Source organism: Zingiber officinale, chromosome 1A (assembly GCF_018446385.1).
Source record: "Zingiber officinale cultivar Zhangliang chromosome 1A, Zo_v1.1, whole genome shotgun sequence".
In the NCBI taxonomy this organism is placed as follows: domain Eukaryota; kingdom Viridiplantae; phylum Streptophyta; class Magnoliopsida; order Zingiberales; family Zingiberaceae; genus Zingiber; species Zingiber officinale.
The window spans coordinates 20,711,954-20,772,901 of NC_055987.1; the positions used below are offsets into that span (position 1 = coordinate 20,711,954).

The following is a 60,948-nucleotide window of genomic DNA, read 5'->3' on the forward strand; positions in this document are numbered from 1 at the left end:
AATACTTAGCCAAGTAAATGATTTTTTTTTTGAAAAAATACTTAAATATATTTTATCAAATACTTAGTTTTTGTCTTTTCAAAAAATAATTTATTTTTATTTTCAAAAATAGTAAAAAAAAATTGAACTTCCTCTTTTTGAAAAGTTTAAATTTGAAAAAAAATACTTTAATAAAATAAAAAATAATGTCTTAAAGTTCTTTGCACTCCCCCTTAATTAATGTTAAAAAATTTTTAGAGTCTTAGAGTTCAAGCATGTAAAACAAACATAAAAGTTATTATTTACTTTCTTGATTTCCCATCTCACTCATTCTAAGTTATCAAGCATGTTCAGCTTATGAGTGTGTGTGAGACGAAGTTAAGTTTATTTTAATTTTATTAATATTTTAAAAATATTAAAATTGAGATTTTAAAATATAAGTTTGAATTTTCAGAGTTTGAATTTCAAATTTTAAAATATAAGTTTAATTAGATTTAAACATTTGACAATAATTAAAATTTTAAAGATTTTAAAAATATATTGAAAATTAATTAATTTTGAAATTATAAACTTACATAGTAATTATGATTTAAAAATTAATTATCATTTTAAAAATAATTAAGATTTTGAAAATCTAAGAATTAATAATTTAAAATTTAATTATGATTTGAAATTAATAATTAAATAATTAAGATTTTGACATTCCTTATGATTAATTTTGAAATTAATTATGATTTTGAAATTAATTAGATTTTATAAATAATATTTTGAAATTAAGATTAATTAAGATTTTGAAATTAATTAAGTTAACTTAATTAAAATAATTTTAATTAATTTGGGTTTGGTTAACGACTTTATATTTTAAACCTTTTTGTAAATTATCAACTAGGAAACTTTATAGGATTTTGTGAGATGGTTAATTTCATCTTCAATTTAGATTATAATCTAAGGATTGATTTACAATTGAGTTAGACTAAGGTTTTAAGTTAGTCAATTAAATATTTATTTCAATGATTGGCTTCTAGGCTGTGGCGAGATACTAGACCTTCTTGGGTATGGGATCATCCACCACTTCTAGTCAAAGTCTTTCAAAGAAATTAGATATTTAATTTCTTTTCTGAAACTCCTCGGTCTAACTAATCAAGTGTGAATCAAGCCTAAATCCTTATCTATCCTAATCTAGATTAAACAATTAGTAATTATGAATGACATTTATCAATTAATTACTTATATTCATATTCATGGTAATTATACATTGATCAAACAAATCAAGCATTTATTAGTTTAGGTTAACAAGTTACAATTTTAAGTTAACTTTTAAGTTTATCGATTAATTTAGTGTTTAATGATTGGTTTCATAATTAAAAGGCACTTGATTATAACTTAGTTTGTAGAGTTTAAGTTTTACCTTAGACTTGTAATCCAAGTCTAGATTTTGTGATTTGGTTAAATTATTAACAATATTTTCTAATTTATCAATTTTATCTTTTAAAATATTATTTTATATTTCAAATTTTATAAGAGTTAATTTTTTATTTTTATTAAATATTTTTGAGTTATTCTTATTTAGATTTGAATTAACTTTATTTATTATATTATTAGCATGCATATCTAATTTTCGAGAGAAATCTAAACTAGTGCAATCAGGATTAGTTAAGGTACTGACATGCGTTACAAAAATTAGATTTTCATATAATGTAAATTTACTAACTTTGATTTCTTCCCCTGGATTCTTGGGTCTTCTTTCTGGGCATTGTCTTTTGCAGTTACCCTTTCATTTGCACTTGGAGCATTCAATGTGCTTCTTCCCTTTTCGGATTGATTTCTCCTTCTCCTCCGGTTGTGCCGACCGAATCTTAATAGTAGGGCACTTGTTTCTATAGTGCCCTCTTTCCCTACACTTAAAACAAGTTATATAAAATTTTGAATTCACAATTTTACCTTTTAGATCCATGATAGGATTCTCCCCCTTGATTGTTGTCGTCTCAAATTCGGACTTAGATTCAGCTATCTCTTCCTTGGTCATCAGTGCTATGAAATTGATCTGATCTGATTCTTCTAAGCCTGATTCGGAGGTTGACTCAGGAGATTCATACTCATATTCGAACTCAGGTTCTGTCACGCCCCGGAGGAGTCCCTATCCGAAGAAATTTCGGCAGCATCTCCCCTGTACGGCGGACAATCTGAAACTTTCTACATATCCATATACCTCAGCCACATGCGGCTAGAATAACAATGATAATAAAATACAACACACAGGCATTTCACGCAGTTTAATAAGAAATAAACAAATCAGTAACACCATGAGTTGAAAACAATCCTACTCCACTACACTCATAAAACTCAAATTCGATTTTTCCTACTCCACTACACTCATAAAACACAAATCCGACGAACTCACCTCTTCTGCCGTCCAGGCAGGCATGTAGTAGAACAAAACCAAATCATAAAAAAATCCATCGACATCACAAAATCCATACAATATCTATACCATCAACCAAAACAATTTTAGCATAATCTAAGTAAGAAAACCAAAAGACCAACAATATCTTTGAGATCTGCAGGGACTAGCAACTGGAACTCTCTCCTGACAACATCAACCTGAAAAAATAACAACAATGGAGGCGGGGTGAGTCCAACACTCAACAGGTACAACTGATATGCAAAGTAGGGAAATAACATCTAGCACTAATCATGCGTACAGTCTCCTGATATAAAATAATGAAATGTAACTGAAGTAAACAGGAGAAAAACTGTACTAACCAGGACCTCGGAATAAGGACAAACAGTCTGAGTGGCATAGAAATCCTGTATACATGTCAAATATAGGTGTCCAAACAATATACAGCATATAAATACAGCAAGCACAAACACAAGTAATAAATGCATCATGCATATGATGCCAATGATGCGTCCTGGTCACCCCTGATGCCAGTCGATCATCTCACACACAATAGTGAGGGCGAGTGGGTAGGGCTATGACAACCGTGCACTCTGTCGTCACTACTCCTGATGAGTGACCGAGTGGACGGGATGCTGTCGGAGTACACCTATCCTCCTACCCCAAATCATAAATGGGGGAGCGCAATGCTCTCAACTCCCGGTACACGATGACGGGGAGGAATCCCTGCCGGCTAACACGTTGCATCACGCTACCCATGAGCGGACCAACGGAGCCAAACAAAGTCCCTGCTACAACACACACTGCCTGAATCGACCACTAACCCATGAGTAGTGGTGTGTGTAGATCCATGTAACTGGCGATGTGCTCAACAATAATGGAGCGGACTATCGCACAGCATGCAATCATGCAAATGGTGCATGGCACTAACCACAAAAATATCCTGAGCTAATCCATATATATATAAAAATGCACCATAGGTCAACGAATCAAAACAAAGGTACACAAAAGGTATAAAACCTAGGTCCTGAACATGATGAAGCATGGTATATCACTACCCCTATAAACATGTATCAACAGGTAAGGAATACATGAGATGCAAAACAAGCAATCAACCAATCATGTAACAGGTATCGGGTAGTGATTAACCGAAACAAATAAGAGAACATAATTATTGCTACTTGTTAAATTCACTACTATGTATATCAAAGACATAAAGTCAAAAGTACCCGCCTCCGATAAAATGATCCAAATCTGACTCTGAGATACTCATCTCGCGTCAAAGTCCTGTGTCACGAATAGAAATATATATTTTATTTAGCTACAATCATATATAAAGCTAAATAAAACCTCTAACCCTAAAATTAGGTAAAACGCTAATCATACCAGTAGATAAATTCCAAACCTATTCCATATATATATAATCAACTTAGATTTAAATAAATTTTTATACTCTTCATTTCTCATCCTTTCCTAGCTCCAATTTTTTTGTGTACGCTGTAACAAAAGAAATGACTTCCTCTACACCTTACCTCAAATCACAGCCAGGGATACTGCTGGAAATTATGGCTGGAAATCACAACGGTTGCCGGGGACACCTGCTGTCGTTCACCTATGAAGCAACCAAGACAAATTCTTATACCGTGACTAGATCCGAAGCAAGGAAGAACATGAACTGGAAATCAATATCTGAAATCATACCACAACCCTAATTCCACACCACACCTCGACTAGGGTTTCCTGTGGCCGGCGGCGACGTGGGAATCTCCACGGCAAAGGGACAACGGGCACAGTGAGGTCTTTCGGTGATGTCAGCTCTAGAAGCACAGAGGGCAAAAGGGAGAGCGTCGGCAGTGGCAAATCGCCATCACCGAAGCACAGGTCTCGAACAACACTAGCAAAGATCGCCGCAAGGCACTCACCGGTGTCGGCAAGGTAGGCTAGGGCACGAGCACAGAATAGGGAACCGGCGATGGAGTGAGCGTCGCCGGCGCTTGGGGAAAAGGAGGAGCGGCACTCGGCGGGAGGCTTGGGCAGAGGATCAGGAGAAAAGAGGAATAAAAGGAGAAGAGGAAGAGAACCGCTCGTGCGGTTTTGGGGAGGAGACAGCGTCGGGGATAAAGAGAACTATCGGCGAAATAAAAAAAAATGAAGAAAAATGGAAAATAAATAAAGAAAAGGAATTAAGAAATTCAACTTTTCCTCATTTAAATGGGGTAACCTAAACAGGCTTTTCCGGACCCCGTTTTTATCCCCGTTAACTCGTCCATACGAGCTCCGAAAAATTCCTGAAAAATATCCAAAAATTCTGGAAAATTCCCTTATTAATATTCGCCTATTTTCGGTATTTTACATTCTCCCCCACTAATAAAAATTTGGTCCCCAAATTTCGTTATCTACCGTCAGCAAGTACTAACAACAGATATAGAGTATAAATGCTGAACGGTAAATTAAATCACATCCTCAAGTCAAAAGATGGGGGTATCGAGCTCGGATAGTATCTTCGAGCTCCCAAGTAGCCTCCTCGTCCGAATGATGCTGCCATCCGACTTTAACCAGCCGGATAGTCTTGTTCTGCAACTGACGCTCTTTCCGGTCCAGAATCCGTACCGGAATCTCCTCATAAGTGACGTCAGGCTGAACTGGAACTGAAACATCTGTCAGCACATGCGTCGGGTCATGTACGTATCTCCTTAGCATTGATACATGAAATATATCGTGAACGCCTGACAGGGACGGTGGTAGTGCCAGTCAGTAAGTTACCGCTCCGATCCTCTCCAAGATCTCGAAAGGGCCAATGTACCGCGGAGCTAACTTACCTCTGAGGTCAAATCTCTACACCCCTTTCGTGGGTGAAACTCGCAGAAATACATGGTTGCCAACAGAGAACTCTAGTGGTCTGCGTCTCCGATCAGCATAACTCTTCTGGCGGTCCTGCGCCTCTGGCATCCTCCGTCTGATAGTACGGACCAACTCTGCATCCTGCTGAGCTCTATGAGGTCCCAACATCTGGGCCTCTCCAACCTCATCCCAGAGGACGGGTATTCGACAAGGTCTACCATACAACGCCTCAAACGGTGCCATCTGGATAGTCTAATAAAAGCTGTTGTTGTAAGCAAACTCTACCAACGGCAGATGGTCCTCCCAACTGCCTCCGAAATCCATAACACATGACCTCAGCAGGTCCTCTAAAGTGTGAATGGTCCGCTCTGACTGTCCATCTGTCTGTGGATGGAAGGCTGTACTGAAACGGAGCTGTGCGCCCAAGGCCTGCTGCAGACTCTGCCAGAAACGAGACGTGAACCGTGGATCTCTATCCGAAATGATACTCAACGGAACACCATGTAGTATGATGATCTCCCGACAATACATATCTGCCAATTGATCCAGGGGATCAATCCTCCGAATCGCTAAAAAGTGCGCAGATTTGGTTAATCGATCAACGATTACCCAAATCGCGTCATGACCTCGTCGTGTCCTCGGCAACCCTACCACAAAGTCCATGGTAATGTGATCCCACTTCCACTCAGGAATAGGAATCCGCTGAAGTAATCCTGCAGGTCTCTGGTGCTCAGCCTTCACCTGCTGACAAACAAGACATATAGCTACGAAATCCGCGATGTCTTTCTTTATGTCGTTCCACCAATAGGAACGCCTCAAGTCTCGATACATACGGGTCCCGCCTGGATGGATCGCAAACCGTGAGCGATGTGCCTCTTGGAGTAGCTCCTGTAAGACTGGATGAGACTGAGGTACGCATAATATGCCTCGGAGTATATCATACCCTCCTTGTCGCGTGTAAACTCGGTCTACTGCCCAGAAACTATCTGACTACTAATGAACTGCAAATGATGATCACCAGCCTGGGCCTCTCGGATCCTCATCCTGATCGACGATTGAGCAACCATGGTAACCAGAATACCCTGCTCTGTCGGTCCCTGCTCCTCAAGATCTAACTCAGAGAAACCCTGAACTAAGTCTGTAACTGAAACTCGGTGGCAAGCCAAAGTCCCTCTGGACTTCCTGCTGAGTGCATCTGCAACCACATTAGCTTTCCCCGGGTGGTAGCTAATGGTACAATCGTAATCCTTCAAGAACTCCATCCATCTCCTCTGTCGGAGATTAAGCTCCTTCTGAGTGAAAATATATTTGAGACTCTTATGATCAGTGAAAATCTCAAATGTAATACCGTATAAATGATGCCGCTAAAGCTTCAGAGCAAAGATGATGGCAGCTAACTCCAGATCATGAACTGGGTAGTTCTTCTCTTGCTCCTTCAACTGTCGAGAAGCATAGGAGACTACCCTGTCGTGCTGCATCAGAACAGCACCCAAACCCTGAAGAGACGCATCGGTATAGAGCACAAATCCGTCCTCTCCAGAAGGTAAAACCAAAACTGGAGCCGACACTAATCTCCGCTTCAGCTCCTGAAAGCTAGTCTCGCAATCCTCGGACCACATGAACTTCACGCCTTTCCTGGTAAGGCGTGTCAGTAGCATAGCAATCCGTGAGAAACCCTCAATGTATCTCCGGAAATATCGAGCCAAACAAAGGAAGTTGCGAGCCTCTTCTATAGACTCCGTCTACTCCCAACGGTAACAACCTCGATCTCCTGTGGAACCACGGTATACTCCTACTGGTGACCGTGTGTCTCAAATATCTAACAGAAGACAACCAAAATACGCACTACTGATCTTCACATCTAGATGTTTTCATCGAAACATCTCTAGAACTATGCAAAGATGATGTGCGTGACTCACTATGGATCTGTTGGTTGCTACTCGGAAAGCCTAGAGGTTCCACTGTACAAAAATTTGTACAAAGGTCTGAACCTTTTTCTAGCTACCATGTGTTCTTTTAAATTAAATTTTGGATGCTTCTAACTTAACACGCTTGATCCAAAACTTAATATATTTGTTCTTTTAGGTTTTGACTTGGATCTCCTGCGGAACTCAAATCACCTTAAGTTATTAATTCCATTAAATATTAATTTCCTAATTGGTTCCCATCTGGCAGTGGCGAGGTGGCCTTCTTGGCGATATGGGAGCAACCACCACCGACTAGACAAAACCTTTATATTTAATTTCCTAAAATAACTTTAGGTTAACCAAAAAGAACAATCAAATCACAGGAAAAATAAAACACAAAGAAAAACATATTCGAAATACTAGAATCATAAGCCTCTTGTATTTGGTATTATTTCCATAAATAACTAGTATGATGCAGAAAAGGAAAAACTACTAGTTATACCTTCTAGAAAGACCTCTTGATCTTCTACCGTATTCCTCTTCTAACATCGGACATTGTGTGGGTAACGATCTTCCGAGATGAGAACCACCAAGCACCTTCTTCTTCCTTGCAAGTTTCGGCCATCAAAACTTCTTCTAGGATGAAGAGGTTCGGCCACCACCACCATGCCCCAAGGGATACTAGAAACGAGGCTTGCTTTCTCTCCTTCTTCTCCTTCCTTGATCCGGCCACAAACAAAAGCTCCACCAAGAGATAAGTTTCGGCCAACAAGAGGAGAGGAGAGTAATAGGGCCGGCCACCAAAACCAATGAGGAGAGGAAGGAAAAGAATAGAGATCATCAAACATAAAGCCTCCTCTATCCCCTCTTTTATAATCCTTGGTTTTGGTAAATAAGGAAAATTTAATAAAAATTTCCTTAATTCTTTTTCCATTGAAAAAGAAAAATTATTTAATTAAAAATAATTTTCTTTTTCAAATACAATGGCCGGCCACCTCAAGCCCCAAATCAAGGAAAGTTTTAATTAAAACAAGAATTAAAACTTCCTAATTTGTTTCCGGAAATTTATAAAAATTTCTCCAATAATTTAATCCCTTCATGATTGGTTAATAAAAAGGAAATTTTATAAATTAAAATCTTTCTTTTAAACATGTGGATAAAAAGAAAGTTATCTCTAAAAATTAAAATCTCTTTTAATCTACAAATAAGGAAAGATATCAAATCTTTTCTTAATCTCTTGTAGAAACTTATAAAAGAGAATATTTAATTTTTAAATCATGAACATGGTTAAAAAGGAAAGTTTTTCTTAAAATTTAAAATCCTCCTTTAATCAACAAATAAGGAAAGATTTCAAATTTTAAACTTTCTTTTAAACATGTAGATGATTTATAAATAAGGAAAGTTTTTACCAAAAATTAAAACCATCCTTTTAAACTACAAATAAGGAAAGAGATTAATCTCTTCTCTTAATCTTTTGTAGAAAGCTATAAAAGGAAATTTTTAATTTTTAAACTCTTTTAAAATCATGATATCCACATAAGAAATAATTTTAATAAAAATCCTTTTAATATTCTAGTGGTCGGCCACCTAAGCTTAGGACCCATGCTTTGGCCGGCCACCTACAATGGCTCATCCACTTGGTCTTGGCCGCCTAGCTTGGGTTCCCATTGGCCGGCCCATTGATGGGTAAGAAGGTGGGTATGCGGTGGGTATAAATCTCTATATACTAGAGGCTACGATAGGGACTGAGAGGAGGAATTGGTTTTTGTCCAGTGAAATTACATCCGTGCGACACACACACACAATTTCATCAATAATTCATTCCACTAAAGAACTATTATTGAACTACCGCACCAATCCCAAATTATATTTTGGGTTCCTTCTTATTATGAGTGTGTTAGTCTCCCTGTGTTTAAGATAACAAATGTCCACTAATTAAGTAAGTTACTGACAACTCACTTAATTAATATCTAGCTCCAGTAGTACCACTCAACCCTTCATCGTGACTAAGTCCACCAGTAGGGTTTAACATGACAATCCTTATGAGCCCTCTTGGGGACATTCTCAACCTAGATCACTAGGACACAGTTACACTATAAGTGATATCATTTCCCAACTTATCGGGCTTATTGATTCATCAAACTAAATCTCACCCATTGATAAATTAAAGAAATAAATATCAAATATATGTGCTTGTTATTATATTAGGATTAAGAGCACACACTTCCATAATAACTGAGGTCTTTGTTCCTTCATAAAGTCAGTATAAAAGGAACGACCTCAAATGGTCCTACTCAATACACTCTAAGTGTACTAGTGTAATTATATAGTTAAGATAAACTAATACCTAATTACAATACGACCTTCCAATGGTTTGTTCCTTTCCATCTTGGTCGTGAGCTACTTTTTATAATTTATAAGGAACCGATAACATGATCTTCTATGTGTGACACCACACACCATGTTATCTACAATATAAATTAATTGAACAACTACATTTATCATAAATGTAGACATTTGACCAATGTGATTCTTATTTCTAGATAAATGTTTATACCAAAAGCTAGGCTTTTAGTATACATCCTAACAGGATCCGAAATAGATTCACAATATCGTCAACAAAGACAATGGAAACCGATCCAAACATCCTGGGAATACCAAAATCATCAAGTCTCTGAAAACATCTAAGGCTTCCCAAACCCTAATGGTAAAATCATGACACATAATGTCCGTATCACAAACATTTCTAACCATAAGATCTCTGACAATAAGTCTGAAATATAATCACCAACAATACAAATCACCAAAGAATAGATCTACTAGTGTGAGAGCAACGCTCCATCACAAGAAATACCACATATGTGGGAGCAACGCTCTACCACAAACAATCCGTAGTAGGTGGGAGTAACGCTCCACCACAACAATCTAAAATATGTAAGAGCAATGCTCTATCACAAACCAACAATAATATGTGGGAGCTCCGCTCCACCACAAACGATCCTTAAGTGTCCAAGGCACCTAAATATCCAACTAGAGGCTGCACGAGATCACTCAACCACATATCACTGTGGGCAGCCAAAGGTATAACAATTCAGCAATCAAATCAAACTCATCGTCAAATCTATCAACATCGTAGTGAGTCACCCACTGATAAGAATATGGGTTGACAGGGTAATCCAATAAATGACATAATGCAGACACTCCACATCCTGCATTCAACATAAGTAGAATTATCATGCTGCTACCAACAATACACCTGGCACACTTGCTCACACAACATATGTATAATTGACATAATCCTCCAATTTGTACACACCACACATACTCACAACATAGGTATAATTAACGATACACCTCAACAACACTCACATGACATATATACATCTATGCCAAGAGTATAATCAACGTAATACTTCCAACAAATCATAACCGACACGAGTATACTCTCAGAACAATCATATAATAAACAAGATACCTCAAATATTACACCGAACACATCTGCACATATCACAACTCAGATTAAATCGATAAGATACATCCAATAAAACACTCAAACATATGTGCACATTCCACAACATAGTTTTTAATTGACTAATACCTCCAATAAACAATCAGACATGTATGTCTAACCACTCGGGTATAATCTACTAGAAATCCACAATAATATCCTATGTATAAATGTGTACGACCCAAAAGAAAAAGTCAGAATTCAAGAACATCAAGACACTCTCATTTTTATCCTCAAAAATATCAGCCCACATAATATCAGATGAATCAGTCTCTACTCTCCATGAGAGCAAGTTAGCATTCAAAACATCAAATCATTATTTATCCACATAGTCCAATATCAGAGGAAGTAAATATCAATTTTATCATCCTGTTAACTAACCACAACTAACCAGATTTATTAAAATCTCATAGGCACACTCAACCGTAAACTCTCTAGCACCCGATTTATAATCTGATCACCAACTATAATCATCAAACCTGTGAATATCATACATGACACTCACTATGTCACCATCAATGACAACCCAAATAATAGATCATCAAAACAAATATCTAGTAATAGATCATCAGAAAACCACATAACATTTACTCTCATAAATCATTAGAAATCAACATATCACAATATCTGATCTCACAATATCCCTCAACCTCCAACCATTCTCAACAATGATCAAACATGATAACTCCCCAATGACCAATTTTCATTGTATCGGGTACCCTAATATCCAAAAGATATGAGTATAAAAACTCTACTGGCTAAATCCACAGGAATATGTAGGTATCATCCATTAGCCAGCTAACAATAACAGAGGCTGGTATGTGCCTCCATCTCCTACTAATAGTAACAGAAGCTAAACTACTGATGGTATGATATGAAAAATCACCAAAGACTATAATCCTTGATCTCTATTAAGGTCAAGCATGCTCAATGGCTAACCCATCACATGTAATATGTGTTACAACAACCAGACAGGTACTAAATAAAGAATGCTAATACATGTCATAAACTATAAAATTACACATCATACCTATATGTCGTCTGGAGATGTTCCATCGCTGTCCAATCCCCAACTTCTGACCTCAAAATTTTGAACATAAAAATCGTCGAAAATCCATATAAATCCAAAATGAAAATTTGAAACATAACCATAACGAAAATCCTGAAATGCCCAGTTTGACTCGCAAACTTGGCTCTGATACCAAATAAATTGTCACGCCCCGGAGGAGTCCCTATCCGAAGAAATTTCGGCAGCATCTCCCCTGTACGACGGACAATCTGAAACTTTCTACATATCCATATACCTCAACCACATGCGGCTGGAATAACAACGATAATAAAATACAACACACAGGCATTTCACGTAGTTTAATAAGAAATAAACAAATCAGTAACACTATGACTTGAAAACAACCCTACTCCACTACACTCATAAAACTCAAATTCGATTTTTCCTACTCCACTACACTCATAAAATACAAATCCGACGAACTCACCTCTTCTGTCGTCCAGGCAGGCATGTAGTAGAACAAAACCAAATCATATAAAAATTCATCGACATCACAAAATCCATACAATGTCTATACCATCAACCAGAACAAGTTTAGCATAATCTAAGTAAGAAAACCAAAAGACCAACAATATCTTTGAGATCTGCAGGGACTAGCAACTGGAACTCTCTCCTGACAGCATCAACCTGAAAAAATAACAACAATGGAGGCGGGGTGAGTCCAACACTCAGCAGGTACAACTGATATGCAAAGTAGGGAAATAACATCTAGCACTAATCATGCGTACAGTCTCCTGATATAAAAGAATGAAATGCAACTGAAGTAAACAGGAGAAAAACTGTACTAACCAGGACCTGGGTATAAGGACAAATAATCCGAGTGGCATAGAAATCCTGTATGCATGTCAAACATAGGCGTCCAAACAATATATAACATATAAATGCAGCAAACACAAACACAAGAAAAAAATGCATCATGCATATGATGCCAATGATGCGTCCTGGTCACCCCTGACGCCAGTCGATCATCTCACACACAATAGTGAGACCGAGTGGGTAGGGTTGTGACAACCGTGCACTCTGTCGTCACAACTCCTGATGAGTGACCGAGTGGACGGGATGCTGTCGGAGTACACCTATCCTCCTACCCCAAATCATAAATGGGGGAGCGCAATGCTCTCAACTCCCGGTACACGATGACGGGGAGGAATCCCTGCCGGCTAACACGTTGCATCACGCTACCCATGAGCGAACCAACGGAGCCAAACAAAGTCTATGCTGCAACACACACTGCCTGAATCGACCACTAACCCATAAGTGGTGGTATGTGCAGATCCATGTAACTGGCGATGTGCTCAACAATAATGGAGCGGACTATCGCACAGCATGCAATCATGCAAATGGTGCATGGCACTAACCACAAAAATATCCTGAGCTAATCCATATATATATATAAAAGTACACCATAGGTCAACGAATCAAAACAAAGGTACACAAAAGGTATAAAACCTAGGTCCTGAACATGGTGAAGCATGGTATATCACTACCCCTATAAACATGTATCAACAGGTAAGGAATACATGAGATGCAAAACAAGCAATCAACCAATCATGTAACAGGTATCGGGTAGTGATTAACCGAAACAAATAAGAGAACATAATTATTGCTACTTGTTAAATTCACTACTATGCATATCAAAGACATAAAGTCAAAAGTACCCGCCTCCGATAAAATGATCCAAATCTGACTCTGAGATACTCATCTCGCGTCAAAGTCCTGTGTCACGAATAGAAATATATATTTTATTTAGCTACAATCATATATAAAGCTAAATAAAACCTCTAACCCTAAAATTAGGTAAAACGCTAATCATACCAGTAAATAAATTCCAAACCTATTCCATATATATATAATCAACTTAGATTTAAATAAATTTTTATACTCTTCATTTCTCATCCTTTCCTAGCTCCAATTTTTTTGTGTACGCTATAATAAAAGAAATGACTTCCTCTACACCTTACCTCAAATCACAGCCAGGGATACTGCTGGAAATTGTGGCTGGAAATCACAGCGGTTGCCGGGGACACCTGCTGTCGTTCACCTATGAAGCAACCAAGACAAATTTAACAACTAGAAGAACGAGGAAGAACATGAACTGAAATCAATATCCGAAATCATACCACAACCCTAATTCCACACCACACGTCGACTAGGGTTTCCTGTGGCCAGCGGCGCTGTGTCGAATCTGGCACAATGGAAGAGCAATACTTGAGGTCCTCCTTGCTCCTGGCCGAAAACAAGCGGAGCAAAACCTAAGGCAAAGCCGTCACCGAAGCACAGGTCTCAAACAGCACTAGCAAAGATCGCCGCAAGGCGCTCACCGGCGTCGGCAAGGTAGGCTAGGGCACGAGCACAGAATAGGGAACCGGCGATGGAGTGAGCGTCGCCGGCGCTTGGGGAAAAGGAGGAGCAGCACTTGGTGGGAGGCTTGGGCAGAGGATCGGGAGAAAAGAGGAATAAAAGGAGAAGAGGAAGAGAACCGCTCGTGCGGTTTTGGGGAGGAGACGGCGTCGGGGATAAAGTGAACGATCGGTGAAATAAAATAAATGAAGAAAAAGGGAAAATAAATAAAGAAAAGGAATTAAGAAATTCAACTTTTCCTTATTTAAATGGGGTAGCCTAAACAAGCTTTTCCGGGCCCCATTTTTATCCCCGTTAATTCGTCCGTATGAGCTCCGAAAAATTCCCGAAAAATATCCAAAAATTCCAGAAAATTCTCTTATTAATATTCACCTATTTTCGGTATTTTATAGGTTCGACTTCGTCTTCTGGCTCTAAAGGAATCTCATGAAGCTTGATCAATTTCTTCCAAAGCTCCTTAGCATTGTCGAACTTTCTAACTCGATCAAGCTCTGAATTTGTTAGTCCGCATAGGAGAGTATATGTTGCTTTTGCATTTGTCTCGATTTTTCCTCTTGTTTGTGTATTCCACTTGTCACAAGCGATGGGCACACCTTCTTCGATGGGGAGTATAAATCCGATCTGGACTATGGTCCATATCTCCATTTGGGTCTTCAGTTGATGCTCCATCTAGTCTTTCCAGTATCTGAAATTCTCACTAGACAAGAGTGGTAGGCGTGCGGTACTGTTGCCTTCTTGGTGGGTCATTGTAAAAGAAAATCTCACACACAAAAAGTAAAAAGAAAAAAAAATCCCAAGACTTGATCTTGGATTAGTAGTGCAGAAGAAAAAATAGCAATTTACTGATTTTTTATTAATAAAATATTAATAAAAATATTAAAAATATATTAATTTTTGAAAATGTGATATTTCGCTAATATCGACCAATGGTGAAAAGATGAAAATAAATTTTTCAAAAATAGTTTTGGAGGGAAAAGCGACGAATAAGAATACTCGAACGATAATTGTACCGATTCAGAGCGACCCCACTCTGATACCAATTGTAGGATCGAAAATCTTTAGAAGTGGGGTGAATAGCGCTCGTGGCTAATTCATTCTTTTTGTAAAACTCAAAGTAAATATGTAGTTGAATATAGAAACAAGTTAAAAGCAATCGCTAACACTTTTGGTTACTTGGTTTGGAGTCTGTGTCAACTCCTACTCCAAGGTCCGCACGTAAGAGTGCTTTCGATAGGCAATCCACTATCAATTCTGAATAAGTACAAGTAAGCAATTACAATATTAAAAACAACTCCAAAGTAAAGAATACCGACGACTACAGATCTAAAGATTATTATTCTTGGTTGTCGTCAGAGCTTCGGGTCGTCGTGGAAGTGTTTTCTCGACAGCGCGCAAGAGAATAAGTCGTTTTGAATGTTATTTTGAAGCTCCTGGTCTAAGCTGCCTTTATAGGTTGTTCCGGGCGCCTGGACCACGTGACTCGGCCACTCCGCACGCCACATCAGCTTGGCGATAACTTTTGGGTTTCGGGCGCCTAGATTGACTCCGAGCGCCCGGACTAGCTCGGGGCACCCGTACCAGCTTTTTTCTTCCCTTTATTTTTTGTAAAATAAAGTTAGTCCAGGCATAAAATAATATATATAAACTAAAGTTTGACAGCCTCTGACTGTCCGATTCTGACTTTGAATTTTGATGAAATTCTAGGTCGAACCGACGCCTATGTTCCCTCGTCAGGGAACACGTCCTCACCTACTCCTCTCAGGAGAGTTTATCTGTTGTCAGATCAGTCCTCCAAATCGACTGGAATTTTTGCCTAGGGTTATCACCCACTAAGACCTAGGGTTACCACCCCCTAGGGTTTTCCACCTGCCTAACCGTAGCTAGGACTTTCCACCACCTAGGGTTACCTCCCCCTAGGACCTAGGGTTACCACCCCCTAGGGTTTTCCACCTGCCTAGAATCCACTAAGACTTTTGTCTAAGACAACTTAGGACTTTCCTGCAAGCTCAATGAACCTTGTTAGATAACAAGACAACTTAATTTTGGACCCTTTGACATAATTAAAACACAGGTTCAATCGTCGGATGCTTCCCGCACCAACAAGGTCTAGGGGTTAAGTCAAAGATACAAGGGAAGTTATCCCTAGAAGTATTTTTGCCAAGACCAATGTGACTAAGACTTCTCAGAAGTCTAAGAAAGTCACCAAGAAGGTCACAAGGGAAGCTATCCCCAGAGTTGACCTGGAGAAAGTGACCAAGGCTTCTAAGAAGTCTAGAAAGGTCATTAGAAAGGTATCTAGGGAAATTATCCCTAGTGAGTACCTAGAACATCCAAGGAGCACCAATAGGTTTTGGGTTCCGAGGAGTATATTCTCTACACCCTAAATGGGTTTAGAGAGTATCAACTCCAAATGGGAAGGTGGTTAACCCAACCTTGATAAAGTTGACACTTGGAGACATTTTCAAGGTTTTTGTTAACCTTTGAAAATGAAGAGAATAAATGATTACTCTTTGAAGGAGTAAAATGTGCCAAACTTTGAAGAATTTGACTTAATTTAAATTGGCACAATTGATCAAGAATAAAAGAAATGTCAAGTTAGGTTTTGACATTTTCTTGAGAAAATGTGGACAATTTAGGATTAGATTTTAATTTAGCAAAAAATTAAGGATACTTAGATAGATTATCTAAGTATAGTTTATTTATACTAATTTGTCATATTTGTTTGTCCATCATAATGCTTGACATCATATTTTGCATTCATGTTTATTATGAAAAATACAAAAAATACCATGTCATGTCATACATACATCATGTAGCTATAGTATGTTTTCTTTTAAAAATCATTTATTTTGATATATGCCATAAATTATCATGCATTATTTTTAATTCCTTGCAATTAAGGACAATGGCATTTACTAACAAGTGACCTCTTAGGTGGATGTTCATAATTCAAAATGCCTAGATAGATATGCATGATCCCTAGTGTAGGGCAAAACCAAAATCTACATCTCACAAAAACTATAAGGTAACTTATATGTGTTTTAGTGCACATTAGATACAAGTAAGATGTTAGGATGATGAACAAGACTTAAGATGTTGATTTAGTGCATCTATTTAAGTTTTGATTTCATCAAAATACATAGTTATGTGTACTCCAATCATTAAGAAAGCTAATGTACAAGTCATGTGTATTGAGCCCAAAGAACATGGTTGAAAATTGGGTTTGAAAAATATTTTAAATATACTCTGGAAAACTTTGGTGAAGGCTATCTTTTGATAGTAATCATCATTGACAAGTTAGACACAAAATTGGAAGAAATATTGAAGTTTTTACAAATTTTCAATTTTGTGTCAATTTTTGAAAATAAAGTTTATTTTCTTAGAAAACTATTTTTCTATAATAGTATATACCCTAAATAATGTTTACAAGAAGTTTCATGATTCTTAGAATTTTGTAGAATTTTTAGGACATTTCTGAATTTCGGCTGAAATTGGATTTTAGAAATTCAGAAACCCAATCGATCAATCGATCGATTGGGCGGGTTCAATCGATCAGTCGATCGATTGAGAAAGGGGATTTTTACGAGCAGAAGCTCGCCGAATCAATCAACTAATCGATTCAACCCTGTCTGGATCCAATTGATTCACACAGTTTTCTGCAAATAAAACCTCGCTGAATTGATCAGCGGATCGATTGAGCATGTGTCAATCGATTGAGTCTCAACCCGATTGATTGAAAAGGTTGATTTTGGCTAGGAAAGCCTGATTTCAGCACTTTAAGCCATTTCAGCCTTATTAACCACTTCTAACCCCTTGGAATATATTTATGTACGTTTAAGGGTAGTTTTCATGGTGAAAACAAGGAGAAATGGTTAAGGACCACTAGATTGAAGTTTAAGATGAGGTTTGTTTCAATATTGAATCTGTTAAATCTCAAAACTTCAAGTTTTGGGGTTTCCTAAAGATTTAGGAACTCCAAGTCATTGTTGGTGCAATGACAGAAGTTTGGAGCATGTCTTTAGAGGGAGTTACTCTTTAAGGACATGAAAATTAATTTTTTCAAATACTCTGGAAGATGGTTAAACCTTCTTTAGAGTAAATGCTCAAGGGTGACCATTAGCTACAATAAAGGGTATGAGACCTTTATTGTTGAAATGATGAATGCTCTAGGGTGAGCATTGTGAAGAGGTTTAATGCTCAAGGGTGAGTATTGAATACAGTGAAGGGAATGAGACCTTTATTGTTTTGTTATGACCAACATGGTAGGTTGTGAACAACGTTGAGTAACTCTTCAGGGAGAGAGTTTTTGTTGTGTGTCAATAGGGGGAGAATGTAGGGTTTAAGTTAGGCCTTCATTGTCCCTTTAAGTTTGGGGGAGAATGTAGGGTCTAAATTATGCCTTCATTATCTAAAGGGGGAGTTTGCCTTCTAGGAAAGGGAGAGAATGAAGGAAACCCTCATTCATGCATTGGCATGAAGGAAAAGTTGAGGCTATGGGATTAGCCTAGCTTAAAGGTATTGTCAAAAATCAAAAATGGGGAGATTGTTGGTGCAATATCCCTAGGTCAAGGTTGACCCGGTTAACTAAGCTTGAGTTGGGTCAAGTTTTGAGTCTTGATGTTTGTGTTTCGATGTTTGACAATACATGGAGATTGCAGATGCAATCGTCCAATTGGGAAGATTGTTGGAGCAACTCCCCTCTAATCAAGGTTTGACGAGTCTGATGTGAAGAAGAGTCAAGTATGTCAAAGGGTTGACCGGATATTTGACTAGGAAAGTCCTAACTGGAGGTTAGGCAGGTTAAAATCCTGGTGAGTGAAGTCATGCAGTTGGGAAATCCCGGTGAGTGAAGTCAGGTGAAAGACCTAGTGAGTGAAGCTAAGTAGTTGGAAAATCCTGGTGAGTGAAGCCAGGTGAAAGACCTAGTGAGTGAAGCTAGGCAGGTGAAAGTTCCGGTGAGTGAAGCTAGGTGAAAATTCTGGTAAGTGAAGCCAGGCAGATGGAAAGTCATGGTGAGTGAAGTCAGGCAGATGAAAAGTTCTAGTGAGTGAAGCTATGCAGATGAAAAGACCTGGTGAGTGAAGCCAGTCATGTGGAGATCCAGGTGGGTCAATGTTGAACAGACACTTGGTGTTGGGAAGCCCAAGTAGGTCAAAGGATTGACCGGATACTTGGCACGAGGAAATCCAGATGAATCAAGGATGATCGGACGTCTGGTGGAAGTCCAAGTAGGTCAAGGAGGACTAAACACTCGGCACGAGACGGTAAGTCCAAGTGGGTCAAGGTTGACCAGACACTTGGCACAAGGAGAAAAGTCCAAGTGGATCAAAGGATTGACCGGGCACTTGGTGAAGAAGTCCCGGCAGGTTAAGGTTGACCAAATGCTAGGCATGAGGAGTTCCAACAGGTCACGGTTGACCGGATGTTAGAATTGGGGGCCCTTGAGCTTGAGTTAAGCAAGTCAAGGGCAGTCAATTGATCAGCCGATCAATTGAACCGAAGCTCAATCGATTAGCCGATCAATTGGGAGAGTGTTGTGATAAATAACAACCCAATTGATTGGTCGATTGATTGGGAGCTTATATCGCGCAAACAGAATGCTTCCCAATCGATTAGTCAATCGATTGGAAACTGCTAATCGATCGACCGATCGATTGGGCAGCTGGAAATCACGCGAGTCGCGATAAAGGCTGAATCAATCGTGTTGGAGTGTATACTGAAAGTCTAAGCTTTGTAAACATTCATTATGAATAAAGAATCACATTTGGTCAAATGGTCTACATTTAGTTGTAGTTGTTCAATTAATTTATATTGTAGATAACATAGTATGTGGTGTCACATACAGAAGATGATGTTATCAGTACCTTATAAATTATAAACAGTAGCTCACGATCAAAATGGAAAGGAACAAACCATTAGAAGGTCATAGTGTAATTAGGTATCAGTTTATCTTGACTGTATAATTACACTAGTACACTCAGAGTGTATTGAGTAGGACCATTTGAGGTCGTTTCTTTTATACTGACTTTATAAAGAAACATAGACCTCGGTTATTATGGAAGTGTGTGCTCTTAATCCTAATATAATAACAAACACATATATTTGATATTTATTTCTTTAATTTATCAATGGGTGAGATTTAGTTCGATGAATCAATAAACCCGATAAGTTGGGAAATGATATCACTTATAGTGTGTGTTGTTGATTATAGAAGGAAACTGTGTCCTAGAGATACTAGGTTGATAATGTCCCCAAGAGGAGCTCATAAGGATTGTCATGTTAAACTCTGCAGGTGGACTTAGTCCGACATGACGATAAGGTTGAGTGGTACTACTCTTGGACTAAGATATTAATTAAATGAGTTGTCAGTAATTCACTTAATTAGTGGACATTCGATATCTTAAACACAGGGAGACTAACACACTCATAATAAGAAGGAGCCCAAAAAATGTAATTTGGGATTGGTGCGGTAGTTCAATAATAGTTCTCTAGTGGAATAAATTATTATTGATAAAATTAAGTTGTGTGTTCGGAGCGAACACGGGATGCTTAATTTTATCGGAAGACCAAAACCAATTCCTCCTCTCGGTCCCTATCGTAGCTTCTTATTTATAGAGTACTATACCCACCTATACCCACTTTCTATACCCACCTAAAAGGGGCCGGCCAAGCTAGCTTGGGAACCAAGCTAGGGTCGGCCTAAGCATGAATTGGGGTGGCCGACCCTAGCTTGAACCCAAGCTAGAGGGGCCGGCCATATTAAATTAAAAAGCATTTTAATTTTAATTTTTATTGTGTGGAAGATATAATTAAAGAGAATTAAAATTAAAATATCTCTCTTGTAAAAGATCTACAAAAGATTAAAGAAAGAGATTAGATCTCTTTCCTTATTTATAGATTGGTGAGATATTTTATTTTCTCTTTAAAAATTATTCACATGTTGTAAAATTAAAATTATAGAAATTTTCTTTTATCAACCATGAAGAGATTTTTGAAGAGAAATTTTATTTTTAAAATTTCCGGAAACAAATTAGGAAGTTTTAATTTGTTGGTTTAAACTTGTCTAATTTGTTTCCCCTTGATGTGGCCGGCCAATATAGTTTAATTGGGGAAATTTTATTTTATTTTTCTCAATTAAATCATGTCAAGGAAATTAAGGAAATTTTATTGTAATTAAATTTCCTAATTTGCCTAGGCCAAGGAATATAAAAGAAGGGGTGAGGGTGCCTTCATGGTAACAACCTCTATTATTTCTCTCCCCTTTTTCCTTGGTGTGGTGGCCGGCCATCATCCTCTCCCTCTCTTCCTCTTGTGGTGGCCGAATACTTCATCCCTCTTGGAGTTCTTGTGGTGGCCGGATACTACTTGGAGAAGAAGAAGAAGAAGGAGAGAAAGCTTGCATCTCTTGGAGTTTGGTTGGTGTTTTGATCTTCATCCTTGGTGAAGCTTCCTTGTTGTGGCCAAACCTAGCTAGGAGGAGAAGAAGGTGGTTGGTGGTTGGTGGTTTCTCATCTCGGAAGATCGTTGCCCACACAACGTCCAAGGTTAGAAGAGGAATACGGTAGAAGATCAAGAGGTATTTCTAGAAGGTATAACTAGTAATTTTTCCTTTCCGCATCATACTAGTTATTTATGGAAATAATACCAAATACAAGAGGCTTACGATTCTAGTATTTCGAATATGTTTTCCGAAGTTGTGTTCTTTTGTTTTATTTTTTTTTCTTGTGATTTGATTGTTCTTTTCGGTTAACCTAAAGTTATTTTAGGAAATTAAATATTAGATTTCTATAAAAGGTTTTGTCTAGTCGGTGGTGGTTGCTCCCATATCCAAGAAGGCTATGTGCCTCGCCACGTCAGTACTGGGAACCAATTATGGAAATTAATATTTAATGGAATTAATAACTTAAGGTGATTTGGGTCGAACGTGTTAAGTTCCGCAGGAGATCCAAGTCAAAACCTAAAAGAACAAATAGATTAAGTTTTGGATCAAACGTGTTAAGTTCCGCAGGCGATCCAAAATTTAATTTAAAAGAACACATGGTAGCTAGGAAAAAGGTTCAGACCTTTTGTACAAAATTTTTGTACAGTGGAACCTCTAGGCTTTCCGAGTAGCAACCAACAAATCGGGCGATCGATTCAAGCCTTCTCCAGCAAAGCACGGAGGCATTCTGAATCGATCAACCGATGGATTCAAGCCTCCCCAATCGATTGGGATATGACCGTTGCGCGGGATGCATGTTTTGGATGGCCAAGATCACTGGGATCTGGCGTGGCAATCGATTGGGAGGAACCCCAATCGATTAGAAGCCCTAGAAGCGCAAATATAAATATGACAAAGCGTTCAAACGCTGCAACCCTTTCTTCTTCAGCTCACACAATCCTTCACTGCTATTGTTCACCGGACTTCGAGTGTGGAAAACAAGTGTTGTTGCACTTTCCAGCTAGTCCAGAGGCGTCTTAATCAATAAGGTCAAGCAAGAAGAAGGTTTTTCATTTCCATTCTTGTATTTTATTTTGCGTATGTTGTCTCTTATTGTGTGAGTCTTGTACAATGTTTCTCCACCTCTAGTAGTTACCGAGAATGAGTATTTTTATACTAGAGAGCGTGTCGTGTGTGGATCCTTGGAATTGTTGGTTAGTCCTAGGAAAATGTACCGGTTCCACTATACAAAAATTTTGTACAAGTGTCGAAACTTTCCTTAAATAACTTATTGTGTTCTTTAATAGTTAAATTAGGAATCGCAGATGGAACTTAACATCATTAATTCCAAATTTAACTTATCTGTTCTTAATGGTTTAGATTTGAATCGCAAGCGGAACTTAATACTATTGATTCAAATCCACCTATGTTATTAATTCCATTAAATATTAATTTCCAAAATTGGCTTCCAGGACTGCATGGCGAGGCACATGGCCTTCTTGGATATGGGAGCAACCACCACCGCCTAGACAAAGCCTTTTAAGGAAAACTAATATTTAATTTCCTTAAATAACTCTAGGTTAACCAAAAAGAATAATCGAATCACAAGTTCGAAAAAGAAGAAAACACAAACTCGAAAAACTAATTCGAAAAACTAGATCTAATGCCTCTTGTGTTTGGAATTCTTACAAAAAGAAATAACTAGCATGATGCGGAAAACAATTGCTAATTATACCTTCTCTTTGTAAACTAATGACCTCGAGATCTTCTGTCGTATTCCTCGCCTCGCCTTGGACGTCGTGTGGGTGACGATCCTCCAAGATGAACACCACCCAAAAGCTATCTTCCTCTTCCTCTAAAATCCGGCCACCACCACCACCAAGGAGAAGAGAGCAAAGGGAAAGGGAGAAGAGAGAGGGCCGGCCACCTAGAGAGACTCCACCAAGAGAATAAGAATTGTTGTGTCTCATGAATCCTCCTCACCCCTTCTTTTATAATACTTGCCCAAGGCAAATAAGGGAAGAATTTTTACAAAAATTAAAATCTTCCTCTAGCTTTTCCTTTTCCCTTTTAATTTTCCTTTTCTTTCCTCTTGATTGAATCAATCACCAAAAATAAATTTGATGATTTTATTATTATTTTTTTTAAACATGGTCAGCCACCTTGCTTGGGCACCAAGCAAGGGTGGCCGGCCCCCATAAGAGAAAAGGAATTTTATTTTTTATAAAATTTTACAAGAAGAAAAACTCTTATAAAATTTTACAAGCTCTCTTTCTTAAAGTAGGAGTTAAAAAAGGAAAGTTCTAAAAATTAAAACCATGTTTTAAAATTTAAAACTTCTCTTATAAAATTTCCTTTTTTAACATGGTGATAGAAAATTTAAATTTTAAAACTTATCTTCCTTTTTTTCTTAAACCATGAGGATGGTTAAAAAAGGAAAGTTTTAAAACTTTTAAAACTCTCTATTAAAACATGTGACCTAATTCAAATAAGGAAAGTTTTAAAAATTAAAATCTCTCTTTTAAAACTTATAGTTTTCTACAAAGAAAAGATTTTAAAAATTCAAAACAACCCTCCTTATTTGAATTATTGTGGTCGGCCCCTACTAGCTTAGTCACCAAGCAATAGGACTGGCCCATATAGAAGAGGATGTGGCCGGCCCTTGCTTGGTCACCAAGCATTGGACCGGCCCCCTTCTTGGACACCAAGATGGACTTATATTTGGATGGACTTGAGGCTATAATGAGGCTACGACAGGGACCTAGAGGAGAAATTGGTTTTGTCCTTCCGATGAACTTGAGTATCCCGTGTTCGCCCCGAACACACAACTCAAGTTCATCGATAATAACTCATTCCACTAGAGAGTTATTATCGCACTACCGCACCAATCCCAAATTACATTATAGGCTCCTTCTTATCATGAGTGTGTTAGTCTCCCTGTGTTTAAGATAACGAATGCCCATTAATTAAGTAAGTTACTGACAACTCATTTAATTAATATCTATCTCTAAGAGTAGTACCACTCAACTTTATTGTCATGTCGGACTAAGTCCACCTACAGGGTTTAACATGGAAATCCTTATGAGCTCCTCTTGGGGGCATTCTCAACCTAGATAACTAGGACACAAATTCCTTCTATAATCAACAACACACACTATAAGTAATATCATTTCCCAACTTATCGGGCATATTGATTTATCGAGCTAAACCTCACCCTTTGATAAGTCAAAGAAATAAATATTAAACATATGTGTTTGTTATTATATTAGGGTTAAGAGCACACACTTCCATAATAACTAAGGTCTAGTTCTTTTATTAAGTCAGTACAAAAAGAACTTACCTAAATGGTCCTACTCAATACACTTAGAGTGTATCAGTGTAATTTATTAATCAAGATAAACTAATACTTAATTACACTACGACTATTCCGATGGTTTGTTCCTTTCCATCTTAGTCGTGAGCAACTATTTATAATTTATAAAGAACCGACAGCATGATCTTCTGAGTGTGACATCACACTCTATGTTATCTACTATATAAATTAATTGAATAATTACATTTAACAAATAAATACAGATATTGACCAATGTGGTTCTTTTATTTCAAAAATAAATGTTTACAAAAGCTAGGCTTTTAGTATACATTCCAACAATCTCCCACTTATACTAAAAGACTAAGTTACCATATCTGTTGCCATACATCTGATTCTCATCCCCTCCACATGTCGATCAAAAGCTTTCGCTGGAAGGGCCTTAGTGAAAGGATCTGCCAGGTTATCTGCTGATGCAATCTTGGCGACGACAACTTCTCCTCGCTTAATGATGTATCGTATCAGGTGGTACTTGCGCTCTATATGTTTACTTGCCTTATGAGCTCGTGGTTCCTTCGAGTTTGCAACTGCACCGCTATTATCACAATAAATTGTGATGATTCTGGGCCAACCAGGAATCACATCTAAGTCCATTAGAAAATTCCTAAGCCATACAGCTTCTTTGGCTGCCTCAGAGGTTGCCACATACTCAGCTTCCATGGTTGAGTCTGAGACGCATTTATGCTTAACACGCCTCCATGTAATGGCTCCACCTCCTAGAGTAAACACATAGCCTGACGTAGACTTACTATTGTCCCTATCTAATTGAAAGTCTGAATCCGTGTAACCCACAGAGAGCAAATCGTCTGCTTGGTAGACTAGCATATAATCTCTAGTCCTTCTCAGGTACTTCAATATATGCTTTACAGCAGTCCAATGTCCTTGTCCAGGGTTACTCTGATATCTGCTAACCATGCCCACGGCAAAACAGATATCAGGTCTCGTACACAGCATTGCATACATAAGGCTTTCAACAACCGAAGCATAAGGAACTGCCTTCATATCCTCCATCTCCTTTGATGTCTTCGGAGACATCTCTTTAGATAAGGCTACTCCATGCCTAAAAGGTAAGAAACCTTTCTTAGAGTTCTACATGCTAAAACGAGCAAGGATTGTATCTATATATAAAGCTTGAAATAGGCATAACATTCTTTTCTTGCGATCCCTTATAACTTTGATCCCAAGAATGTGTGCACATTCTCCTAAGTCCTTCATATCAAATTGTTTAGACAACCATACTCTTACGTCCGATAATACCTTGACATTGTTGTCAATTAACAAAATATCATCTACGTATAGTACAAGAAATACCATCACGTTTCCGTTACATTTCTTGTATACATAAGACTCATTCGAACACTGAATAAATCCATATGATTGGATTACTTCGTTAAATCGGATGTTCCAAGATCTTGAAGCTTGCTTCAGTCCATAAATGGACCGATTGAGCTTGCACACTAGATGTTTTTTGCCCTTTTCAATGAACCCTTCTGGTTACTTCATATGGATGTTTTCTTCAAGACTTCCATTAAGGAAATCTGTCTTGACATCCATTTGCCAAATCTCATAATCCATATGAGCGGCAATGGATAATAGTATCCGGATAGACTTAAGCATGGCTACCGGCGAAAAGGTCTCCTCATAATCGATTCCCTCTTTCTGAGTATACCCTTTTGCAACAAGTCTTGCTTTGAAGGTTTCTACCTTCCCGTATGTCCCTCATTTCCTTTTGTAGATTCACTTGCATCCAACGGCTTTTATACCATCAGGTGGTTCTACAAGCTCCCAGACCTTATTAGAATACATAGACTCTATTTCAGAATTCATTGTCTTTTGCCAAGATACTGCATCTATATCTTGGAGTGCTTCGTCATATGTCCGGGGATCAGGTTCATGTTTACCTGGGATCAAATCCGAAGACTCTCCCAAAAACATGAATCTCTCAGGTTGCCTTACAACCCTCCCACTACGACGAGGCACTGTCTTTGGTTGTGTATCATGTGTGACACGTGTTGCAGTTTCTTGTGGTACTTTATCTTGTACTGTTGATATTAAAGTAGACGTGTCCTCTCTTATTTCTTCTAGAACTATTTGTTGGAGCAATCCCAATGGTCCATGGGACCATGTGTTTTGGTGTTTGGGCAAAGGGTTTAAGTTAGGTTTACCCTCGTTATTTGATATGTGTACTTGAGTTGTGCAGGACTGCAGGTGACACATGTGACTTAGGTTGACGGCTTCGGGTCCGGTGAAGGATGGAGCATCCGAGGGACCATGGACAAGGCAGCAAGGACAATGGTCGAGGGAAGCGACTTCGAGGCATACGCGAAGGATGGCATTGGAGACAAGCCGCGGGCTTGGATGCATCCGAGGGACGAGAGCCAAAGGAAGTAGGCTTGAAGGCAAGAGGTCAAAGCTGCAAAGAAGAGTCAAATGAGTCGTGAAGGTACGAATGCATGAGAGATTGTACTCGGAGTAAAATCCTAGTTTTAGGGTTTTTCCGTAATGCGTGATCGGCAGTGCATTCTTGTAGGACCATCAGAAGAGTCTTAGGTAGCTTGATGGCACTGATCGGTATGGACCAATGTCGATGATCAGAAGAGAGTAGAGAGTTAGATTGCACCGGTCGTGGTGCATGGACCAGCATTGTGAACTCGATTCGATTTGTTCCAAGCTCTATAAGAAGGAGCTTGGTATTGGACGAAATTAGACTTGGTTAAAGCCTAATTAGTAGTCACAAAAGTGCTCAAGGATTCCCTTGTGTCCAAGAGGTCTTGGTGAGTTTGTGGTGAGGTTTCTCCATCCACAAGGAGGTTTGAGCTAGCTGGAGGTCTTCCGGGGAGTAATCCACCGACGGATAGGGATCGTCCACCTTACGGACACGCCGTGGAGTAGGAGCTTTATCTCCGAACCACGTAAATCGACGCGTGTTGGTTTGCTTGCTCTTTCTTGTTCTTTGTATTTGTATTTAGCTTTCGTATTTGTGTTTGTATTATTTGTATTCCGCTGCGCAACTAACAAATACGTAGAAAGCGAGTGTTTTAGGGGCGCCGTCTATCCAACCCCCCTTCAAGCCGGCCGCAAGATCCTCCAACACTATTTCACTCATGGACTTATGGTTCATTATATAATCTTTTTCTAAAAATCAAGCATTGGTGCTAACAATGATCTTCTGATTTTTAGGATTATAAAACAAACCACCTTTCGTTCCTTTAGGATATCCCACAAACAGACAAACTTCTGTACGTGATTCCAACTTATCAGTATCTCCCTTCAGCACATGTGCTGGACTACCCAATATCCGGATATGATTCAGACTAGGCTTACGCCCATTCCATAATTCCATGGGAATAGAAGGAACTATTTTAGAAGGTACCATATTCAGAATGTACACTATTGTTTCCAGAGCATATCCCCAAAATGAATTTGGTAATTCTGAATAACTCATCATCGATCTAACCATTTCCATAAGAGTCATATTCCTTCGTTCTGCCACACCATTCTGTTGGGATGTACCAGGTGCAGACAATTGGGATTGAATCCCGACTTCTGATAAGTAATTCCTAAACTTTTCAAAGAGGTATTCGCCACCACGGTCAGACCGTAGTGTCTTGATACTTTTACCAAGACGTTTCTCCACATCAGCCCTATATTCTTTGAACTTGTCAAAGCATTCAGACTTGCGGCGCATCAGGTAAATGTATCCGTATCTTGAATAATCGTCTATAAAGGAAACAAAGTATTCATAACTGTTAGTTAGAGCCCTAGAGTCAATCATTTGATGATTGTATGGACTCATGTATATCATATTCTTAATAAAGGCATTGGTTTTTTGTTATTATGCTTATTTGTATTAGTGTTAGATAAAATAAGTATAGTAACATCCTTGAGTAGAACGTTTATACCTATATCAATCGATTAGTTGAATCGATAGTGAGATGATATAGGGAACACTACTCTAAATCATTCCTAGTCGAGTATTAACATTCAGGGACAATGTTAATGCCATAAGACTAGCATGTAGGTCAGCTCGATGACTTGATCTCACAAGTCATGGATATAGAGATATCAAGCTGACACATGGGTATGCATTAGAGAATGTATATTGAATGACCCGCCATGAGAAAGTATCATGGATCGTTATATGAGTGTCATATACTTTCTCATGTGGCTATTAGTATGACTATTAGTCCTTAGACTCAAGTCACCATGGATCCCTACATAAGGGTTATGTACTTTAGTTTTCAAGCGTCACCGTGAATCGGTGGACTATAAAGGCATTACCGGGTATGTAACGAATTATGCGAGGAGGGATGGATGATGGAAGGATCTATCCTCTCCATATGACCGGAGCGACATCGCTATTCTTGATAGAGTGAGACCACTAGGATGGTTATGCCCAAATGAGTCAACATTAGATGTTGAGCTCATTTGATCGAGTGAGTCTACTTGGAGTTCAAGATTTAGATTGATTGGAGGATGACACGGTCTATGCCTCACATTTATCAATCTAGATGTCTAGGATAGAAGGACAATGTCACATATTGTGAGGAGTCACAATTAGTAGTCACAAGGTGATGTCGGATCTCGACATTCTTGTAACTTGGGTAGTAATGATGTGTTGCTAGATACCGCTCATTACTTATGCTCCTAAATGGGTTTAGGGGCATTGCCAACGTTACAAGAACCTATAGGGTCACACACTAAGGGCAAATAGATGGAGACTAGGTTCATTTGATGAACCTAAATGATTAGGTTCATATGATGAATCAAATTGGATTAAGAGTAATCCAAAGTAGGATAATTGAGTTGGACTCAAGTTGGTTCATGTGTTAAGTGAGTCTAATTTGGACTTAGACTCATTTAATTAATTTAATTCAATAAATAGAGATTCATTAAATTAAAATTGGCTTGAACCAATGGTTAGATTAGATCAACCAAGGGATAGGAGTGGTCAAGTTTGACTTGACTTAAGTAGGAAGATGAAGAGTCATGTTTTTGACTTGACTTTGACTTGACCAATGCCACATCATCATCAAGGCCTCTTCATTTGGTCAAGTTTGACTTGACCAAATGCCACCTCATGGGAGTTACCAAGAGTTGTGACTCTTGATATTCCATGGGGGTTACAAGGTTTAATGTGGCCGGCCACTTTGAGTGTAAAAATGAATGTTTTATTTTTCATTCAAGGCTAATTGATTTCATCTTCTTCCTCTTGCTCACAATTCTTCTCTCCCTCTTCTCCTTCTTGCCGAGACCTTGCTTGAGTGCTAGCACACTCTAAGCTTTCTTCTCCATCTCTTGCTTGTGTGGATACAAATAGAGAAGTGTCTACTTTGACACTTTTGAGATCCGGCGAACCAAGGACAAGCGGGATTGCGAAGGGCTTCGCTACAAAGGTATAAATGGTTTATCCTTATGAAGATCTACTGTAGATTAAAGTTTTCAAACTCGTACTCGTATTTTCGTTCGGTTTTACCTTGCACGAGATCCGTGGCTTGGGCGATTCGGGGTTTCCGCGACGTGAAAAGCGGTTTTCGCGGCCCGAAAAACCCAACAATAACCACCTCTTGCCTGGATAGACATAGGACCACACAAATCAGAATGAACCAGTTGTAACGCATCTTTGGCTCTATACCCCTTGGCCTTAAAAGGTCTCTTGGTCATTTTACCTTCCAAGTAGAATTCACATGTTGAAAAGTTTTTCAACTCTAATGATCCCAAGAGTCCATCGGCTACAAGCCTTTGAATTCTACTTAAGTTAATATGACCAAGCCTTAGATGCCAAAGATACATTTGGTTCATTTCCAAAGGTTCTTTTATCTTATTAGAGTTAGAAGATGTGTTATTAATTTCCATATTTTACTTTGTGGGAGAAATTAGATTTAAAGTATATAAATTGCCAACCAATGCACCAGAACAAATAATCACCTTATTTCTCTTTATAATGACATTATTACTAAAGGAAACTGAATATTCATCCAAATACAGTTTAGAAACTGAAATTAAACTCTTTCTAAAACTGGGTACATAAAAGCAATTTCTTAAAATCAAATTTCTATTTCTATCAAAAGATAAGTAGACGTCTCCCACTGCAACAGCTGCCACCTTAGTAGCATTGCCCATGTAGACGATTATCTCTTCATCAAATAGTCATCGAGTTTCCTGGAACCCCTGCAAAAAATTACAGACATGATCAGTGGCTCCCGTATCTACACACAAGGTACTGGTAGATAACACCGCTAAACATGTTTTAACTACTAGAGCATGAGATATACCTTTATTGTTCTGATTCCTACGAGGACGGTCCGCCTTCAATGTCGTTGCCCTAGCGATGAAGCACTTGCCCTTGACTTCTTCCTTCCGACTTTTGTCCCGAGGTTTATTCACTCTCTTTGCTTAAAGACCTATTTCTTCTTCTTTTTGCGTCTTAGAAGTAGAATTATTTTCAGATAGTGAATCTAAGAACTTAACGAAATATACCTTCTTACGAAGTTCAGTTAACGTATACTCTCTTTTGTTCATGTTATAGTTCGTGAGCCTCAAAACTGGGTAGGCGTTTGGAGAATTATATCGACACAGGTTTCCATCGATTTCTCCAAGAACTTGTATTTCGTTTAGATAGATCATCATTTTGAGGATATGATCTCTCGGTGTCCCCGGATATGGTGGTCATTAATTTTCTCATTGCCTCTTGCCTAACAGTCCAACTCTGATGCCCAAAGAGTTCTTTGAGATTGTTTATTATATCATAAGCTGTTGGTAAATCTTGATGCTGATGTTGCAATACATTTGACATTGAAGTCAAAATGTAACACCGCGCCATCTCATCAGCTTTTACCCATTTCTTATGATACTCAATCTCCTCTGGGGTAGAGTCACCATCAGGTGCATCAGGGCAAGCCTCAGTTAGTACAAACTTATAGCTTTCAGCAGTAAGAACAATGTCCAGGTTCCTTTTCCAATCAATATAGTTTGGACCAGCAAGTTTGTTTTCTTTCAGTATAATGGTCAGTGGGTTAAAAGTCATCCTAAGAATCACAAAAATAAACTTTGGTCAAGACTCTAAATTTAGAATAATATTGATTCCTCAAACAATACTATTTTAAATTAACCAACACCTTAAATCACCGTGAATATTGCATGCCACGTTAGTGTGGACGTATACAAATTCAACATTTGTAAGAGAAGGGTGTGACCCATTAATTTTATTATCTTGTCATCCTAACTTTATGACAAATAAAATTAATAGTTAGTTTCACTTTGGTCACACAAAACAATAGCAGTGACTCCGTTAGGGAGGATACTATTGAATGCGTCTAAGTGTATACCATTACTTGATACTAAGTCCATTAAATAGGATTGTGCCCCTTCAGTTGGAGAAGATCACACGCTCCTAAATAATTTCCTATAACCATCCATAAAAGGAAGTTTAATCTAGTGATCCGCAACAAACCCATCCGTTTGTTGGTGCAATATCCCTCAGGTCAAGGTTGACCTGGGTAACCAAGCTGAGTCTTGGTTTGGGTTTAGATGTTTGACAATAAGATATTGATTGAAGAAGAGTCAAGTAGGTCAAGGTTGACTGGATACTTGACTGGGAAGTCCTAACTGGGATGTTAGGCAAAAATAAAAGACCTAGTGAGTGAAGCTAGGCAGTATGAAAGTCCTAGTGAGTGAAGCTAGGCAGATGGAAGTCCTAGTGAGTGAAGCTAGGCAGATGGAAAATCCTGGTGAGTGAAGCCAGGTGAAAGTCCTAGTGAGTGAAGCTAGGCAGATGGAAATCCTGGTGAGTGAAGCCAGGTGAAAGTCCTAGTGAGTGAAGCTAGGCAGATGGAAAACCCTAGTGAGTGAAGCTAGGTGAAAGTCCCGTGAGTGAAGCTGGGGGAAAATCCGGATGGATCAAGGATGATCGGACATCTCGGTGCTGGGAAGTCCAAGTAGGTCAAAGGATTGATGGATACTTGGCATGAAAGAAAAGTCCAAGTAGGTCAAAGTGATTGACCGGATGACAATGAGAAAAGTCCAAGTGGGTCAAAGGGATTGTGGACGGACACTTAGCAGGTCCCTAGCAGGTCAAGGGTGACTAGATGCTAGGCATGACATACCAACGGTTGACCGGATGTTGGTTTGGGAGGTTTTAGGACTTGGTTTTGGACAAAATCAAGTCTTTGGATCGTCGATGGATCGATCGACGAGCGAGAAGCTGGATCGATCTGGATCCCAAGGTCACGATCGATGGATCGACTTGTTGATGCGATAAGGCACCGGATCGATCCGTGGATCGATCGAGATTCTCAGAACGAGCGCGGCCGGATCGATCCGTGGATCGATCAAAGCCTAGAATAGGAATACATCCGACCGACCGTTAGCGTCGTTTATAGCTGCAGGCGTGCAATGGCTGCGGAATCATCTCTTCACGATTTCATCTCGGATCTTCGCCTCCTCCACAGCGCTCTCAAAGATCAGATCGCCAGCTCTTGAAGAAGTTCTTCAAGTCAAGAGGCGGATCAAAGGCAAGAAGAGAAGGTTAGGGTTTTCAGTACTCATTGTAAGCTTTGCGCTTGTATTTTCCTTTTCCTTTCTTCTTGTACTGAGAGTCTTATAGGGCTTCTCCGCCCTCTGGTTACCGAAAAGGAGTGTTTTCATAGTGAAGGGTGCGTGCGTGGTGTGGATCCTTGGATTAGTCACCTCTTGTGAGGTGGATACCAAGTAAACCAACCGTGTTAGCGTTGTTGTATTTGTTTCGTATTTTCCGCTGCATCTTTGAAGGAACAAGCAACGCGAACAGCGAGCACGCGACGAGCTATTCACCCCCTCTAGCTACTTTTGGTCCTAACATGGTAGACCAGGACTCTTCCCGAATCATCAGGAAGGGTCAAGCATAACAAGAAAAGCTAGATGGTGAAGAAGTTAAATTCTTCAAGTTCAAGACTTTATCAAGCTCAACTTCAAGATGCAATTCCAAGATGGACTTGGATTTGACACAAGGGTGGCTCCACCATATTCATCTACAAGCTTCGATTCTTGGAAATCAAGAATCGAAAATTTTCTTATGATGGAGATAGAGCAATGGTTTGCTCTCATGGAAGGTTTTGAAGCTCCCACAAATTCCAAGGGCAAAGTACTCAAAAGGAGCAAGTGGAGCAAAGACCAAATCCAAAGATGTGAGGCCAATGACAAAGTGACCAAACTTTTGGTCAATTTATTGCCAAGCAACATCTTGGAACAAATTGGAGAGTTTGAAGATGCCAAGGAGCTTTGGAGCAAATTGGCAAGAATTCATGAGATCCCCTCCACTGTATCAAATCAAGGAGAATCCAAAGAGGGCGACTCATTGGATCAAGATCAAGAGGAGGACTCCGAGGTTGAGAGATGCTCAACCTCCGAAGAAGAAATCCAAGAAGCTTCATCCTCGAGGAATGCAAGGGGAACAAGGAGGGAGCATACTCCTTGTTCATATTCAAGATGTTGAAGCCTCCACCTCTAGGATTGAGGGAGCAATCCTTGGTGGATCAAGAAGAAGGAGAAGCTTCTACATTCGGGTCAAGAGACGAAGAGGAGGAAGTAGATTCTACCTCCACAAGTCAAGAAAAATCAAATGGAGGAGAATCAAGGTCCGATCAAGAGGAAGCTTCTACCTCCGGATCCAAAGAGAAAGATGTCACCCCTACAAGCAAAGGTATAAATATTTCAATTAATAATAAAAATCATATTATATGTTTTGAATGTAGGGAACATGGGCACTACAAGAGCAAGTGCCCTAAATTGGCCAAGAAGAAGAGCCAAATGGCACAAAAGGACAAGGAGAAGCTCAAGGAGACCACCCCCGAGACAAAGAAGAGTAAGGAGCACATTGTGTGCTTCTTGTGTCAACAAAAAGGGCATTACCGAAGTCAATGCCCCAAGGGGAAGAAGATGGTCAAGGCTCAAGGAGGCACTAGTCAAGGGGGAGCCTCCAAGGTAAAAAGGAAGGTAACTTTCATTGAGCTTATTCCCTTGCAAAATGGTAAAAAGCATGCTAGGTCAAATTTTTATCATTTTAATGCGATTTACCATAAGAATAGGAAGCATGAGGGCTTTAAGGAAAAGCATGTGGCCCTACATGCCAAAACTACAATCCCTAAGGCTAGGAATGTAGGTAAAAACCTAGGCGATAACTCTAAGGATTTAAGATACAAGCCTAGAAACAAAAATGCTCATGGATCAAATACTAAGGACCTAGTGATAGAAAATCAAGTCTTGAGGTCAAGACTTGATAAAATGGAAAAGACCCTAAAAAGGATGGAAAATATCCTATTAGGGCAAAATGAGCATAACTTAGGTTTAGGAAAATCAAAGCCATCCAATGGCCATAAAGGTTTGGGATACAAACCAAAAGCTAAGAAGGATGTGCCTAGTTATCATAGGGTTCCATATAGTTATGGAACGAACCCTAAGTCTAGAAGTCAAGTCAAGGATACAAGGGAAGATATCCCTAGAAGTATCTTTGCAACCAAAGTGACTAAGACTTCTAAGAAGTCTAAGAAAGTCACGAACAAGGTTACAAGGGAGGCTATCCCTAGAGTTGACCTAGAAAATGTGACCAAGGCTTCTAAGAAGCCCAACAAGGTCACTAGGAAGGTATCTAGGGAAGTTATCCCTAGTGAGTACCTAGAGCATCCAAGGAGCACCAATAGGTGTTGGGTTCCTAGGAGCATCTTCTCTACCCCATAGATGGGTTAGAGAGTGTCAACTCCGATTAGAAGGGTAGTTAACCCAACTTTGAGGAAATTGACACTCAAGGAGCATTTTCAAGGTTTTTGTTAACCTTTGAAAATGAAATGGAATTATTATTTACACTTTGAAAGAGTAAAATGTGACTAATGGTGGAAGAATTGATTTTAATCTTAAATGGCACATATTGGGAAATTTATAAGAACTATCAGTTTGGGATTTTGGTATGTTCTTAGGCAATTTAAGGCAATCTGGGCCTTAAATTTAAAAGTGCTACTCTTAAGGAAAAATGGAATATGCCAACATTTGAGGACATGTTTATTTTCAATTGGCATACATTAAATCAAGGAAATTAGAAATGCCAAATTTAGGCTTTGGCATTCTCTTGTAGCACTTTAGGGCAATCTAGGTTTAAGTTGTAAGTTTAGCTAAGACTTTAAGGATACTTAGATAGTTAATCTAGGTATATTTTATTTATGCTAAATCTTGCCATGATTGTTTGCCCATAATATGCCATGACATCATGTCTATTTTTGCATTCATGTTTTATTATGAAAAATCCAAAAATACCATGTCATGACATTCATACATCATGTAATTATAGGAATATTTCTTTTGAAAGTTATTTTATTTTGATGCATGCCATAACATAATCATGCATTAAGTTTAATTCCTTGTAATTAAGGACAAATGGCATTTAACGACACTTATTGACAAGTGACATCCTAGGTGGATGTCTAACATTTCTAAAATGCCTAGATAAATATGCATGATCCCTAGATTAGGGCAAAAACCAAAATCTACATCTCACAAAGACTATAAGGTGACTTGTATGTGTTTTAGTGCATATTATATACAAGTGAGATGTTAGGAAGATGAACAAAACTCAAGATGTTGATTTAGTGCATTCTTTTGAGTTTTTAGTTTCATCAAAACACATAATTATGTGTTTTCCCATCATTGGGAAAGCTAATGTACAAGTCATGTGCATTATGCCCAAGGAACATGATGGGATATTGGTTTTGAAAATGTTTTAAAATGTTTTTGGAAAACCTTGGTGAAGGCTATCTTTTGATAGTAATCACCATTGAATAGTTAGACACAAACTTGTAGAAAAACACTAAAGTTTTTGCAAGTTTTCAAGTTTGTGTCAATCTTTGAAAATATGATGTATTTTCATAGAAAACTATTTTTCCATGATTAAGTATGTCCTAAATAATGTCTACACGAAATTTCATAATTTTTAGATTTTTGTAGAATTTTCTAGGGGTTTCTGAAGTTGACTGAAATGGAATTTCAGCAACTATCAGAGCTCCGATCGATCCATGGATCGATTGGAGTTCCTGAATCGATCCATGGATCGATTCAAACGGCAATTCCCGCGAGCAGAAGCTCGATGGATCGATCAGCCGATCGATCCAGGGAGTCTGAATTGATCAGTGGATCGATTCAGAAAGGTTCAATCGATTGGAACCCAACTCCAATCGATCCAAGTTGCTGATTTTGGCTGGGAAGGCCTGATTTCAGCATCTTTGAACCTCTTTGAGTCTAGGTAACCATTCCAAACCCCTTAAATACATTTGTATACATACAAAGGGTGTTTTCATGTTGAAAACAAGGATGAATTGGTTAACGAAGACTAAGTAGAAGTTTAGGTTGAGGTTGTTTCAAATTTTGAATATTTGAACCTCAAAACTTCTAAATTTGGGTTTCCAAATGTTTTAGGGATTCCAAGTCATTGTTGGTACAATGACAGAAGTTACCACCATGTCTTTAGGGGGAGGGACTCTTTAAAGACATGAAAATTATTTTTCATGAACCTTGGAAGGTGGTTAACCTTCTGTTGTGAACTTGCTCAAGGTTGAGCATTTAAACTTGAAATGGGGAGAAATGGAGAGTGGATATCCTCATTATTTCAAGTGGACACTCAAGTGGTAGATAATGCTCAAGGTTGAGTAGTTGTCTATATTGAGGGAGAAGTTAAGGATAAATGAAGGGTATGGGACCTTCATTATCGTGTTAATCACAACGAGTGATGTTGTGAACAACGATGAGCAACTCTTCAGAGTCTTCAACAAATGGATTTGTTGATGCCCAAATGGAGCATAGGTTGATGTGTGTCCAACGATGGGTTGATGTGTGCCAATAGGGGGAGAATGTATGGTTAAGTTTAGTCCTTCATTACCTATGGGAAGGTCATAGGGGGAGAATGAAAGGACTCATGAAAGGGAGTAAGTTAGGCTTTCATTACCTAGAGGGAGTTTGCCCTCTTAGGGGGAGAATGAAGAGCTTAATTTATGCTTTCATTACCTAGTGGCATGAAGAAGGAGGCTATGGAATTAGCCTAACTTATATATGGGATTGTAAGTGTTATTGTGGTATTGTCAAACATCAAAAAGGGGGAGATTGTTGGTGCAATATCCCTCGGTCAAGGTTGACCTGGGTAACCAAGCCGAGTCTTGGTTTGGGTTTAGATGTTTGACAATAAGATATTGATTGAAGAAGAGTCAAGTAGGTCAAGGTTGATTGGATACTTGATCGAAGTCCTAAGCGGGATGTTAGGCAAAATGAAAGACCTAGTGAGTGAAGCTAGTATGAAAGTCCTAGTGATGTAGTGAAAGCTAGGCTGGAAGTGGAGTGAGCTCGGTGGAGTGAAGCTGGTGGTGAAGAGTCCTAGTGAGTGAAAGTGAGGCGGAAATCTGGTGAGTGAAGCGGTGAAAGTCCTAGTGGTGAAGCTAGGCGGATGGAAAACCCTAGTGAGTGAAGCTAGGTGAAAGTCGTGAGCCAGGCAAGGGAAAATCAGATGGATCAAGGATGATCGGACATCCGGTGCCGGAAGTCCAAGTAGGTCAAAGGATTTGCTGGATACTTGGCATGAAAGAAAGTCCAAGTAGGTCAAAGGGATTGACCGATACTTGCAGAGAAAAGTCAAGTGGGTCAAAGGGATTGACCGGACACTTGGTAAGGGAGTCCTAGCGGTCAAGGGAGTGACTAGATGCTAGGCATGACATACCAACAGGTCAAGTTGACCGGATGTTGGTTTGGGAGGTTTGGGACTTGGTTTTGGACAAAAATCAAGTCTGGATCGATCGATGGATCGATCCGCACTGTCGTGACAGAGCCTCGGATCGATCCGTGGATCGATCCAGTCCCAATCGATCGATGGATCGATTGGGGGGCCGCTATCAGAGGCTCCGATCGATCCGTGGATCGATCCGAGCGTTCTGACATGCGAGCGCTCTGGATCGATCCGTGGATCGATCCAGCCTCCGATCGATTGGGAATATTCGAATCGATCGGGATCCGACCGTTGGCGTCGTTTATAGCTGCAGGCGTGCAATGGCTGCGGAATCATCTCTTCACGATTTCATCTCAGATCTTCGCCAGCTCCTCCACAGCGCTCTCAAAGATCAGATCGCCAGCTCTTGAAGGATCTTGGAAGCTTTCCAAGTCAAGAGGCGGATCAAAGGCAAGAAGAGAAGCTAGGGTTAGGGTTTTCTGTACTCATTGTAAGCTTTGCGCTTGTATTTTGTTTCCCTTTCCTTTCTTCTTGTACTGAGAGTCTTATAGGGCTTCTCCGCCCTCGGTAGTTACCGAAAAGGAGTGTTTTCATAGTGAAGGGTGCGTGCGTGGTGTGGATCCTTGGATTAGTCACCTCTTGTGAGGTGGATACCAAGTAAACCAACCGTGTTAGCGTTGTTGTATTTGTTTCTGTATTTTCCGCTGCACATCTTTGAAGGAACAAGCAACGCGGAGCAACGAGCGAACGCGACGAGCTATTCACCCCCCCCTCTAGCTACTTTTGGTCCTAACACCGTTGTGGAGGGAGGCACTCAGAGCCAACACGCAAGCTTGTTGCATCACTTACAAACCAGTAATGGAGACCATGGGATTTATTTAAAATCTCTCTCCCACTTAGTTATTTAAAATGAGGATTTTAACCTATGCTAGCATACATCACATGCACATAAACATCACAGTAAATAAAAGCAATAAATTTGAAAATTAATTTCCCAACTATTATGGTCTTTTCCATCACTGTCTTCAGTATCCTCCAACCCTAGTTGTTGCCATCTTTAGCTATTGTCATCGGGTCGAGTTATCGCATCATCTTGCTTCTTATTCCGCTGCGCCTCTGGTCCTCTAATAGCACCACGCCTCGCAAAGATACGATCCGCGACAAATATAGAATTTTACAAATATCGATCCTATATTCCATAAAGGAATGTACATATATTCTAGATCGAACAAAAAATAAAATTCTAAAAATAATACAGCTCCTGCTGTATTTGATACATACAATCATGCACACAAAATAATATCCTTGACATGTCCAAGGGTCCAGTCACACACAATATCTAAATGTCATAATAGTTGGAACCTGCAACCACAAAGTTAGTACATCCTACTATTATCCTGCCTAAATTATGTATGACATGTGCATAATTAATTTGAAAACCAAAACACACAGAGGCAAACCCTAGCTCTGATACCAATTGTTGGTTAGTCCTAGGAAAATGTACCGGTTCCACTGTACAAAAATTTTACACAAGTGTCGAACCTTTCCTTAAATAACTTATTGTGTTCTTTAGAAGTTAAATTAGGAATCACAGACGGAACTTAACATCATTGATTCCAAATTTAACTTATCTGTTCTTAATGGTTTAGATTTGAATCGCAAGCGGAACTTAACACTATTGATTCAAATCCACCTATGTTATTAATTCCATTAAATATTAATTTCCAAAATTGACTTCTAGGACTGCATGGCAAGGCACATGGCCTTCTTGGATATGGGAGCAACCACCACCGCCTGGACAAAGCCTTTTAAGGAAAGCTAATATTTAATTTCCTTAAATAACTCTAGGTTAACCAAAAAGAACAATCGAATCACAAGTTCGAAAAAGAAGAAAACACAAACTCGAAAAACTAATTCGAAAAACTAGATCTAATGCCTCTTATGTTTGGAATTCTTACAAAAAGAAATAACTAGCATGATGCGAAAAACAATTACTAATTATACCTTCTCTTTGTAAACTAATGACCTCGAGATCTTCTGCCGTATTCCTCGCCTCGCCTTGGACGTCGTGTGGGCGACGATCCTCCAAGATGAACACCACCCAAAAGCTATCTTCCTCTTCCTCTAAAATCCGGCCACCACCACCACCAAGGAGAAGAAAGCAAAGGGAAAGGGAGAAGAGAGAGGGTCGGCCACTTAGAGAGACTCCACCAAGAGAATAAGAATTGTTGTGTCTCATGAAGCCTCATCACCCCTTCTTTTATAATACTTACCCAAGGCAAATAAAGGAAGAATTTTTACAAAAATTAAAATCTTCCTCTAACTTTTTCTTTTCCCTTTTAATTTTTCTTTTCTTTCCTCTTGATTGAATCAATCACCAAAAATAAATTTGATGATTTTATTTTTTTTATTTTTTTAAAACATAGTCGGCCGCTTTGCTTGGGCACCAAGCAAGGGTGGTCGGCCCCCATAAGAAGAAAGGAATTTTATTTTTTATAAAATTTTACAAGAAGAAAAACTCTTATAAAATTTTACAAGCTCTCTTTCCTAAAGTAGGAGTTAAAAAAGGAAAGTTCTAAAAATTAAAACCATGTTTTAAAATTTAAAACTTCTCTTATAAAATTTTCTTTTTTAACATGGTGATAGAAAATTTAAATTTTAAAATCTATCTTCCTTTTTTTCTTAAACCATGAGGATGGTTAATTAAAACTTTTAAAACTCTCTATTAAAACATGTGGCCTAATTCAAATAAGGAAAGTTTTAAAAATTAAAATCTCTCTTTTAAAATTTATAGTTTTCTACAAAGAGAATATTTTAAAAATTCAAAACAACCCTCCTTGTTTGAATTATTGTGGCCGACCCCTATAGAAGAGGATGTGGCTGGCCCTTGCTTGGTCACCAAGCATTGGACCGGCCCCCTTCTTGGACACCAAGATGGACTTATATTTGGATGGACTTGAGGCTATAATGAGGTTACGACAGGGACCTAGAGGAGAAATTGGTTTTGACCTTCCGATGAGCTTGAGTATCCCGTGTTCGCCCTGAACACACAACTCAAGTTCATCGATAATAACTCATTCCACTAGAGAATTATTATCGCACTACCGCACCAATCCCAAATTACATTATGGGCTCCTTCTTATCATGAGTGTGTTAGTCTCCCTGTGTTTAAGATAACGAATGTCCATTAATTAAGTAAGTTACTGACAACTCATTTAATTAATATCTATCTCCAAGAGTAGTACCACTCAACTTTATTGTCATGTCGGACTAAGTCCACCAACAGGGTTTAACATGACAATTCTTATGAGCTCCTCTTAGGGACATTCTCAACCTAGATAACTAGGACACAGATTCCTTCTATAATCAACAACACACACTATAAGTAATATCATTTCCCAACTTATCGGGCATATTGATTTATCGAGCTAAATCTCACCCTTTGATAAGTCAAAGAAATAAATATTAAACATATGTGCTTGTTATTATATTAGGATTAAGAGCACACACTTCCATAATAACTAAGGTCTAGTTCTTTTATTAAGTCAGTACAAAAAGAACTTACCTAAATGGTCCTACTCAATACACTTAGAGTGTATCAGTGTAATTTATTAATCAAGATAAACAAATACTTAATTATACTATGACTATTCCGATGGTTTGTTCCTTTCCATCTTAGTCGTGAGCAACTATTTATAATTTATAAAGAACCGACAACATGATCTTCTGAGTGTGACACCACACTCCATGTTATCTACTACATAAATTAATTGAACAATTACATTTAACAAATAAATGCAGATATTGACCAATGTGATTCTTTTATTTCAAAAATAAATATTTACAAAAGCTAGGTTTTTAGTATACACTCCAACATTAGTCACATTTTCTTAAGGTGGATACTAAGTAAATCCTTCGTGTTAGCGTTGTAAGTGTGTTTCATGTTTCATTCCGCTGCATATCATCATCATGAAGCAAGACAATGAACGCGACGAGCTATTCACCCTCCTCTAATTGCAAATCGACCCTAACAGTCTGGAGTTAGCGTATGATCTTATTGTCAAATTATAAATAAATTATTACATTTGGAAGATTATGTTTTATAAGAAACACTTAAATCGATCTGTTTTAACTTTTAAAAAAATATCTGACCTGAGAGGTAATCAGAGAGCGTCACGTGGATAACGGAGTCCGTAGTCCTGCTGAGATAGTGGTCAAAGTCAAGGGAGAGCTGAGTCGTTTCCCGAATCCAAACATTCTCGACTATCAGCAGCCCTGACTCCATGACACTGTAGACCCTGGGTTGTCCGTCTCTAAGCCACCTTTTGACTCAACGACGTCCTCGACTTCATGACACTCCTGACTCCAAGTCGTTCGTCTCTAAGCCACCTCTTGACTTGGCGACGCCCTCTAAGCCGCCTTGGCAACGTCCCTGACTCCATGACACTCTCGACTCCAAGTCATCCGTCTCTGAGCCGCCTCCTAACTTGGTTGCGTCTCTGACTCCATGACGCTCCCAACTTTGGGTCGTCCGTCTCCAAGCTGCCTTCGACTCGATGACGCCCCCAACTCTATGACGCTCTCGATCTCGGGTTGTGTTTAACTCTGAATAGCCTCCGACCAAGGACGATAAGGGGTGGTCTGCTAAAGATGCAAACAAGGTAGCTGTGATTTCCCTAAGATAGTGGGAAACATAACCGCTTCATCTGGAGAATGGGACAATGTCATAGTTTATTTCGGAAAGTTGAATAATGCACACGAAGATCTTGAGATTTCATATTATTTTAGGAAAAGAGAATAATGCTCGTGCGGATCTTGGTGCACATGGAGAACCTGAGAATCAGTCGCCGTCCTATAAAATGTAACCTACTCCAACAGACACATGTACACGAGGATACACATCCACAAATCCTAATTATTCTTGGTACTTTTTTCTCTACCACCACCAAAAATTATCTTGAGCATCAAAATGGCTACGCTGGAAACTCCGACTGTCATTCTAACCCTCTTTCTTTCATCTCCCTCCTTTCAAGCGTAAGAGACCTCCCTATCAATTCTTGTTATTATTAGGCTAAGTGGCTACGTTGGAAACTCCGACTATCATTCTAACCTTCTTTATTTCATCTCCCTCCTTCCAAGCGTGAGAGACCTCCCTATCAATCCTCGTTATTATTAGGCGATTGATGACCAAGACGACTTCCACACCTGCTCACCGATGATTTGTTTAACGATGTTCTCCTCTGTGTTGACCCTAAGACAAGTTAACAGGAACACTAAAGACGAACGTATTCATCTTTTACCATCATATTTAACGACATTCACTGACAGAATATGTATCCATGCCGTAAGAATCTACATCCCTGCAGGAAACCTTACTCTTGTAAATTCACAAATCGAAGATAATTAATTTTCAGCAAGTAAAAACAGTAAGAAAAAAGAAATAATTCCACAAACTACTACACTCTTTGAAAAAACAAAATGTCTTTTATTTGTAGAACACTTAAAAGAATTTGTCTGCATGATTGGGACTAAAAAAACATTTTGTGGAGAATGGTAGATTACAACCGCACACAACAAAAGCAAAAATAACTTGGCCATGTTTTCCAAATTAGACAAGAGGATTTGCTAATTTATTGTGCAAGGAAAATTCTCCACACGACCAATGAATCTCATTGCAGCAAGCTCCACAGAAAATGCAATGGCCTCTAAAGCACCAGTTGGAGGATATTAATAATGTATTATTGACCACTTTCTCTTGCTGATCCAAAATTACCCATCTTCTCATAAAATACTATGCATCACGGAAATCCATTGTCCAAGGGTTTCCGAAGTCTGTAAGTCAATCTTGGAATGATAAAGCTATGTTGGAAGAGAGCTCCTTTCCTCTTTCTTCATTCCTTTTCAAAATGGAGAAGGTCATCTACAATGTTAAAAGTACCTGGGTACGAGAATGATAAGCCTGTTCTTAGAGAACCTCTTGGTTCCTAGCAACCACTGGATCCAGACATTGGACTGACTATTTGCATATTTAAAGGAGAGCCCCATTACGGAGAAATGAGTTCCTGCGATGTAGATCGTTTTCCTGATAGAATTCTCACTTTCGTTCGGGCAGGCAGCTTTCCGCTCCTCTTGCTGGTTACAGCTTTTCTAGGTATAGATCGCTGTGTAATGCGGATTGGGATCCCACCAAGATCAAAGTCTTCCTTCAGGGACTTGGTCAAAAATCTAATATCTGTGTCTGAGAGTTGCATCTTCCCGCTTAAAAAGGCAACAAATGTCGGTGGACGAGCTTTGACTTGAGTAAAATACTTGATTTTAGGTTGAGTCGCTTGGTCGCGCCAGGAGTGCCTGCTCATAACCTAATGTAGATAACATGCATCAAGTTACAATACGAGAAAGAATGCTATAACCTAATTCTTTTTGTTATTGGTTTCCATAAAATATTCACTAACGTGGTGTTGTCCAAAGAATGACAGAAGAACCTGGATTATATGACTTTTCACACCAAATCAATTCTAGGCAGCAATTAAATAATAAATCAAGGAACTCTACCAGATGAATATATGTTTTTCCCATAAGAAGGAAAACAACATTATATTTGTTATGCAGCATAAACACAGAATGAAAGTAACTCTCAAAAAACTAGAAACAATGGAGACCTATATCTCTTGCAACTAAATCAAAGTATAGTAACAATTTACCTTTCGCAACCAGCGATTTAGGCGTGCCGTTGGTAGTCTTAGACACCACTTCTGGTAAGCATCCACTACCTGGTGCATTACAGCTACCCGACCCTTTCCCTCCAACGCCGAAACAAAGACCACAGGTATACCTGTAATCTGCCAAATGACGAGAACAGGAATAAGCACTCCCTTTTACTGACAAAGATGGTTGTTGTATTCAGCATATATTAGCAAAATTTTAATTACTGTATGACGCTACCATTAGCTGTAGCGAACATGGATAAGCACACCAATTTCAGAATTAAAGAACCCAATATCTATAGGAGTTACAATCACAGATTATTAGCTGATAAGAGGTGTTTATAAATCACAAGAGATACTCCTGATAAGAAGTATTTAAAAATCTTTTTTCTCATGTCAGAATAGGGCTAAAATTACAGATAAACACTGAAGCCTAAATTTTAGAAAAAGACTATCCAGGTTCAAATCTTTGTGCAAGAAAACAACTAACGTATATGATAAGTAGGCTATTTTAACCATACTCAGAAAGAGACAGATATTACATAACAATGAATATTACATAATAAGGATACTTGCACTCATGCTGCATTAGAGTAGGATTTAAGTTTACAGTATCTAAGGACCTAAGGTACAAATGCAAGACAAGAATCAAACTGAACAGTTTAGTTTTATGATATATGCATTTGAAGCATAGATTAACAGACCTGGGGAATGACCATCTGAATTTCTTTCGGAACAGCATTTATGACTTTTTCACGTATCATTGTGCTTCTTCTCCCCCAAAGCAAATCCATCTTGTTAACAATTACCACCAACGCACGGCCTTCATCCACTGCTCGGCGAGCAATAAGTACTTCAGCATGTTTCAAACTTGTCTTAGTTTTTGCAATCTACATGTGCATAGAAAACAGAAAATACTAATTGAGTTACATTAAAATATAAACCAAGTCAGCAAGAGCTTAATCCACTACAATAAGCATTCTGAAGTGTTTCGAGCTAAGTACTTTCTTCATATTTATCCTTGAAATCAAATTCCTATAGGGAAAAGGAAAGGTTTTGTGATAAAAATTTAGATCATCGTTCAATCAACTAGCCTGTTCAATAAACCATAGATGGCTCGTCACAATTTGAAATGTAAACAATACACAAAAGTGAAAACAACATATAACAATCTTGTCACTGAAGGAATATAACCTCAGCTACTCACACTTCTGGCTCATACAACTCGTATACCTCCTTAGGAGGAGATTGTGTGGAGGAAGAAGTGAGGTCGAATGGCACAGGAGGAAGAAAAGAGAGGGAAAAAAAATACTTGGAATCGAGACTAGGGTTGAGCAAAAATTCAATTAAACAAACCAATGTTTTAAATCGAGTAGCGTTGGTTCATAGCATTTTTGTCTTGTCATCAGATAGCGTAAATAGCGAAGCATATACCACAAGCTTTTTGTGCATGTCAATTTTTAAATTTAAAAAATAAAATATACTTATATAAATAAAATAAAAATAACATAATATAAAATTAGTCATAATAATTCATTACATGTCAAAATTTGCTCCGAACATCCTCCCCCCTCCCCCCCCTTCTTTTGATAACAATACTTCCAACCAATATCTTTTTATCTTTTTTTTTTGACAAATTTGTAAACATTGCAAATTCCAAATATACAATCAAAATCCTAAAAAACAAAAGAAAAAAATCAGAACAATTAATTAATTAATTAATATTGTTTGATTATAAAAACTAAAAAGCGAAAGAAAAACGAAAAGATACTATTGATTATCAACAGTGCAATTGAAAGATAAAACTTCACGGTTGAGTGGTGCTTATAAAAACTTTACCGAACAAATCAATCAAACAAAAACCAATCGAAGAAAACAAAAACGAAGGAGAAAACGTCACCTCCAGTCGCCGCCCCTCGTCGCCCTCTCCCCTCGCCGCCATCGCCCCTCGCTATTCCTCGCCTCTCACCGTCCCTCGATGCTCACGACCCTTGCCTCTGCCTTTGCCCTGGTTTCGCTGCCCCTCACCTCTGCCTTTGCCTTAGTTGCTCGAAGCTTGGGACTTGGCTGCCCAAACTATCGCATGCTACTGGCCGCTAAGTAAGATAGCGCACGCTATTGTGCACTATCGACGCTACTGTCCCGAATAGCGTGGGCTATTTAGGACAATCACTAATCAGCGAACGCTACATAGTGTTTGTTGATCGTAGCGCGCGATAGCACGCTGCATAGCGCGCGATAGCACGCTGCATAGCGTGCTATTCGCCGCTATTTAAAACATTGAAACAAACAAACCGACCGAATTTAAAAATTCAGTTAGGTTATTTCAGTTTTTGTTTTTAAAAAAACGGTTATTTCGGGTTATTTGGTTCGGTTTCGATTTTTTGTTATTCGATTAGATTGAATAAACCGAATCAAGCCCTTCAAAATCCTTAATTTCCTAATCCCGTCGTCCATCCGCCCGTGACTCCATGATCCATCCACGACTCCAACTCCCCTCATCTCCTCTCCGTCGCTCTCGCCGCCCTCCCCTCCTCTCCGTCTCTCTAGCCGAGGCTCCTCTCCATCTCTCTCTCTCTCTGGCAGCCCCCTATCGTTCTCGCCTCTCAAAGTTGAAGCACCCTCTCCTCTCCTCCTACAGCTTGGAGTTGACGATGTCGGCAAAAACGGTTGAGTTCAAGGTAGGTAGTGGTCGCCCCAGGCTTCAACCAGCACCGGCGTCTCCCCAGCTCACTCCAACAATCCTCTTGGTAGGGCAGCGCCAGATTTGGCGGCTTCATCCCAAACCCTAACCTCATTCTCCTCTTCCCTCACGTTATTTGGTTGGAAGGGATCACGTTATTTGTGCTTGCTTGATCAATCTGTTATGGTCTCTCTTCTGATTCCTATCTTTTCTTAGAGAAAAAAAAACATCTTGCAGATGACGGTTGTTTTGATCAAAACCGAACATTGCTAATGCCTAATAGGCTGTATCTTAACCACCAATGCATTTGGGATTGAATTTATTCGAACCAGAATGGAATGTTCGCAGCATGATCCTCCACTCCTAAAATGTTCTCCTCCTATGTAGGTTAATCGCAAACTCCTGGTTTAAGCTCTCAGAATTAGTATTTGGAAGTTCGGTTAATTCGGTCGATATCGGTTCCGGGTTTTTTTAAAAATTCGATCAGTTCGAAAAAATTTCAGTTTGTTCAGTTCAATCGGTTCGGCGAGACTTAGTCTCCATCGCAAGCCTGAAGATGAGACCCGATAATTCTATCAAGTATGTTTTGCACTCGAGGCAAACCCCACAACATTTTAATTATATATCACCTTACCTGCAAACTATCCACCATTAGTTTATACCAGTACACTAGGGATTTAATCCAAGTTTTGGATCTCAGGTGTTGAGTATGTAGTCTTGTCTCAAACTTGGACCCTTTTTTGATGGGCCCCAGTTTCCCCACTTTGAATAAATCAAATGCCCGACATCTAGATCATTTTTGTGTTAAATATGTACCTGAGTAGTAACCTTATCAAACAAGCTTAAACACCCCAAAGCTCGGCTCGGCTCGGCTCGTTTACAGCCCTAATGAAGAATGAGGCATTACACTTTCCAACTGTGATTCGGAAAAACTTTGGTATGCACATGCAATTCACAAACTATTTAGATGAAAATTTGGAGTCTATATTCCCCTTTCCAAAGTTCAAAGTTGAATGAATGCAATCCCCATTTTAGAAAGTAAAATTTCTCTGCACTTTTTTCTTTAAAATAAAAACATTTACTATATAATCCAGATAAATAATTGCTAAGAGGCCTCATGTTAAAGATTCAGTCAAATAAAAACTGGAGGCGATTTACAGATTGCATAAAAAAGGTGGCTTCTGATGGTAAACTCTGACAATAAGAATATATCCCGTAGAAAAGGTGGCATACCTCCTCAGCATCTAGTACTAAAGCAATCACATGAGCCCTCATAAGATTTTTTCTTGACTGCATAACACTTAAAGACGCAGGTCCCTTTTCTTTCCCTGCTCTCAGTAGCCATCCGGCTGTGTCTACCTGGAAAACAAAGAATGACTTATCATCCATGGATTGCATGCATGTTTCAGTCCATCACTTAAAACGGATGAACGATGGTTGGTGTCGAAATAGGATGAGTAAGGAGTTCATGGGAAAAAAAAATACAAATATCATTATCATATTGCACAAGAAGAGGAGTTTGTTCTGGAAATATTTGGGGTTTGCTCATGCAGTTGCGACTGCACAACTGCCTAGGTATGGTAATCACAGAAGTTTGTCCTAAGCTAGTTAATTCATATGAATTTAAGGCTTCAAATTGAATCAAAAGGGTGAACTGATAATCTGAGGTACCTACTGTGCATGTCAGTTGAAATACTCAAGGTGGAAAGGATGTCTAGCCAATGTGCAAACTCTTTATCCTAATGCTCAAGTACAAAAGTAAACTTGCTCCGCCATTAGGACAACTTGGTGAGCAATCTGTATGAAATGACCAATTTCGCTACTTTTCAAACTTCTCTATAGAAATTATCATCTACATAACTATAAAGTTAGCACTTGACTTTACATTGCAGCCCTCCATTTAAAGGAATAGATCACTCACTAAAGTGTAATCGTACAACATAACATGCACCAGTAATATATGGCCTAAGTAGAATCTGTCAAAATATTCATTACTTCTGTAATATTATCATCGATTTATACTCGCAACTTCGTGAGTTGTCAACTCCAGCACATACACCAAATTCTCAGTTGAAGAATACCTCATTCAATCTGTTCTGGAAAACAATATAATAGTCCTGTTGCCAAACAAAGTAGCTGTTGGTCAGCATCTTTGAGCGAGCAAGTGATGGCAAGTCGTCCAATATCTCCTCCATCGTCCAATTTTTTCTCTTTAATGCCTTAAAAAATGGGGCACTTCGACTATGAAAGGAAGTGAACAAGAATTGCTTATTTGCTTTGCTGTTATTCAACCTAAAACTTCATTTCTTGATGTAGTTGGACATCCAATAGATGCCACTAATCTACTTCAGACAGGTACAAGCCCAGCACATTTAGTTGAAAATGAGCACAACATAGATATGGTACTCACTAAAGGAGTATTACTCTGAGATAGTTAGACCATCTAGGCTTAAGGGCTCTTAACTGATCGAGATGAAAAAATAATTTGGAGTTAGCTCCATACTTATTGGTTCATATACTGAAAGTGGGGGGATGATTGGATGAGGTGCTGACTCTCCTAACCCAAAATGGAGACCTGAGAAACAAAGGCTGATATGATTTGAATGTCTGAGGTGTGAACCCTCTCCTAAAGCTCAAGGTCCAAGGCTGGTCATCGATCTTGGTGTGAACTTGAAGTGAATTTTCTACTGGTATGGAACTTAAGTCGAGACCTAGAGGTGAGGTTTGATTAGTTCTGAAGTGTGAACTGAAGTCAAATAGCAAATAAATCAAAGGAACAAAACAATCATGACTGCCCCAGCGTAGTCAACATTTGCATTAACTAGTTGTTAGCCTGACAACATGAAGAAGTGAATCAGCATTTCACTCCAACAAGGTCATATGGTGATGTGGTCTCAGTACGAACCCTTACCTAAACATATATTTGTTTGCGAAGAGAATTGTCAAGGCCTTATTGACCAGTATGTTTAGTGAGTATTTACACCACATCGAATATATAATATTTGTATGCATACTACCATAACTGTTTGATATCTCTAACGTAGATGGAACATTTACTAATTGGGATTTGAAAAAAAAAACACTGGGATTCATTCATGCCATTAAGCTCTAGTTGAAGACACATTTCGCTAGATAATCTTAATGATGTGATGTCTCTCTTAAGGTGTTTTAGGATCAAGTGGGAGGTTTGTTTTTTAACCTTCTCTTGACACAGTTTATGCTAGCCAACCTCATCTTGCTGATGCATTTAAAAACCATCTTCATACAAAGCCACTATCATACGGAATTTAACAATTTAACATAATAGGTAAAATGATAAAACGTTAAAAAAGACAGGAAGCAAACCACATAGTGAATGTATGTAAGAAATGATGCGAGTTAAATGGGGAAAAAATGTTAGTTTACCAAATATACAGTCCGTTCTTCAAATGTGAATTGGGTTCTGATTGAATCTCTAGTCAATCCAGATTCTGGTCCAACTAGAACTCTTTCTTCTTGTAGCAATGCATTCAAAAGAGTAGACTTCCCGACATTTGGGCGCCCAACAATTGCAAGCTGCAATGGTGACTTGCACTCACCATTATCCTCCATCTCTGGATAAGTATCATCATGGGCATGTTCATCTAAAATCACAACAACAGAGACATTACTAATCCCAAGGATGAAGAAAAAAAAAAAACAGCCCGGTGCACGAAGCTCCCACCATGTGGGGACCCGAGGAAGGATCCATTGTACGCAGTCTTACCCTGCTTTTTGCAAGAGGTTGTTTCCAAGATTCGAACCCGTGACCTTTTTGGTCACAAAACAACAACTTTACCGTTGCGCCCAGGCTCCCAAGGATGAAGATTGGATTTTTTTTTTTCATAGCTCCTATTGATTACAGAATCAATTTTTCTTTCAAGCAAAACACATATCATCAGAAAATGAGTGCCCATTTAGAAATTAATGCAAACCCAGTGGCATATGGATAATGTTTACCTATCAATGTGTCGAACAAATTATTAACAAATTGATCACGGTGAACATGAGTTGAAGTTGCTACAATAAAACATCATCCTCACACATGCATTTAGGTTCTCTCTGTCTCCTTCATCATATACTCATTATTTTGTCATGACTCGCTGTCAGATTTGGAAGCATCATAGATAATTAACTTCAATACTTCGAAAGGAAATCTTAAGAATTACAAATAGTGGTTTATATTAAATTTAAGTAAAAAACAGAATTCTAATTCTCACTTTCTTATGTTTGGGATCATTAGATTTAGATACAAGGAGAGGGCCACAAAATTCATGTGTTTTGTGTCTGTTCCCTTTCCACTCCACTCCTAGCTATGCATTCAAATAAAACAAGGCTTACTTTCATGCTCCATAGAAATCTCAAACACAAACCAACCAATTTTTATTGGGTTTCCCAATCAAAAATTTTAGGGCAGGAGAACACAATTTCCTATTTTTCTTGTTTTCCAAATAGTCAAATACAAGTGTGGTATTAGAAATAGATCCCTAATTCAATAGATCTCTATGGTTCCGAACAATATGAAAAGTAGCCTTTATATATGCCAAGAAATTGGACTATGTCAATTGATACCAAAACATGCATAATGGACAAACCTTCAGGGCGTTGAAGTATATAGTCTTCTAACAATGGGCGAAGATTCTCATAAAGCTCGGCCATTCCAAAGCCAGTCTCTGCTGATATTGCAATTGGATCACCAAATCCTAAGGTGTATGCTTGACCTGCCTCAGCAGTAAGCGATCCTTGTTCATCAAGTGATTCAGATTTATTCATGGCCACAATGGTTCGAATTCCATGTGCATGCCTCCGGAGCCACTTTCCAACTTCCAGGTCAAGTGGCTGCAATCCATCCCTGAAGAGAGGCAGTTTCATCAAGTCATACCCACCGACCAAGCCTTCTTGTAGGGAACATAACTCGTCAGTTCAGCCACAAGGAAAGAGATGCATCGAGAATTAAAACAAATGGCATACACCAACCTCACGTCTATCAGCAAGATAGCAAATTGGGACCTCGCAAGCACGTTGGCGGTCATATCTGTCGTCCTACTAAGAATACTTCCCGAAGTGGCTTCCGTCTCCAACCCAGCAGAATCCAGCACACGGAACCTCAAATCCCCCAATTTGGCAATGCCTTCTCTGATGTCCCGAGTGACATGATCGTCGGGAGTGTTATAAACAAGAGCCTCCCTCCTCCGAATCAAGCTAAAAAAACAAAATAAATAAATAAATAGAAGCCACCAAGCACAACAACTTCGAAACCTCTACAATTGCGAAGTTCAGCTCACCGATTGAATAAGGCAGACTTTCCGACGTTTGGGCGGCCGACGAGGATCACAGTGGGGAGCAGCGAGGGATCGATCTTAGTAAAATCCACCCGGGGTTTCTTCTTGGCGTGCTTGTTCTTCCTCTTCTTCTTCGAAGAGTCGTCCTCGGTCAGAAAGGGAGTAAATCTGGTATCCTCCGAGTTGGGGACTCCACAAAATCGGAGAAGGTGGAGGTGCAGCCATGCTGGCGGAGATCGGCGGAGGCTGTGGATAAGATGGGTAGTAGCAGAACAGGAGACAAGAGGTAGAGGGTTTGAGATGGGAGATAAGGGGAAGAGTGGAACAAAACCACTACGGGTTCTTCTTGAAATGGTACGGAGGAAGATCAGCGCCATAACATGAGCGAGCGGGGGGAGGAAAGCGGTAGGCGTGGGCAGCACAGGCGGCGACGAGGGTTTAAAACAGCCGCAGACTGGAATTCCAACCAAGGCAAATTTTCCGAGCCGCACCGTTACTTTGCGGAAAACCCCAAAATAATAGATAATTATTATTTTTTTCATAAAATATAGATAAATATTTGACTGACAATATATAAAGATGACAATGGATCCGACTTCCGAGTTGGGATGAGTTTGACCAAACTCAGGACTCATCCCATTTTCCTTTAGACCCGTCCCATCCTGCGAATCCGGCAAGGCAGATCCGGGTTAGACCCGCTAGTTTATCATTTTTTATTTTTTTTGAAATATAAAATAAGAAATTTTAAAAATTAATTAAACATTAAATCTATTTTCAATATTTATATTAATAATATTTTATAATAAAAAAATATTATCACAAATTAAAATCTATAAATTTTGATACAATTAAAAATTAATTATCAATTTTTATTCAATTAATAATTAATAAAAAAATATTATATTGGATGGGTCCAGGACGGATTCGATTAAATCTGGGATCCGCCCCAGATCTACCTTGAGACCCATTTAGGAGGGTTTAAACCCGTCCCGTCAAAACAAATTTATTACAAGTCCAAATTTCAACTCACTCCATTGTCAACTCTAACTATATACAATAAAAAATATCAACTAATAATAATTTTAAACTTTTAGTACTTATAGAAAAATATCTATATTCAGTAATTATTAAATTGTGATAAAACCTAAAATAATTATAATTTTTCTTTCTTATCCTATAAAAATAATTTTAATCTTTATTAATAATTTTCATAAACACATTATAAATCAAGATCTAGAGTTGATTTAGCAATATGTTATTAGAAATTTTTTTATTAATCAATTAATAATCTAAAGTTGGATACTTAATTATGATATATTATTTAAAAAATCTAATTAATTAATCAGCAATCTAGAATAAATAATTAAATTATTTTTTTTTAATGAAGGAGAAGCAATTACACATGGTTAAAGTGAAATAAATTGTAAATACAAATAATGCATTTACCGGAAAAAGGAATATCTTGTTATCTTACTATTTTATTAAAAATCTCTCTCCTTTACTAAAACTTTGGTGAATCTAATTCCAAGGTTTATTAGTAATTCCACAAGCGAAATAATCAGTGGTCTAGAGTTCGAGACTCAGCTGCGACATATAATTATGAAATGTTCTCATCATTAATTTTTTCTGGTTGTTTTATATAAAAAAAATATAGTTCTTTAGTCTCACATCTTATAATTGACAACACGATCAAAAAAGTTTCTATAAATATTTTAGACCGACAATGTTAAAAAATATACTTTTCTTAGTTTTTTTACTAAGATAAATATAATATTAAATTAAATTAATATTTTTCATAGGGAATTCGTAAGGGTGATACTCGAAAATCTAAACAATTCGGATTTTCAAAGACCCAAATAATTTAAATTTTCAAAATTAGGTATTTTATCTTACCCTAATGACTCTATATGCACGATCACTAGTATTAATAGTTATTCTTATGCCACTTTTAAAATGATAATTTTCTGAAAACATTGTTGCAAATTACTGAAATGCATACCTACTAACTCCCCAGAAGTAACCTGGACTTGGGTCTGGGCCGGGTCCTGGGCCTTAACCTCAATAAGCCTCAGGAATGTGGCCCGCCCAGAAGCAAGAACAAGTAGGCACTGAGCAAGTTTATTATTGATCCATGAAAAAAAACAAATTCCAGCAGCTGAACTGCTCGCTCGCACTACCGCTTCAGTTTGTTCCTGGGGCCTCACAACTCAACTCTGTTTCTTCTTGCTCTGGTTGATATACTCCAAAGAGAGCTGAAAATGGGGACACCCTCAGCTCAAATGACCCCTGATTCCACCTTTAAAAGCACAACGGCTTGTCCAAGCACGAAGGAGTGGATCATCGTCAACCACCAGCCATGGCCCATTGGAACAGGAGGGCACTGTGAGATCCTCCGGATCCGACCAGTGCCACTAGTCACTGCTGGGAGCTGCACCAGCAGAGCGAGTGAATCTCACTCAGCTGCAAGGCCAGAGTTAATACAAAGTGGGCTGCCACCTTCCGACAATAATTACGAAGCCCAGTGTTGGATTCCTTGGTACTCCAGTAGGACAGATCTTTAAGTACAAGCAAATATTTTTTACTGTGCCTTCCACGAGAATTTAATTGCTATTTATACGCAAATGTTCGTTGGCATTTGCTCGTAGAAAAGGATCTCTTTTTTTTTTCTTTTTTTTTTGTCTCCAATCACCAAAAATTTTATGTGGCAAACACCTGGCACTGTGATGGAAGACAACTACTTAATTAGTGCTTTTTCTCATAAATTGTTGACTTGCAGCTTCCGAAAGAACACAGACTCGACAGTGATGGAGACGAATCGCAGAGTTTTGCTTCCATTTATTTACCCCGATTTAGTAGTAGTAGCAGAAATGAAGAAATATACGTAGTGTTGTTGGGACCTCACGCCACTGATCCCACTTGCCTCTGCATTACTGCATACCTTCTCCATCTCAATCATTCATCCTCTGCTTCTCTCTTGGACTCATCAGATTCCCCACGGCATATATGGATCAGGTCAAGATCCTTCTCCCTTTTCGTTTCTTTCTCTCTCTCTGTCTCCCATTCAATCTCCAGAACACACGCACTACTCCTGTGATCCAGCTTGGCTGTGTTGAGCTAATTCGAAACCAATTTAAATTAAATCCAGAGAAGAAAAAGACACGAGAATGAGTCCAAACCAGAAGTGAACTTCGATGTCTAATCAACAGAAAAAGTACAGTTCGGACCAAGAATTGCACGTATGAGATTCCCGATGGCGACGTGTGCGTAGGAGGAGATCATTGTGAGATCGGCATGCATGATAGTGCGCGTGTGTGAGAAGTCTCAATCGTAAATGCAAGCGCGATGCTAGATATCATATCTTTAGGGTTTAGGCCGCCAGCCCAAGGACAGAAGAAGGGTTGCCTATTCTGGCTGCAATTAAAATTTCACAAATGTTAACATGCGAGATTGTGGTGTTATTTAGTGCTACACATGTATATATAACTTTTTAACGGTTCACGGATTGGTGTAGGTGTGAGATTGATTTCCTATGGATATGGAATATCTCGCTGGTTGCATACTTGCATCGACTCCTCCTTACATACAATGTTATTATTAGACAAAGCTCTTCCTGAATTATCTTCCTTTAAAACTGTGGGAGGCCAACTTATTAGAGGAGCCGAAGATGACGATTTCACTTATTTTTACTACAACTTACTAGATTATTTGATAGCTAAATAGTGAAGGGAATCAGTATTTGTTCATTAGGAGCTAGATAAATGGGTTAAATATGAAATACTTTAATTTCATTAAGATGTGAGATCAAGTATGAATCATATAGAATAATATTGCAGAAACAAATAATTTTATCATGTTACAATTGAATATGGAACAGTCTATCTAATAGGATATGTGGGTACGTTATAAACATTAATTATAAGCAGAAAGTAAAGAAAAAGGTTATGAAATTGGCCATTTTCTCTCATCAAAGAGCGGCACAAGCGATCCAAAGCACAAATTAAGTTTAATACTCTAAACTAAATAGAGGAATAATATAATTAGTCACTCGAAACACATTTTGAAATCAAAACTATGGTCGTAGAGGGGACATTTGATTTGGTGTCAGATTGGAGGCATCAACCTCTCCTCTTTTTTTCACTCACACTAAATATCATCAGTGATCAGCTGGGAAAAGAAAAAAGAAAAAAAAAATGTCATTTACATATGTATATACATATTACTGGCTAGCTAGCTTAATTCATTAATTCTCACAGGCAACGGAACGCACCAAACAATCAGATTACTATTGAACGAGCTTATTCTCGGCCTTGTAAACACAACTCCACGTCTTGAGCAATCCTCACTGCATCGAGCGACGCCCCGAGCAAGCCTCGCTTTGTGAATCCAACTGCATAGAGCCCATTCTGCCCTTTCCATCCATTCGGGAATGGTTTCCTCGGCAAACCATCCTCCTCCGAGAACAAATCACTCTCCTACAACGGTACTGAATTTCTTAGCTACCGAACTAATTGATCACTAATTCTTTTGGGGAAAAGAAATCACTGGATGATGTCCAGAAATACGTACGTAATGCTGATAAATTATAGATACCTTTAGCCAACGAGGTACATTGCTCTTGTATCCGGTTGCCAAGACGATCACGTCGAACTCTTCGATTCTTCCATTCACAAACTCTGCTCCCTTCTCCGTAATCCGCTTAATCGCTGGCCGAACCTTATTATTGTTGCATGTGTGTGTGTGTATATATGAATTTAAGTTAACCAACAATAATGGTTAAACTAATAAACTACGATTAACTAATTCTTTCCTACCTTAATATAGCCGGACTTGATGTTGGCTAAGGTGCCGACGTCGAGGACGGGGGTCTTACCGGTGAGCGACTTCAACTCGAGCGGGCCGAGCTTGGGCCGGGGCAGGCCGAGCCTGGCCGTGTCACCGAGCACGAGACGGGCGACGATGAGCAGGAGACGATCCACCGTCCGAACCGGAAGCCACTTCAACAGCCACATCGACAGTCCAAAGGTCGACTGGCCCAGCATTTCACGTGGCAATATGTGGACCTGATTTTTTTTTTTTTCGGGGAGGGGAAAAAATTGAGAATATACATAATAATTAAATTGTAAAGAATTTAATGGATATGGCGATGGCGCACGGTGTCTCTAACGACGATGGTAGGGATCGCATTGTAGTCGCATAGATCGAGGGCGACCTCCATGCCGGAGTTGCCACAGCCGACGACGAGGACGCGCTTCCCCCGGTAGGCCTCGCCGCTACGGTAGGCGCTGGTATGCAGCACCGGCCCCAGGAAGCTGGGCATCCCCGGGATCCTCGGCACCGCCGGCTCTGCGTTCTCCCCCGTGGCCACCACCAGCCACCGGGAGGTGAACTCCTCGCCGGAGTCAGCGCGGAGGCGCCAGAGGCCCGCGGAAGCGTCGCGCTCGGCGGATACGACGGCCACGCCGAAGCGCGGGCGGAGGCCGAACTCGACGGCGTAGGCGTCGAGGTAGGAGAGGAACTGGCGCTTGGTGGGGTAGCGCGGGAGGGCGGCGGGGAAGGGCATGAGGGGGAGCTCGCAGAAGGATTTGGGCAGATGGAGGCGGAGGCGGTCGTAGGTTTTGAGCCGCCACAAAGAGGCGGCGCAGTGAGCGCGCTCGAGGATGAGGCTCTCTATGCCGCGGCTCTTGAAGCAGGCTGCGACGGCGAACCCAGACGGGCCGGCGCCGACGATGATCGGACCGGCGAAATCACAAACCTTCTTTTTCATCGACTTAAAGAAGCGGCAGCTCGACTCCTCCTCTGCTTCCTCATGTCCTCGGCCATCCAATAGCCATTAACGAACTATGGAAGAAAGACGGATGGTGGAGGCCTTTTTATAGGTATTATCCGTAGAAGGATTGATTGGAGGAAAAAAAGGAGGCTAAGGGGATGAATCTAATCAAGAAAACATTCTATAGGACTTATCCACTCGTGGAGGATCAACGAAGAAATTAAGATTGGATTATCTTGGCCGGAGTAAGCGGGGGAGTGGTGGTAGAGCTGGGAATCAGTGAGGGAGCTACGCAATTAAATAACGGAGAAGGGCGAGCGACTATTTATGCTACACCTAGTGCTTGACCGTCGTTTCGGTGCACAATTGGCTCTTGCTAATTAGTGGGCATGTAGCTGTGGTCACCTACCCGTACGTACGTAATTATTATTTTTATTCTCATCAGTATCGATACGATCCATTTATGAATATGAAATAAACCGGGAATTAAAAAACTTAATCTAATAATAATTAGCGTGTTGCCGAAGTATATGTATATATATATATATATATCTCTCTAATATCGTTGGATGAATCTAAGGTAGGAAATAGTACGAGCTAGCATATGCAAAGATCCGAACCTAGGACGCACTTAAACTATAATAATTTCCGAATGTAGCTTCTGTAAAAGCTGTCAGCCTGCAAGCACGGGCATGCCGCATGCATACCTCTCTTCAAATCACAGGTACCATCATCATCACCATGCACGATCTCTGAATATATATAAATTGAGATATATATATATATATATATATATATATATCTCTATGTATGATGATTCTAAAACAGTTCAATTAGTTAAGGTGGCACGGCAGCAGCGTAGGAGGGGATCGGAGCCCCAAGCTACGTGTCTGTCGCCGTATCATATGCATGCACCGATGACTGACTGACCCACGTATCGCATGGATCGATCAAATTTCGGGAAGATAACCTTAGATCATCTTTTCTGATTCAGAACAGAAAAGATAGATGGGTAGAAGATATTGACCCTATGTATTAAATAGATAGAGGTCATTATTTTCTATCAATATAAATATTAGATTAGAGGATGGTCTATCATTTGTGGATCAAAAGATTCCTTCCCTCGAATTTCACATTATTCATGCATTTTCATTTAATATCTATCCTGTTAGGTAATATCTATATGATTACGATTACATAGGGGTGTAAATGAATCAAGCCGCTCGTGAGCTATTCGAAATTCGATTCGATAAAAGCTCGTTTGAACTCGTTTAATGAGACTCGTTAAGATAAACAAATAAGCTCAAGCTTACCAATACTCGGCTCGTTAGCTCGTGAACACGTTCTTTAAGCTCATAAATCAACTTTTAAATTAAAAAACTAATAATTTTGATATTAAATTTATAAATTTTACATTCTACTTATGAAAAATATAGACAGATATATTAAATTTATTTATTAGAATAAAATTATAAATTTTAATAAAAATATTATAATTTTCTCTAAATATATAATTTAATTTTTAATTAATATTTAAATTTATAATTTATACTTATTAATTTCGTTTAAGCTCGATAAAAGCTCGAATAAGCTCGTGAGAAATATATTCGTTAAATAAAACTCGAGCTCGGCTCAATTATAAACGAGCCAAACTCAAACATTCAAGAGTTCGGCTCGGCTCGATTACACCCCTACGATTACATGCCAAAATATATTTCATAAAGATACAACGAAAAAGTAAAATAATAATTTTAAATTATTACAGTACACATACCACATAATATACATATAAAAATGCATCTCATATAAATAAAATCATAATATAAAGTTTTAAGGAAAGTAAATTTACACTATGTATACTTGATAGATGATGCTTAGTGAAAAAAACATCAACTAGCAAACACAA

The 60,948-nt window shown here is 38.9% G+C and overlaps 2 protein-coding genes across 3 annotated transcripts; both read right to left on the reverse strand.

Moving 5' to 3' along the window:
- Positions 1–44,055: 44,055 nt before the first annotated feature.
- On the reverse strand, positions 44,056–53,766 carry LOC122020260 (GTPase Der-like). Its single transcript, XM_042578112.1, has 8 exons — positions 53,279–53,766; positions 52,971–53,195; positions 52,589–52,845; positions 51,381–51,598; positions 49,209–49,334; positions 45,997–46,182; positions 45,290–45,427; positions 44,056–44,947 (listed from the first exon to the last, which is right to left on the reverse strand). The coding sequence occupies exons 1-8, from the start codon at positions 53,650–53,652 to the stop codon at positions 44,633–44,635; spliced, it is 1,839 nt and encodes a 612-aa protein (XP_042434046.1). The 5' UTR covers positions 53,653–53,766; the 3' UTR covers positions 44,056–44,632.
- Positions 53,767–57,346: 3,580 nt separating this feature from the next.
- On the reverse strand, positions 57,347–59,318 carry LOC122000931 (indole-3-pyruvate monooxygenase YUCCA2-like). 2 transcript variants are annotated; one of them, XM_042555445.1, is made up of 5 exons: positions 58,428–59,318; positions 58,087–58,335; positions 57,866–57,988; positions 57,543–57,747; positions 57,347–57,439 (listed from the first exon to the last, which is right to left on the reverse strand). In XM_042555445.1, exons 1-4 carry the CDS (start codon positions 59,037–59,039, stop codon positions 57,571–57,573), a joined length of 1,161 nt encoding a protein of 386 aa, XP_042411379.1. In that variant the 5' UTR covers positions 59,040–59,318; the 3' UTR covers positions 57,347–57,439; positions 57,543–57,570. The 2 variants fall into 2 exon arrangements, with proteins under 2 accessions (XP_042411379.1, XP_042411372.1); XM_042555438.1 differs by having other exon boundaries at positions 57,353–57,747.
- Positions 59,319–60,948: the final 1,630 nt, after the last annotated feature.

Excerpts from the sequence above, each read along its gene's own strand:
- LOC122020260 (XM_042578112.1), bottom strand. The coding sequence starts at position 53,652 with ATGGCGCTGATCTTCCTCCGTACCATTTCAAGAAGAACCCGTAGTGGT. Across the intron at positions 51,599-52,588 it reads TATACTTCAACGCCCTGAAG|ATGAACATGCCCATGATGAT; the intron begins GTTTGTCCATTA and ends TTGTGATTTTAG. Across the intron at positions 46,183-49,208 it reads TAGTACTAGATGCTGAGGAG|ATTGCAAAAACTAAGACAAG; the intron begins GTATGCCACCTT and ends ATGCACATGTAG.
- LOC122000931 (XM_042555445.1), bottom strand. The coding sequence starts at position 59,039 with ATGAAAAAGAAGGTTTGTGATTTCGCCGGTCCGATCATCGTCGGCGCC. Across the intron at positions 58,336-58,427 it reads CCATCGTCGTTAGAGACACC|GTCCACATATTGCCACGTGA; the intron begins GTGCGCCATCGC and ends AAAAAAAATCAG. Across the intron at positions 57,748-57,865 it reads ATGTACCTCGTTGGCTAAAG|GAGAGTGATTTGTTCTCGGA; the intron begins GTATCTATAATT and ends GTACCGTTGTAG.